The sequence below is a fragment of the Aegilops tauschii genome, chromosome 3, assembly GCF_002575655.3.
Source record: "Aegilops tauschii subsp. strangulata cultivar AL8/78 chromosome 3, Aet v6.0, whole genome shotgun sequence".
NCBI lineage: Eukaryota > Viridiplantae > Streptophyta > Magnoliopsida > Poales > Poaceae > Aegilops > Aegilops tauschii.
This window is the reverse complement of record NC_053037.3, coordinates 420,123,372-420,195,036: the sequence shown is the minus strand read 5'-3', so window position 1 is coordinate 420,195,036 and position 71,665 is coordinate 420,123,372. Positions and strand designations below refer to the sequence as shown.

General features: G+C 43.8%; 4 protein-coding genes across 16 annotated transcripts; 3 read left to right on the top strand and 1 right to left on the bottom strand.

Moving 5' to 3' along the window:
• The first annotated feature begins 16,015 nt into the window (after positions 1 to 16,015).
• LOC109753613 (probable protein ABIL5) lies at positions 16,016 to 20,058 on the top strand. 3 transcript variants are annotated; one of them, XM_020312533.4, is made up of 8 exons: positions 16,016 to 17,906; positions 18,011 to 18,093; positions 18,219 to 18,366; positions 18,773 to 18,872; positions 18,968 to 19,007; positions 19,118 to 19,209; positions 19,479 to 19,555; positions 19,738 to 20,058. In XM_020312533.4, exons 1-8 carry the CDS (start codon positions 17,763 to 17,765, stop codon positions 19,837 to 19,839), a joined length of 786 nt encoding a protein of 261 aa, XP_020168122.1. In that variant the 5' UTR covers positions 16,016 to 17,762; the 3' UTR covers positions 19,840 to 20,058. The 3 variants fall into 3 exon arrangements, with proteins under 3 accessions (XP_020168122.1, XP_020168129.1, XP_040260185.1); XM_020312540.4 differs by having other exon boundaries at positions 16,169 to 17,906; positions 19,121 to 19,209; XM_040404251.3 differs by having other exon boundaries at positions 17,558 to 17,906; positions 19,103 to 19,209.
• Positions 20,059 to 37,646: 17,588 nt separating this feature from the next.
• Positions 37,647 to 41,880, top strand: LOC109753629 (heat shock 70 kDa protein, mitochondrial). The gene is made up of 6 exons (XM_020312547.4): positions 37,647 to 37,867; positions 38,971 to 39,044; positions 39,127 to 39,205; positions 39,292 to 39,861; positions 40,076 to 40,696; positions 41,023 to 41,880. Exons 1-6 carry the CDS (start codon positions 37,805 to 37,807, stop codon positions 41,665 to 41,667), a joined length of 2,052 nt encoding a protein of 683 aa, XP_020168136.1. The 5' UTR covers positions 37,647 to 37,804; the 3' UTR covers positions 41,668 to 41,880.
• Positions 41,881 to 43,020: 1,140 nt separating this feature from the next.
• LOC141042441 (uncharacterized) lies at positions 43,021 to 43,579 on the top strand. Its single transcript, XM_073510730.1, has 2 exons — positions 43,021 to 43,211; positions 43,243 to 43,579. The coding sequence occupies exons 1-2, from the start codon at positions 43,121 to 43,123 to the stop codon at positions 43,401 to 43,403; spliced, it is 252 nt and encodes an 83-aa protein (XP_073366831.1). The 5' UTR covers positions 43,021 to 43,120; the 3' UTR covers positions 43,404 to 43,579.
• Positions 43,580 to 45,237: 1,658 nt separating this feature from the next.
• LOC109753636 (65-kDa microtubule-associated protein 7) lies at positions 45,238 to 50,372 on the bottom strand. 11 transcript variants are annotated; one of them, XR_012205227.1, is made up of 10 exons: positions 49,861 to 50,370; positions 49,696 to 49,754; positions 49,553 to 49,610; positions 48,360 to 48,598; positions 47,793 to 48,271; positions 47,585 to 47,684; positions 46,405 to 46,487; positions 46,147 to 46,220; positions 45,623 to 46,069; positions 45,238 to 45,529 (listed from the first exon to the last, which is right to left on the bottom strand). XR_012205227.1 is itself a non-coding variant. In XM_045234917.2 (10 exons), the coding sequence occupies exons 6-9, from the start codon at positions 47,608 to 47,610 to the stop codon at positions 45,989 to 45,991; spliced, it is 264 nt and encodes an 87-aa protein (XP_045090852.2). In that variant the 5' UTR covers positions 47,611 to 47,684; positions 47,793 to 48,271; positions 48,360 to 48,598; positions 49,553 to 49,610; positions 49,692 to 49,754; positions 49,861 to 50,372; the 3' UTR covers positions 45,238 to 45,529; positions 45,623 to 45,988. The 11 variants fall into 11 exon arrangements, 10 of the variants coding, with proteins under 10 accessions (XP_045090852.2, XP_073366826.1, XP_073366828.1 ...); XM_045234917.2 differs by having other exon boundaries at positions 49,692 to 49,754; positions 49,861 to 50,372; XM_073510725.1 differs by having other exon boundaries at positions 49,553 to 49,607; positions 49,692 to 49,754.
• Between the last annotated feature and the right edge of the window lie 21,293 nt (positions 50,373 to 71,665).

The window sequence follows — 71,665 nt, the reverse complement described above, 5'->3', positions numbered from 1 at the left end:
GGAGACCACCACCCCGCCTACGCAATTACCAGCTCCTGTAGTGCCGGGTGAGAGCGGCGGACGACATGATGAAGGGGGTGCAATAGTACTGGCTGATGTAATTTGTCCTGTAGAACAGAGAATGGATGATGAGACGGAGGTTGACCCTATGGGTTTCCTCAATACAAACGCGTATGACTGTGACATAGATATGATGAGTCAACCATATGACAAATCGGGCTATCAGCATGCTAATGAGGATATGGATGATATGCTCGGGCAGGAAGGTCGTAGCAGGGATTGCAAAAGTCTCTCTTCATGAAATCCTCACAGGACACGCCTGAAGATGCCGCCTCAACACAGGCTCAACTAGCCGGGCGCGAGGGTCGTACAGTACTTAGCCCGGGAACACTGGGGCAGGGGTTAAGGAAGGGTTTGGAAGGTGTGCCCAAGAAAAAGGAGAGGAAGAGATCGGGGAAGATAGCTGCCTCCAAACAAGCCAGAGCACATAGCAGCCAGACGATGGATTCTGAAGAGCGTGTACCCGTGAAAGGTGCGGCCATGTTCCATCTCACGGGCGAGCCGATGCTACCGCCGAAACCGCTGGAGGCACTATCAGGGGATCTCAGGAGACTGCACGACCATGTGATGTCGACTGAGAAAAGCCTACTAGCCTCAAAGGATCCAGGATATCCGACATACGCGGCTCGTGTGCCTGAGGGGAAGTGCTACGCCGATACACGGCCCGCGGAGGTGTTCTTCCTGCGGTTTGACCATATCTTAGATGTTTCTGACAAGGCGGCTCGATTTTACAATCGTCCGCCTTTTTGCGCTACATATGAGCTCCGTCATGAAGAGAGAAGAAGTCTCGCAAATCTCTGTGGTGGATCCGTACTACATGCACGAGTCTTTCTTGAGTCTCGGCGACCTTGAGCATGAAACTGCTAGGGACTACCTCCAAAACTTCATGGTACAAAATAAGGACCAGGAAATTGTCCTCCTGCCTTATCATCCAAAGTAAGTCAGTTCCGGACAATCCTTTCGTACATTTCAATCATTCCTTCTCGCTCATATGGAGAATAATTTGAGGTGTCTTTTCCCCGCAGCAACGGGCGCGCCGTCCTTATCGTTCTTTACCCGCGAGTCTCCCACGCCGTGTATTTCGACCCTTCCAGAGACTACGAGAAAAAGGACTACACCCACATAATGAATATTCTAGATGATGCTCTCCAAGGCTTCGGCATTAGAGGTGGCCACGTGCAGATCAGGAAACAAAGGAACAAGAAGATGGGTTTCGCGCATAAAACTAACTTCTCCTGCATCCATGTCCCAAAACCAAGCAAGAAGGATGGATTCTACATCGTCCATCTCATGATTGAGTTCAGCACGGATCACCAAAAGCTTCACATGGCAAGCAGAAATGATGATCATATCCACAAGTGGCTAGAATCTCATGGAGAAGCGGATTATAAACTTAGAGATGACTTCTTTCGCATCCAAAGGGACATTGCGACGATCATCATGAAAGAAGTCGTCGATGAGAAGGGGATCTTCCACCACGGCCCAATATCGCGAGTTGACGTCCGAACTCGCATAGGCATGCAACGTCTAGACCTCACGCCGTTTAAGAAGCTAGGGTCCATCTTTGACGATACGGAAGGATGGAACTTCTAGTGATTTATGATGCCGATGATGATGATATGTGTCGGTTGAACTTGTATAGTTTCTGTAGCGATGAAACTTTGTGATGTCCACGGTCCCTGCCGAACTTGCATAACGCTACTTTGTTAGTTTGCGTACGATGACCTACGTACCTCTACTTAATTAGTTTGCGTACTGTATGTTGCATCTAGTTGCTAACCCTTTCTTTTTCGTGTTGCTCTAGTATATTTTGTTGCATATGATTGTTCATCCTCTTGATGAAGATGCATCTCTAACAGGTACCTAGTTTCTTGATGGCGAAGTGCTATGTCGTTGATGTCTACTACGCAACCTTCTTCTTGTAGACGTTGTTGGGCCTCCAAGTGCAGAGGTTTGTAGGACAGTAGCAAATTTCCCTCAAGTGGATGACCTAAGGTTTATCAATCCGTGGGAGGCGTAGGATGAAGATGGTCTCTCTCAAGCAACCCTGCAACCAAATAACAAAGAGTCTCTTGTGTCCCCAACACACCTAATACAATGGTAAATTGTATAGGTGCACTAGTTCGGCGAAGAGATGGTGATACAAGTGCAATATGGATGGTAGATATAGGTTTTTGTAATCTGAAAATATAAAAACAGCAAGGTAACTAATGATAAAAGTGAGCACAAACGGTATTGCAATGGTATGAAACAAGGCCTAGGGTTCATACTTTCACTAGTGCAAGTTCTCTCAACAATAATAACATAATTGGATCATATAACTATCCCTCAACATGCAACAAAGAGCCACTCCGAGGTCACTAATAGCGGACAACAAACGAAGAGATTATGGTAGGGTACGAAACAACCTCAAAGTTATTCTTTCCAATCAATCCGTTGGGCTATTCCTATAAATGTCACAAACAGCCCTAGAGTTCGTACTAGAATAACACCTTAAGACACAAATCAACCAAAACCCTAATGTCACCTAGATACTCCAATGTCACCTCAAGTATCCGTGGGTATGATTATACGATATGCATCACACAATCTCAGATTCATCTATTCAACCAACACATAGAACCTCAAAGAATGCCCCAAAGTTTCTACCGGAGAATCAAGACGAAAACGTGTGCCAACCCCTATGCATAGGTTCATGGGCGGAACCCGCAAGTTGATCACCAAAACATACATCAAGTGAATCACGTGATATCCCATTGTCACCACAGATACGCACGGCAAGACATACATCAAGTGTTCTCAAATCTTTAAAGACTCAATCCGATAAGATTACTTCAAAGGGAAAACTCAATCCATTACAAGAGAGTAGAGGGGGAAAAGCAACATAAGATCCAATTATAATAGCAAAGCTCGCGATACATCAAGATCGAATCACCTCAAGAACACGAGAGAGAGAGAGATCAAACACATAGCTACTGGTACATACCCTCAGCCCCGAGGGTGAACTACTCCATCCTCGTCATGGAGAGCGCCCGGATGATGAAGATGGCCACCGGTGAGGGTTTTTGGTGGCTACAGAGGCTTGCGGCGGCGGAACTCCCGATCTATTCTGTTCCCCGGTCGTATTAGGGTATATGGATATATATAGGCGGAAGAAATACGTCAGGGGAGCCACGAGGGGCCCACGAGGGTGGAGGGCGCGCCCAGGGGGGTGGGAGCGCCCCCCTGCCTCGTGCCTTCCTCGTTGCTTTCTTGACGTGGACTCCAAGTCTCCCGGGATGCTTTCTTTCCAAAAATAACTTCTCCAGAAGGTTTCATTCCGTTTTGACTCCGTTTGATATTCCTTTTCTTCGAAACACTAAAACAAGGGAAAAAACAGGAACTGGCACTGGGCTCTGGGTCAATACGTTAGTCCCAAAATTAATATAGAAGTGCATAGTAAAGCCCATAAAACATCCAAGATGGATAATATAATAGCATGAATACTTCATAAATTATAGATACATTGGAGACGTATCAGCATCCCCAAGCTTAATTCCTGCTCATCCTCGAGTAGGTAAATGATAAAAGAAATAATTTATGAAGTGTGAATGCTAGCAGGTGCATAAGTTTGATCAATGATAATTTCAATCACCTTTTCTAGCATTATTATATGTCATAACGGTAGCTCAACTCATAGAACTTTGCATGATCAAGTAACAAACTATTCACATGTTAAAGTATAGATCATAAACTTTCTTGAAAACTAACAAACCGTGTTATTAGTCATCAAACAATTACAATTCATCTTATTTTCAAGAAGAGTCTATGTCAGAGCTTTGATTTAGCAAATCCCACATACTCAACTATCATATAGTCTTCCATGATTGCTACCACTCAAAGCATATTTTTAGAACAAATAGTATTCATTGAACATAGAGAAAGATAGGGGCTTAATGTTTCGCCTCCCAACCTTTTACCTCAAGGGCAATGTCAACAATAATAATTCATGCTCAAATATATTTGAATGGTCATATATGCCTAGATCTTTCCATCACATGATGCTTGCCAACTAAAGAGTAGGTTGAAATGAGAAGGAATACTACTGACTCTTGCATAAAAGTAAAAGATAGGCCCTTCGTAGAGGGAAGCAGGGATTTGCAGAGGCGCCAGAGCTCGAAGCGAAAACAGAGATGAAAATAATTTGGAGAGGTATGCTTTCATTGTCAACATAACGACCAAGAGTTACCAATATCTTCCATACTACATACATTATAGGCGGTTCCCAAACAGAAAGGTAAAGATTTTTACTCCCCCTCCACCAACAATCATCAATCCATGGCTTGCCCGAAACGACGGGTGCCTCCAACTAACATCAAACCTGGGGGAGTTTTGTTTGCAATTATTTTTGATTTGATTTTGATCTTTTGATCATGGGACTGGGCATCCCAGTTACCAGACATTTTCTCGTGAATGATGAGCGGAGTCCACTCATCGTGAGAATAACCCACCTAGCATAGAAGATATTGCTAACCCGTAGTCGCTACATGAGCGATTCGGGCATACAAAACAGATTATTATTTGAAGGTTTAGAGTTTGGCACATGCAAATTTACTTGGAACGGCAGGTAAATACCGCATATAGGTAGATATGGTGGACACTCATGGAAGAAACTTGGTTGAAGGAATTTGGATGCACAAGCAGTATTCCCGCTTAGTACAGATATTTTGGCTAGCAAAGGATTCTAAATAGCAAGCACCACATGTTAGAGGATCCATAACAATATAACTTATACAAATATACCCAAGCATAACTCATTAAGTTGTCTTCCTTGTCCAACTTCAACTAATTTGCTCAGGTTTGAAAATATTTAATGTGGCTCACAATCATAGAAGATGTCCAAGATAGTATTATATGTGAAATCTCTCTTCCTTCAATATTCTTTCATGAATTGTTCAAGTGACTAATACAATGTTTGCTAACCTTCAATAAATTTACCACCTCTACTTCTTATATGTAAAGTTATTACTCCCCATGGGATAAGCATATGAAACATATATAATTTCAGATTTATGAGATTCAAATCATTCAACCATTTACTCATAGGATATAAGTGAAGCACACGAGTAAATGACAAACTACTCCAAAAAGATATAAGTGAAGATCAATTAGTAGTTAAATAATTATGTAGCTATGTGCAGACTCTCTCTCATTTAAGAATTTCAGATCTTGATATTTTATTCAAACAGCAAGCAAAACAAAATAAAATGACATGACGCTCCAAGCAAAACACATATCATGTGGTGAATAAAAATATAGTTCCAAGTAAAGTTACCGATGAACGAAGACGAAAGAGGGGATGCCTTCCGGGGCATCCCCAAGCTTAGGCTCTTGGTTGTCCTTGAATATTACCTTGGGGTGCCTTGGGCATCCTCAAGCTTAGCCTCTTGCCACTCCTTATTCCATAGTCCATCGAATCTTTACCCAAAACTTGAAAACTTCACAACACAAAACTTAACAGAAAATCTCGTGAGCTCCGTTAGCGAAAGAAAACAAAACACCACTTCAAGGTACTGTAATGAACTCATTCTTTATTTGTATTGATGTTAAATCTACTGTATTCCAACTTCTCTATGGTTTATAAACTATTTTACTAGCCATAGAGTCATCAAAATAAGCAAACAACACACGAAGAACAGAATCTGTCAAAAACAGAACAGTCTGTAGTAATCTGTAACTAACGCAAACTTATAGAACTCCAAAAATTCTAAAATAAATTGGTGGAACTGAGGAATTTGTCTAGTAATCATCTGCAAAAAGAATCAACTAAATATAACTCTCCAGTAAAAAGTTTTAGCTAATCTCGTGAGCGCTAAAGTTTCTGTTTTTTACAGCATGATCATAAAGACTTCACCTAAGTCTTCCCAAAGGTTCTACTTGGCACAAACACTAATTAAAACATAAAACCACATCTAAACAGAATCTAGATGGATTATTTATTACTAAACAGAGGCAAAAAGCAAAAAACTAAAATAAAATTGGGTTGCCTCCCAACAAGCGCTAACGTTTAACGCCCCTAGCTAGGCATGATGATTTCAATGATGCTCGCATAAAACATAAGAATTGAAACATAAAGAGAGCATCATGGAGAATATGACTAACACATTTAAGTCTAACCCAATTCCTATTCATAGGGATTTTTTGAGCAAACAACTTATGGGAACAAGAATCAACTTGCATAGAAGGTAAAACAAGCATAACTTCAAAACTTTAAGCACATAGAGAGGAAACTTGGTATTATTGCAACTCCTACAAGCATATGTTCCTCCCTCATAATAACCTTCAGAAGCATCATGAATGAATTCAACAATATAACCAGCACCTAAATCATTCTTTTCATGATCTACTTGCATAGAAAATTTACTACTCTCCACATAAGCAAAATTCTTCTCATTCGGAATAGTGGGAGTATCATAAGAGACTTGAATACTATAAATTGTTTCCACATTAAAAGAGTAATGTTCAGAAAAAGGGTAATCATAATCATGACAAGTTTTATAAATATAATCATCACTACTTTTTATAGTATAAGTTTCATCACAATAATCATCATAGGTAGAAGGCATGCTATCATCATAACAACTTTGCATATCAAAACTTGGGAGGCTAAAAATATCATCTTCATTAAACGTAGCATCCCCAAGCTTGGGACAAACATTAATTGCAGCAAATATATTCTCAAAAACATCATCTTCATCAAACATAGCATCCCCAAGCTTGGGCCTTTTCATATCATAAGCATAATCACTCTCATCATTAATAGTATGGATAGCACCAATAGTATAGCAATTATCATATTCTTCCAAGCAAGTGCCAAAAAGATTTTCAAGATCATAAGAAGTATCATTATCTTCCCAATCATAATCATCACAACAAGCAATAGGCATAACGAGATCATCATTGAGTGCATCATCTTCCACAATTATTTTTGATTCATTTTCATGGGGCACAACAATAATAGGAGCAACATTATTTGGGAGAGATATCTTTTTACCTCTCTTCCTTTTCCTTTTCTTCTTCTTCACCACATCATGTGTGGGTTCAATCCTCTTTTTGAAGCTCCTTATTAATGAAATTGGTTGAATAGAAGGCTCCTCCTTGTTACCTGATTCATCATAAGAAATAATAGGAGGATATTGGGAAGTCTCTTCCATTTCATTAGTATTCTATTCATCTTCTATTTGTTTTATTTTCTTTATGTAATTGGCAATATAATTATTTTCAATGCAATTCACCGCACAATACATATAAATTTCCTCTAGATCAAAACCAAGAAGTTTGTCACGGGCAAATACTAGAAGATAGTTAGTTATATGTTTCATTTCTTCATAGCCCATAAGCAAACTAAGTTCATTATAATGTGCAAGGGAAATCAAGTCATCACAATTTTTGGACACGATTAGATCATGAAACAATTTGCATCGGATAGTTAAATGACCCCGTTCATTGCAAAGTTCACAAGTATGGCCAAGAAAATTTAAATTATCAGCACAAACATCTAGCCTTTCTTGCAACAATTTAGTTTCCAAATGCTTATGCCTCTTGCAATATCTATCTTCCCTATTTGGTGTGTACTTGCAAACCCAATGCACTCCACAAAAAATGACATGTTTATAGGAGACATTTTCATCATAAATAGTGCAATCATCATTAGTACCATAGATATTCAAGGAGTTCATACTAACAACATTGCAATCATGCTCATCATTCAAAGATTTAGTGCCAAACATTTTAATGCATTCTTCTTCTAACACTTTGGCACAATTTTCCTTTCCATCATACTCACGAAAGATATTAAAAAGATGAAGCGTATGAGACAAACTGAATTCCATTTTTTTGTAGTTTTCTTTTATAGACTAAACTAGTGATAAAGCAAGAAACAAAAAGATCCGATTGCAAGATCTAAAGATATACCTTCAAGCACTCACCTCCCCGGCAACGACGCCAGAAAAGAGCTTGATGTCTACTACGCAACCTTCTTCTTGTAGACGTTGTTGGGCCTCCAAGTGCAGAGGTTTGTAGGACAGTAGCAAATTTCCCTCAAGTGGATGACCTAAGGTTTATCAATCCGTGGGAGGCGTAGGATGAAGATGGTCTCTCTCAAGCAACCCTGCAACCAAATAACAAAGAGTCTCTTGTGTCCCCAACACACCTAATACAATGGTAAATTGTATAGGTGCACTAGTTCGGCGAAGAGATGGTGATACAAGTGCAATATGGATGGTAGATATAGGTTTTTGTAATCTGAAAATATAAAAACAACAAGGTAACTAATGATAAAAGTGAGCACAAACGGTATTGCAATGGTATGAAACAAGGCCTAGGGTTCATACTTTCACTAGTGCAAGTTCTCTCAACAATAATAACATAATTGGATCATATAACTATCCCTCAACATGCAACAAAGAGCCACTCCGAAGTCACTAATAGCGGACAACAAACGAAGAGATTATGGTAGGGTACGAAACAACCTCAAAGTTATTCTTTCCAATCAATCCGTTGGGCTATTCCTATAAATGTCACAAACAGCCCTAGAGTTCATACTAGAATAACACCTTAAGACACAAATCAACCAAAACCCTAATGTCACCTAGATACTCCAATGTCACCTCAAGTATCCGTGGGTATGATTATACGATATGCATCACACAATCTCAGATTCATCTATTCAACCAACACATAGAACCTCAAAGAATGCCCCAAAGTTTCTACCGGAGAATCAAGACGAAAACGTGTGCCAACCCCTATGCATAGGTTCATGGGCGGAACCCGCAAGTTGATCACCAAAACATACATCAAGTGAATCACGTGATATCCCATTGTCACCACAGATACGCACGGCAAGACATACATCAAGTGTTCTCAAATCTTTAAAGACTCAATCCGATAAGATTACTTCAAAGGGAAAACTCAATCCATTACAAGAGAGTAGATGGGGAAAAGCAACATAAGATCCAATTATAATAGCAAAGCTCGCGATACATTAAGATCGAATCACCTCAAGAACACGAGAGAGAGAGAGATCAAACACATAGCTACTGGTACATACCCTCAGCCCCGAGGGTGAACTACTCCCTCCTCGTCATGGAGAGCGCCGGGATGATGAAGATGGCCACCGGTGAGGGTTCCCCCCTCTGGCAGGGTGCCGGAACAGGCTCCCGAGAGGTTTTTGGTGGCTACAGAGGCTTGCGGCGGCGGAACTCCCGATCTATTCTGTTCCCCGATCGTTTTAGGGTATATGTATATATATATATATATATATATATATATATATATATATATATATATATATATATATATAGGCGGAAGAAATATGTCAGGGGAGCCACGAGGGGCCCATGAGGGTGGAGGGTGCGCCCCCTGCCTCGTGCCTTCCTCGTTGCTTTCTTGACGTGGACTCCAAGTCTCCCGGGTTGCTTTCTTTCCAAAAATAACTTCTCCAGAAGGTTTCATTCCGTTTCAACTCCGTTTGATATTCCTTTTCTTCGAAACACTGAAACAAGGGAAAAAACAGGAACTGGCTCTGGGCTCTGGGTCAATAGGTTAGTCCCAAAAGTAATATAAAAGTGCAAAGTAAAGCCCATAAAACATCCAAGATGGATAATATAATAGCATGAATACTTCATAAATTATAGATACGTTGGAGACGTATCAGCCGTGTACGAAGGGAAGGTTCCGGGAGTGTATGACGAGTGGCATAAGTGTTAGGCGCAAGTGCAGGGGGTCTCGGGTGCCAGCCATAAAGGCTTCAAAAGCAGACAAGAAGCACAAGCTAGTTACTTGAGGTTCAGGCGAGCGCGAGAGAGGACTCATGACCACCGCCTCATGTACTACATAGTTCCACTATCACTCATAGTGATAGCACTTCTCGCGTATACCATTGTTTAGATGGATGACGTTGTAGTTGCAAGTATTCGAGACTTGCATGTATCGCTATTTTTGAGATGATGACGAGATACCACTTTGTGTTGGATGATAATTATGATGAGACTATTTGTATGTATATTCTATGATTACATTTGTGGTCTCGCAGCGATTTGTATGTGTATGATGATGACATTTGTATGTGCTAAAGATTCATGTATAAAGCCTATTCAAATACAAAACAAATATGCAGAAAAAAACAAAAGCTACTAAAATTAGCAGTAGCGAGTGGAGGAAAGTTAGCAGCAGTGTGACAATAGCAGCAGCGCGTTCGGACAAAGAGCGCTAGAGCTATTAGCAGTAGCGAGCTTCCGCGCAGCACGCTACAGCTACACTTGTATAGCAGTAGCGCGGGCCCGCACGCGCTGCTGCTACGGGTTAGATGTAGCGCCCTATTAGTAGCGCCGGTGCCAGCGCTACTGGTAGGCCAAAAACCCGCGCTGCTGCTAGGCTTTTCCCTAGTAGTGGAGGGAAATACCTACCATAGTTGTGCTGCATCATCCCTTCCTCTTTGGGAAAATACCGATGCAGTTTCAAGCCGCATCAGTACTGACTGGAGAACTCTGTCAATCACTTTCTTATCTGGAAGATTAACTCCCACTTGATTCAAGCGACTGTAGCACCCACACATTCTGATCACATGCTCACTGGCTGAGCTATTCTCCTCCATCTTGTAGGCAAAGAACTTGTCAGAGGTCTCATACCTCTCAACACGGGCATGAGCCTAAAATATCAATTTCAGCTCTTGGAACATCTCATATGTTCCATGGTTTTCAAAACGTCTTTGGAGCCCCGATGCTAAGCCGTAAAGCACAGCGCACTAAACTATCAAGTAGTCATCAAAACGTGTCTGCCAGATGTTCACAACACCCATAGACTACTCTTGAGGGGGTGGCGCACTGAGCGGTGCATCAAGGACATACGCCTTCTGTGCAACAATGAGGACAATCCTCAAATCACGGACCCAGTCCGCATAATTTCTACCATTATCTTTCAACTTAGTTTTCTCTAGGAACCTATCAAAAACAGGGGAGCTACACGAGCTATACACCATAATTTGCAAAGACATTTTAACTATGTTCATGATAATTAGTTTAGTTAATCAAATTACTAATGAACTCCCATTCAAATCAAACATCCCTCTGGTTGTCTAAGTGTGACATGATCCAAATCCACCACTCCAAGTCCGATCATCACGTGAGATGAGGTGGTTTGAATGGTGAACATCTCCATGTTCATCATATCTACTGTATGACTCATGTTCAACCTTTCGGTCTCTTGTGTTCCGAGGCCATGTCTGTACATGCTAGGCTCGTCAAGTTTAACCCAAGTGTTTCGCATGTGCAAAATTAGCTTGCACCCGTTGTATGCGAACGTAGAGTCTATCACACCCGATCATCACGTGGTGCTTCGGAACGACGAACTTTCACAACGGTGCACACTTGGGGAGAACACAATTTTATCTTGAAATTTAAGTGAGGGATCACCTTATAATGCTACCGTTGTCCTAAGCAGAATAAAATGCATAAAAGGATTAACATCACATGCAAATCATAAGTGACATGATATGGCCATCATCTTGTGCTTTTGATCTCCATCTCCAAAGCACCGGCATGATCTCCATCGTCACCGGCATGATACCATGATCTCCATCATCGTGTCGCCATCGGGGTTGTCACGCCCACCATGATTCTACAACTATTGCTACCTTTTAGCGATAAAGTAAAGTATTACATAGCGCTTAATGATTGGCACGCAAGTCATACAATAATTAAAGAAAACCCTATGGCTCCTGCCGGTTGCCGTATTCATCGACATGCAAGTCGTGATAATCTATACAAAGCATGATCATCTCATACATCAAATATATCTCATCATGTATTTGTCCATATCATATCACAACATACCCTGCAAAAACAAGTTAGACGTCCTCTACTTTGTTGTTGTATGTTTTACGTGGCTGCTATGGGTAACTAGTAAGAACCGTTCTTACCTAGGCAAAGTCATAACGGTGATATTCAAGTTTATGTTTAACCTTCTACAAGGACCGCCTTTGTCGAATCCGATTCAACTAAGGTGGGAGAGACAGACACCCGCCAGCCATCTTTATGCAACAAGTTGCATGTCAGTCGATGGAACCAGTCTCATGTACGTGGACATGTAAAGTTGGTTCGGGCCACTTCATCCCACAATACCGCTGAATCAAGATAATACTAAGGAAGGAAGCAATCTGAATATCAACACCCACAAACTCCTTTGTGTTCTACTCGTGATGTCATCTACGCATAGACCAAGCTAATGATGCCACTGTTGGGGAACGTTGCATGGGAAACAAAAAATTTCCTACGCTCACCAAGATCAATCTAGGAGATGGCCATCTACGAGAGGAGAGATTGGATCTACATACCCTTATAGATCACTAAGCGGAAGCGTTATGAAACGTAGTTGATGTAGTCATACTCTTCACGATCCAATCCGATCTAGCGTCGAACGGACGGCACCTACGCGTTCAGCACACGTGCGGCTCGATGACGGCTCCTCCTTCTTGATCCCAGCAAGAGAGGGAGGAGAAGTAGATGGGATCTCAACCAACACGACAACATGGTGGAGATGGGGGTGGAGCAATGCCAGCAGGGCTTCGCCAAGCGCCTCCAGAACTACGAACAAGGAAGAACAGGAGAGAGGGGAGGTCGCGGGGCGTGGGAATTGTTGTCTCCAGCCCTAGATTCGATCGTCGGTATCTCCATACCTGATTCAATCTTGTTACCGGCAAGTCTCTTTACTCGTTCCGTAATACAAGATCCCGTGACTAAATCCTTAGTCACATTGCTTGCAAGCTTCTTGCGATGTTGTATTACCGAGAGGGCCTAGAGATACCTCTTCGTCATACGGAGTGACAAAACCCAGTCTCGATCCATGCCAACCCAACAGACACCATCGAAGATACCTGTAGAGTATATTTATGATTATCCAGTTATGAAGTGATGTTTGATACACACAAGGCATTCCTTCGGTGTCAGGGAGTTGCATGATCTCATGGTGTTAGGAACAGATACTTGACATGAAGAAAGCAGTAGCAATAAACTAATATGATCAAATGCCATGCTTATGGTTGGGTCTTGTCCATCACATCATTCTCCTAATGATATAATCCAGTTACCAAATGACAACTCATGTCTATGGTTAGGAAACCTTAACCATCTTTGATCAACGAGCTAGTCTAGTAGAGACTCACTAGGGACACGTTGTTGTCTATGTATCCACACATGTATCTGAGTTTTCGATCAATACAATTCTAGCTAGCATGGATAATAAACGATTATCATGAATAGGGAAATATGATAATAACCAATTTATTATTGCCGCTAGGGCATATTTTCAGCAATACTGACTTGGGAAAATCCATCATGTACCCTTTGACCTCATCTTAATTATGCCGGATCCCTAGAACTGGGATATAAACGGAAAAGCTTCGCTTCTTCTCATTACTGCACCGTTGTTGAGTCCTATCCATTTGGGGGGGGGGGGGGGGGTCTATGATCCACACGCAATTTCCATGGGGACTAAAGCACGTGTATTCACTTAGAAAACGTAATTTGTCCCCTATATGCAGTTGCGAATCTAACATGAAAATGGAGGGTGGGCTCGAAGTTAACGACGAGAAAATTAAAGGTCATTTTAAAAGGAAAAAACCATTATCTCATAATATTTTTCCAGAAAAACCTTAAATAATCCTAAATTACTGTGGAAACCATGTACTTTTTGCATGATTTTTTTTCTGTTTTTTGCAAAATATTATGTTTGGAACGAAAATCTGGACGTGTATAGCTAAATAGTCACCTCCTAGTCCATTTGTTCGAGTAAGCTCAAAAATTCCCAAATTACTATTGAAAACATTTTATTATTTGATGGATATTTTTTGGATTTTAAAAAAATATCAAATTTTGAATCTGTTTAGCAAAATAGCCACCATCTCCTATTTTGTCCAAATAAGCTCAAACTATGCTTCTCTTCACATTTGTAAATCTGTAAATAAGTTGTGTTGGATATCAATCAACAATTCATGAGAGTATTTATGCTACCGGCTTAGCATGATATTTCAGCCGATGCCATCTGCCTGCCGTTGGCTCACAGCTCCTGGCGCGGGGCGACGACTGCAGCCTGTCGTGCGTCCGCTCGCGAGGGTTGAAGGCATGGAGCTTCGTCGATCCTCGCATGGCCGTGTCCACTCCTGTTGGCGGCTGTTCCCGTGCGTGTGTGAGAGCCATGGAGTACATGGGTTGAGACTTGAGACATGAGAGCTGGCTAAGTAAGGAAGGTAGTAGTAGAAAAAAAGATTTATTGAAGGGGAGGCTTGAGCCTGTTTAAGCCTACTTAGTAGACTCGCTTCTGTCTATTATATCGCCATCAACATCAAAATATGTTGAAGGGCATGATTGGACTTTCACTCGTGTCTCTCCTTTTAGGAAAGAGGTTCTTTGGGTAGTGAGTTGTGACTAATAGAAGGTAGGCATGGCAAATTTGCCTGAGTTCATTTTTTTTTCTAGGATTTGTTGTACTTGTTAAAAGAAATTGTCCTCCTCACAATAACATATATTACCATAAAAAAGTTTGATTTGTCATCCTATCCCAGTGAATGTCAGCGCAATAACATTCTCGATAGAAAAACCAAAATGATAAACTGAGCGTAATTTAGATGGTTAGATTCTTTGTGGTGGAATCAGCTCAACAGGGTAACTGATCCTAGACTTGACACCGGTGCTCGCATTTTCTTATGTTTTTTTCAGACTTTCATGTGATGCTTGTTCGGGACGAGGCGGACATTCTCATTGGTTTTGAAGGCGCCTATATCTGTACCATGTTAAAAAATACATGGCAATGACTCTTGTACGTATACGACTAGCCACAATGAAGAGTAACATATAGTAGTAACATACACATATCCTTAGGCCATATTACTACTCACTCCTTTCCGGTTTATAAGGCTTATCTCAATTTTTTCATTTTGCCGATTTATAGGGCTCATCTCCATCTTCTTTTAAAATTTCAAGGAGCATTAAATCTTTGCATGCAAGAATTAAAAAGGAACTCACCAATGCATATAATGCTACTACTCGTCTAGTGGTCAAGCATGCATGCACTGCAATTAATCCCAATTAATGCATCAATTTAGTTTGGGTAGTTTTGTAAAGTACGAGATACATTCCTTCACTCATTATATGCCTTTTTTTTCGAGAGTACGCATAGGCGTACCATAGCTTTATAGAAGGCAGAATTTGAATTACAAAAGCACTACCACTCGCTGCGAACAACGAGCGTAGCAAGAACACCACACCACACCCGGGCAAGTCTACAGACAGCCAACAACGACCATACAAAACTACAAGCAAAAAGCCTGTCCTAACTGAGAATAACACCGCGTCACGACCAACGTCGGGCACCTCCGAAGACCACCACCAACCCCTGAACTTCGCTCGTCGACGCACCAAACACCCTTGTATGCCTAAAGGAGGTGGCAAGTGGATGGCAGGACTTGCTCAGAATCGAGGAAGACACCGTCTTGGAAACACCGTCGATGGCCGTACATAGCGTCGCCGAAGATCAATATAGGACCACGGCGAACATCGGAGGAGAGCCAAAAGGGGCCAAGTCGTGTCTCCAACCATAATGCTGCCAACAGAGGAACGACTTCAAGAAAGCCGCCATCGTGTCGATCCAACACTGAATCAAGGCTTTCACCCGGAGACAACACCAACTCCAAACGAGCGAGGGAAAATGCAAGCGCATCTCGGCGACGCCTCCAAGGAGGGAAACGACACCACGGGCGCCATCGTCGCCGGCCCGGCAAAAGCCGTGCAGATTTTCATCCGATCGTCACACCTCACCACACCTCGAGGGATTTGGTCAGCACCGCCCAAGTAGACTCGCACCGCCGCCACCGCAACACCTTGCCGCCGTAGCCGCAAAGCCGAAGACCGCCCAAAGATCACACGGCCGAGAGAAACGCAGCCCACCCAAGACCACTGACCTGGCCGAAGAACAGCAGCCACTCCACACCTCCGGCAAGGGCCAGGATCGTCCGGGACGGCCGTCACCCACTCCAAGGGACGGCCTTGCAACCACCCCAGCACCTAGGGCCCAGATCGGACCCGAAACACCCAGATCTGACCAGCCCCACTGCGGACAGCATCACGCCGGCACCACTACGAGAGCTCCACCGCTCACCACACGGCCCACAGGTGGCCGGCCGCTCGCTGCTCGCCAGGAGCACCCGCCTAGCCGAGCCATCGAAGCGCCGCCACCAGCCTGGCCTGTAGCTCGCGGCGCCGCCTCTAGCACGCCGCCGAGCCCGTCCGCCACCAGCACACCGCTGCCCTTCTCCGCCAGGTCCGCCGCTCCTCCGCGCCTCCCGCCGTGTGCCGGCGACGCCGCGCCGCTGCCCACACCGCCACCCGCGCCGCCCATGGGACAACCCGCCTCCACGCGAAGGGGAACCGTCGAGGCGCGCCGTCCTCGCCCGCCACCTTTGGTAGCCGGGCGTGGCCGCCACCGCCGGCGCCGGCGGCGGCAGCGGCCGGGGGAGGGAGGGGAGAAAACGGTTGCTCGCTCGATCTAGGGTTGGGGCCTCCGGAGTCGCTCGCGCGAGCGACCCGGGAGGCAGAGGGGAAATTTTACTAAATGTGGCCCTTCGTCCCTCACCATATGCCTTGGTTGATGAGATTTCAGATTTGAGCCCTATAAACCAGAAAGGAGGGAGTACATTCATAGTGGGTAGTAACATAAGCGTGGTGTCATGCAAAGATTTATTTATTAGGTTATAGACTCATATTGCATTGGGACATGTGATGTTACAGTAACTAGTTAAGTTACCCAAACTACCTCTCTCCGCATTAACGCATTGTCACATAAGCAAATTTGCTGAATTGGACTCGATGTTACTGCTGAACTTAGACTAGCCACAATGGTTAGTAACATAGACTAGTAACATGCTATAGTGGAGAGTAACATTTGTGTGGTAACATGCAACAATTCATTTATTAGCCTATAGACTCATCCTGCCTTGATATGTGTGATGTTACTCATATTACTAGTACCTACTCTCTTGTAGACTAGTCAAAGTGGGAGTAAGACTCCATCTTCTCGGAGTAGCTATATTACCACTTTCCTCTCTTTCTTCATTTATTGTTTGTCACATCATCTATTTTATCTAGATATGAATGATGTTACTACCTATGTTACTTCCACTATGGAGTCTTAGTCCCACTGTGGCTAGTCTACAAGAAGGCGACGACTTTCTTGGGTTGGAGGACGATTCACTTCACCCCGTATCCACGGGATGTTCACCGATTTGCGTTACAGTCGGCAGTATAAACGACCAAAGAAACACCGGACCCTCGTTAAAACCGACGACGACGCAGCCGTAGGCTCGACGCCAAACTTTCTCCGAAACACTGCACCTTGAGAATCTCCTCGAAAGGGACGCCACAAGAACCCGGGCGTACGCTTCGCCCGTGACGAGCGCAGCGCACGCTAGCGCGCCGTCCAAGCGCTCGGCGCCTCTGACCCGGAGAGCCACCCCATCACGAGACCGCCTGCCGCGCCTTGTCCCGTTGCTCTTGCCCCCTGCGTTCTCCTGCGCTCCGAACGCCACTTTCGCGCGCCTGTACACGCCATTTCCCATCACTCGTCGTCGTCATCCTCAGCGCTCTCCTGTCGCTCCAGTGTTCTTGACCTGAGAGATGGACGCGGGGAGCGCCGTCGAGGCGGGGCGGCAGGAGGGGACTCCCACGGGGCCCGCGGCGCCGTTCGGCAGGTCGTCGTCGTCGTCGGGTCTCGGCGCGAAGGGCGGCGCGACACCCCAGAGCTTCGACGGCGCGCTCAGAGTTGAGCGCTTCTCTTGGCCCTTTTTTCCCAATCATTTTCGCGTCGCGTGCGCCGCTCTGATTAAAGCTTGCGTGTCGTCCGACGCGTTCGCTCGGGTTTGCAGGAGCTCAAGGATCTGCAGTCGCAGCTGCACCAGGCGGCGGACTGCTGCGAGAAGGCGTTCCTCAACACCGAGAAGAAGCAGCTGTAAGCGCAGACACTCCCATCGTTTATCTCACTCCAGCACATTTTCTTTCTTTCTTTCCCTGTCTGGTCGTGGAACTGATGGCCGCGTGTAAGTTTCGTTTCATTTCCTGCGCATGGTGGTGAAGAATCCTGGACAGTACAAAGAGCTACATCTGCGACGCGGTAGTAGCGGTGATCGATCATCTGGGGACCGTCTCATCCAAGCTTGAGCACCAGCTGGAGGACAAGGCTGAGATCACGCAAACAGAGCAAAAGATCAGCTTCCTCAAGCAGGTTGTGCATTCTCTCCACTTGTAGCTGTGAATAAATTATGTATGGATATCTGGTGCAATTACCAGAAACAGTTTGGATTAAACAATGAGCCATATCTATGACACCGTGATGGAGATTAGGCAGGATTGTAACTTGCGAGAGTACATATACAGTGCTTTTTAAAGGGTGATATACAGTGCTTTTTGAAGGGTGATGTACAGTGCTTTTTGCTCCTAGATAACTTGGGTGCTCTTTGGGAATTCTTCTCTGTTCCAGTTTTAGCAAGTCAATATCAATATGCACCACATGTTTTCTCATGGCGATTGACTTACAAAGCTTCAGCGTCACTGCTGAGTGGTGATGAACATCGACCAAGCCAAACCCTGCTATGCTCACTGAACTTTGTATGATCTCTTGATGTTACCAGAGGCTCTTGACATGCGAACAGTATGCAATTTCCCTCCAACTATTGGCCGTTCGTGCGGACACTGGCGCCGTTCAATATCATCGCCGTTACCTCTCGCAATGTATAGTTTTCAAACTTTGTTCGACTTATATGATGAACATGCAAAATGCTTCAGCTCTGCTATGATTTACTGACTAGTTCCAATTTCCACTACAGCTACTGAAAGAAACAACCAGGAAAATGTTGCCAAGTCAAGGTTTACTGGCTACTTGTTACTTTCGATTCTTTCGCTCTGTCTTTCTTTGTACCTGTGGTCTGCAATTTGTATCCCTGTATATATAACATTAGCAGCATTTTTTCACACAGCAGAGGTGACCCAGAACCCTTCAAGCTCAATAGCACAGTGGCGCCAGGAGCTACTCGCACTCTGAAGCCATATGATGTTGAATCAACCATGGGTAATTTTTTTGCCAGATGAAATATATTATGAACAATTGTGTATTTGGCACCGTAAAGCTGTTCTGCTTCCATCTACTGTGAAGAAGGATCCCAGCCATTCTACTGATCAAAATTTCCCTTTCTATGCAACATTTTTTAGCATGCCTTCAGTTTGTTTTCCTGGATCCACTCGTAACAACAGCAAGTTGTTCCCACTTGTTTTAACCCTTTTTTTTCATATAGCCGTGATTGATTTACCGTATGGCTAATGACATGGTGATCTTATTAGGGAGGGAGCATGCCGTGGCGGGTGCAGACGTTGGAAACCCAGCATCCATAACGAGGTCATTTTCCTTCAGAGCAGAGGTATTCCTAAGTTATACGTGTCATATATTGTCTCAGAAATATGTGCTCTAGACACTATTTATACCAAGAAATCAACACGACATTGCCAAGTGTGTAAACTATTCAGTGATGCACGAAGCAACGCAAGCACAGACATGTGTTTATTTTTTACCTTGATGCATTTTCCTCTGAATTTTATGCAGGATGTTCAAATTGCTGCAGGGGGTCATCACAAGAAGAAGAAGAAAAGTAGCCATGGCAGCAACATCATGTCATTTCTCAAAAGAAGCAAGCGACATGCGTAACGGTGAAAAGAGCCACCGGGGTGCAGTTAGAATGTGGCTATCGCCAGAGTTTTTGCTAGCCATCAGAATGTCCATTGTTCTGTAAAAGGAATGTGCGTACAGTACATATGTTTGAGTTCTGCTCCGGTGCACGCATGTGCTGACGTGCAGTAAATTGAAATTCAGGGTCGAGCTGAAACATTCATGCCACATCGAGGAGAAACAAGCATGTTCATTTCATTTTCGGTCCCAAGATTTTATACTATACTACTCCCTCCAGAATTACTTGTCGCAGAAATTGATAAAAAATGATTGTATCAAGAGCTAAAACATGTCTAGATACATCCAAATAATTCCAGACGGAGCTAAAGAGAAGTAACATATGACTGATATTTTAGCAAATACACATAGAATAATTATTGAGGTGGAAGAGGAAGACGAGAAAAGAGATTTCTATTTCTTTAGCTAGGAAGATGACTTCTTAATAAGAAGCTAAAATACCTTTTTTTAAATAGTTTTCCCCATTGTATGGGACATATTCTCCTAATCACAAATATTTTAAATTAGTTTTAATCATCTCATACTTGTAGGAGCATGCTGCATGCAAACATTTTATTGCTCTAAATATCGGTGTCCTCAGCTTGCTAAATTCCCTCAAGTCCTATTAGACTTGGCACACGTGGTTGCAATTTCTTGGAATTATATTTCAGGCTTTCTATTCTTTTGGCGGTATTGCATATTGTTCATAGGCGCGTGTGTATGTGAACATCCATGTGTCCCAGGGTGTCGAGGCCAGAGTACATAGAAGGACGAAGCGTTTTTCTCTCGGGAGGGGCGACTCCCAGGGCGACTTAGGTCTCCGCTGGTCCGCTGCCGGCCGCCTCCCCGGCGGCGGCGCGGGGGCCAGTGTTCTTTGTCCCAGGATGGTGCCAGAAGGTGTAGTTGCTGGTTTTATTGTCTCAGGACGCTGCCATGAGGTGTCGTCACTGGTTTTATTGTCCCGGGACGCTGACGTGAGGTGCCGCCGCTGGTTTCTCTCTATACTATGAGTTCTGTTGTCTTACTGCTGGATTCCGTGGAGTATCTCAAGCAAGAAATTTTGAGGTCTCGTGAAGGAAGGTGTGCTCCAATCCTCCTCAGATTGGATGCGTTTTTGAAGTAGTGGTGGTGTTGTGGGTACGTGATTGTTGGACGTGATTGTTTCACCTACCTGGGATGGTGCTGGGGACGCTTTTTCTGTTTTCAAGCACGTACTGAAGAAAAGACCTGAAGCTGAAGCGTTCGGGTCCATGGATTCGGCGACCCCCGTGACGAGTCGCCCGGAGCAATGAAGCTAATCAGCTGGAACTGTCGGGGCCTAATTGGGGCCCAGACAGTTCGTTCGCTTCTGGACATCCAGAGGAGACATGAACCGGATGTGTGTTTTTTTGTCCGAGACACATTTGGATGAGGAAAGGGCAGAAGTTCTGATGAAAAAACTTCGCATGGATCACCTATTGATTGCGCCATGCACTGATGGAAGAAAGGGTGAGTTGCTAATGGTCTGGAAGAAGGAGGTTAGGATCTACTCCCGGACTACCACCCTCGATTTCATTGACGTTTCAGTAGAAGAGGCAAATGGGGATCTCTGGAGATTGACAGGGATATATGGTGAACCCAACTGGGAGCACAAAGACCGTACGTATGGCATTTTAAGGGATCTGCATGCCCAATCAAGTCTGCCCTGGTTGGTGATTGGAGGCTTTAACGAGATTCTATTTTCTCATGAGAAAGATGGGGGTGCCCCACGTCAGCAAACACGCATGCAAGCATTCGAGGATGCTCTCTCAGATTGTTCTTTGGAGGATATTGGCTATACAGGGGATAGCTTCACCTGGTTTCGCGGAGGGCTGCGAGAGAGCCTGGACCGTGCGGTTTCAAATTCAGATTGGATGCTTTTACATCCTTTTGCTGGACTGAATAATCTCGAGATGGGTAAATCAGATCATCGGCCAATATGTTTAGATACAAAATATCTAGCGGGTGTAACTGACAACGGCAATGCTCGTACAAAGAAATTTGAGGCAAGATGGTTAGCAGAAGAGACGGTAGAGGAGATCGTCAAAACAGCATGGCAGAAAGCTTTGCACCAAGGCTTATGTCCGACCGTGAGTTCAAAGTTAGATTCAGTTCACAATGACTTGCATCGCTGGGATCAACAAGCACTTAAAGAGCCTCGCCGACGGCTTCGAGAGGCACAGAAAGAACTAGATGTTCTCATGAGACAAACTCCTACAGAAGAGGTGAGAATGAAACAGAAGGAATTATCAGTTTATGTGGAAAACCTGCTCGAACAAGACGAGGTGTATTGGGCACAGAGGGGAAGAGTCAGTTAGCTTCGCAAGGGTGATTGCAATACTGCCTTCTTCCATCACTTTGCGGCAGCTAGGAGACGGAGGAACCTGGTAAAAAAGCTGAAGAACGATTCAGGTGCCTGGGTCGAAGGGAATGAGGACCTTCGGCCTCTCATCAGAGACTACTTTGGCGGCCTGTTTACGTCGAATGTAGAGGAGATCGTGAAGGAAATATGCCCTAGAGGCAATAATAAAGTTATTATTTATTTCCTTATATCATGATAAATGTTTATTATTCATGCTAGAATTGTATTAACCAGAAACATGATACATGTGTGAATACATAGACAAACAGAGTGTCACTAGTATGCCTCTACTTGACTAGCTCGTTGATCAAAGATGGTTATGTTTCCTAGCCATTGACATGAGTTGTCATTTGATTAACGGGATCACATCATTAGGAGAATGATGTGATTGACTTGACCCATTCCGTTAGCTTAGCACACGATCGTTTAGTATGTTGCTAATGCTTTCTTCATGACTTATACATGTTCCTATGACTATGAGATTATGCAACTCCCGTTTATCGAAGGAACACTTTGTGTGCTACCAAACATCACAATGTAACTGGGTGATTATAAAGGTGCTCTACAGGTGTCTCCGAAGGTACTTGTTGGGTTGGCGTATTTCGAGATTAGGATTTGTCACTCCGATTGTCGGAGAGGTATCTCTGGGCCCACTTGGTAATGCACATCACTTAAAGCCTTGCAAGCATAGCAACTAATGAGTTAGTTGCGGGATGATGTATTACGGAACGAGTAAAGAGACTTGCCGGTAACGAGATTGAACTAGGTATTGAGATACCGACGATCGAATCTCGGGCAAGTAACATACCGATGACAAAGGGAACAACGTATGTTGTTATGCGGTTTGACCGATAAAGATCTTCGTAGAATATGTGGGAGCCAATATGATCATCCAGGTTCCGCTATTGGTTATTGACCGGAGACGTGTCTCGGTCATGTCTACATAGTTCTCGAACCCGTAGGGTCCGCACGCTTAAAGTTAGATGACGGTTATATTATGAGTTTATGTGTTTTGATGTACCGAAGGAGTTCGGAGTCCCAGATGAGATCAGGGACATGACGAGGAGTCTCGAAATGGTCGATACGTAAAGATCGATATATCGGACGACTATATTCGGACATCGGAAAGGTTTCGAGTGATTCGGGTATTTTTCGGAGTACCGGAGAGTTACGGGAATTCGTATTGGGCCTTAATGGGCCATACGGGAAAGGAGAGAAAGGCCCCAAAGGGTGGCCGCACCCCTCCCCATGGACTAGTCCGAATTGGACTAGGGAGGGGGGCGCCCCCTTCCTTCATTCTCCTTCTCCCTTCCCTTCTCCTACTCCAACAAGGAAAGGAGGAGTCCTACTCCCGGTGGGAGTAGGACTCCCCCCTTGGCGCGCCCTCCTCCTAGGTCGGCCGCCTCCCCCTTGCTCCTTTATATACGGGGGCAGGGGGGCACCTCAAAGACACAACAATTGATCTCTTGATCTCTTAGCCGTGTGCGGTGCCCCCCTCCACCATAGTCCATCTCGATAATATCGTAGCGGTGCTTAGGCGAAACCCTGCGTCGCTAGAACATCATCACCGTCACCACGCCGTCGTGCTGACGGAACTCTCCCTCAAAGCTCGGCTGGATCAGAGTTCAAGGACGTCATCGAGCTGAACGTGTGCTGAACTCAGAGGTGCCGTACGTTCGGTACTTGGATCGGTCGAATCGTGAAGACGTACAACTACATCAACCGCGTTATGCTAACGCTTCCGCTTTCGGTCTACGAGGGTACGTGGACAACACTCTCCCCCCTCGTTGCTATGCATCACCATGATCTTGCTTGTGTGTAGAATTTTTTTGAAATTACTACGTTCCCCAACAGTGGCATCCGAGCCAGGTTTTATGCATAGATGTCATATGCACGAGTAGAACACAAGTGAGTTGTGGGCGATATAAGTCATATTGCTTACCAGCATGTCATACTTTGGTTCGGCAGTATTGTTGGATGAAGCGGCCCGGACCGACATTACGCGTACGCTTACGCGAGACTGGTTCTACCGACGTGCTTTGCACATAGGTGGCTGGCGGGTGTCAGTTTCTCCAACTTTAGTTGAACCGAGTGTGGCTACGCCCGGTCCTTGCGAAGGTTAAAATAGCACCAACTTGACAAACTATCGTTGTGGTTTTGATGCGTAGGTAAGAACGATTCTTGCTAAGCCCGTAGTAGCCACGTAAAACTTGCAACATCAAAGTAAAGGACGTCTAACTTGTTTTTGCAGGGCATGTTGTGATGTGATATGGTCAAAGCATGATGCTAAATTTATTGTATGAGATGATCATGTTTTGTAACCGAGTTATCGGCAACTGGCAGGAGCCATATGGTTGTCGCTTTATTGTATGCAATGCAATCGCCATGTAATTGTCTTACTTTATCACTAAGCGGTAGCGATAGTCGTAGAAGCATAAGATTGGCGAGACGACAACGATGCTACGATGGAGATCAAGGTGTCGCGCCGGTGACGATGGTGATCATGACGGTGCTTCGGAGATGGAGATCACAAGCACAAGATGATGATGGCCATATCATATCACTTATATTGATTGCATGTGATGTTTATCTTTTATGCATCTTATCTTGCTTTGATTGACGGTAGCATTATAAGATGATCCCTCACTAAATTATCAAAGTATAAGTGTTCTCCCTGAGTATGCACCGTTGCAAAGTTCTTCGTGCTGAGACACCACGTGATGATCGGGTGTGATAGGCTCTACGTTCAAATACAAAGGGTGCAAAACAGTTGCACACGCGGAATACTCAGGTTAAGCTTGACGAGCCTAGCATATAACAGATATGGCCTCGGAACACGGAGACCGAAAGGTCGAGCGTGAATCATATCGTAGATATGATCAACATAGTGATGTTCACCGTTGAAACTACTCCATCTCACGTGATGATCGGACATGGTTTAGTTGATATGGATCACGTGATCACTTAGAGGATTAGAGGGATGTCTATCTAAGTGGGAGTTCATAAGTAATATGATTAATTGAACTTGAATTTCTCATGAACTTAGTACCTGATAGTATCTTGCTTGTCTATGTTGATTGTAGATAGATGGCCCGTGCTATTGTTCCGTTGAATTTTAATGCGTTCCTTGAGAAAGCAAAGTTGAAAGATGATGGTAGCAATTACACGGACTGGGTCCGTAACTTGAGGATTATCCTCATTGCTGCACAGAAGAATTACGTCCTGGAAGCACCGCTAGGTGTACCACCTGCGCCAGCAACTGCAGACATTGTGAATGCCTGGTAGTCACGTGTTGATGACTACTCGATAGTTCAATGTGCCATGCTTTACGGCTTAGAACCGGGACTTCAACGACGTTTTGAACGTCATGGAGCATATGAGATGTTTCAGGAGTTGAAGTTAATATTTCAAAAGAATGCCCGGATTGAGAGATATGAAGTCTCCAATAAGTTCTACAGCTGCAAGATGGAGGAGAATAGTTCTGTCAGTGAGCATATACTCAAAATGTCTGGGTATAATAATCACATGATTCAACTGGGAGTTAATCTTCCGGATGATAGCGTCATTGACAGAATTCTCCAATCACTGCCACCAAGCTACAAGAGCTTCGTGATGAACTATAACATGCAAGGGATGGATAAGACAATTCCCGAGCTCTTCGCAATGCTAAAGGCTGCGGAGGTAGAAATCAAAAAGGAGCATCAAGTGTTGATGGTCAATAAGACCACCAGTTTCAAGAAAAAGGGCAAAGGGAAGAAGAAGGGGAACTTCAAGAAGAACAGCAAGCAAGTTGTTGCTCAGGAGAAGAAACCCAAGTCTGGACCTAAGCCTGAGACTGAGTGCTTCTACTGCAAGCAGACTGGTAACTGGAAGCGGAACTGCCCCAAGTATTTGACGGATAAGAAGGATGGCAAGGTGAACAAAGGTATATGTGATATACATGTTATTATGTGTACCTTACTAATGCTCGCAGTAGCACCTGGGTATTTGATACTGGTTCTGTTGCTAATATTTGCAACTTGAAACAGGGGCTACGGATTAAGCGAAGATTGGCTAAGGACGAGGTGACGATGCGCGTGGGAAATGGTTCCAAAGTCGATGTGATCGCGATCGGCACGCTACCTCTACATCTACCTTCGGGATTAGTTTTAGACCTAAATAATTGTTATTTGGTGCCAGCGTTAAGCATGAACATTATATCTGGATCTTGTTTGATGCGAGACGGTTATTCATTTAAATCAGAGAATAATGGTTGTTCTATTTATATGAGTAATATATTTTATGGTCATGCACCCTTGAAGAGTGGTCTATTTTTGTTGAATCTCGATAGTAGTGATACACATATTCATAATATTGAAGCCAAAAGATGCAGAGTTGATAATGATAGTGCAACTTATTTGTGGCACTGCCGTTTAGGTCATATCGGTGTAAAGCGCATGAAGAAACTCCATACTGATGGACTTTTGGAACCACTTGATTATGAATCACTTGGTACTTGCGAACCGTGCCTCATGGGCAAGATGACTAAAACGCCGTTCTCTGGAACTATGGAGAGAGCAACAGATTTGTTGGAAATCATACATACAGATGTATGTGGTCCGATGAATATTGAGGCTCGTGGCGGATATCGTTATTTTCTCACCTTCATAAATGATTTGAGCAGATATGGGTATATCTACTTAATGAAATATAAGTCTGAAACATTTGAAAAGTTCAAAGAATTTCAGAGTGAAGTTGAAAATTATCGTAACAAGAAAATAAAATTTCTACGATCTGATCATGGAGGAGAATATCTGAGTTATGAGTTTGGTCTTCATTTAAACAATGCGGAATAGTTTCGCAACTCACGCCACCCGGAACACCACAGCGTAATGGTGTGTCCGAACGTCATAATCGTACTCTACTAGATATGGTGCGATCTATGATGTCTTTTACTGATTTACCGCTATCGTTTTGGGGTTATGCTTTAGAGACGGCCGCATTCACGTTAAATAGGGCACCATCAAAATCCGTTGAGACGACGCCTTATGAACTGTGGTTTGGCAAGAAACCAAAGTTGTCGTTTCTTAAAGTTTGGGGCTGCGATGCTTATGTGAAAAAGCTTCAACCTGATAAGCTCGAACCCAAATCGGAGAAATGTGTCTTCATAGGATACCCAAAGGAGACCGTTGGGTACACCTTCTATCACAGATCCGAAGGCAAAACTTTTGTTGCTAAATTCGGAATTTTTCTGGAGAAGGAGTTTCTCTTGAAAGAAGTGAGTGGGAGGAAAGTAGAACTTGATGAGGTAACTGTACCTGCTCCCTTATTGGAAAGTAGTTCATCGCAGAAATCGGTTTCTGCGACACCTACACCAATTAGTGAGGAAGTTAATGGTGATCATCATGAAACTTCAGATCAAGTTATTACTGAACCTCGTAGATCAACCAGAGTAAGATCCGCACCAGAGTGGTATGGTGATCCTGTTCTGGAAGTTATGTTACTCGACCATGACGAACCTACGAACTATGAAGAAGCGATGGTGAGCCCAGATTCCGCGAAATGGCTTGAAGCCATGAAATCTGAGATGGGATCCATGTATGAGAACAAAGTGTGGACTTTGGTTGACTTGCCCGATGATCGGCAAGCAATTGAGAATAAATGGATCTTCAAGAAGAAAACTGACGCTGACGGTAATGTTACTGTCTATAAAGCTCGACTTGTTGCAAAAGGTTTTCGACAAGTTCAAGGGATTGACTACGATGAGACCTTCTCACCCGTAGCGATGCTTAAGTCTGTCCGAATCATGTTAGCAATTGCCGCATTTTATGATTATGAAATTTGGCAAATGGATGTCAAAACTGCATTCCTGAATGGATTTCTGGAAGAAGAGTTGTATATGATGCAACCGGAAGGTTTTGTTGATCCAAAGGGAGCTAACAAAGTGTGCAAGCTCCAGTGATCCATTTATGGACTGGTGCAAGCCTCTCGGAGTTGGAATAAACGCTTTGATAGTGTGATCAAAGCATTTGGTTTTGTACAGACTTTTGGAGAAGCCTGTATTTACAAGAAAGTGAGTGGGAGCTCTGTAGCATTTCTGATATTATACGTGGATGACATATTGCTGATTGGAAATGATATAGAATTTCTGGATATCATAAAGGGATACTTGAATAAGAGTTTTTTAATGAAAGACCTCGGTGAAGCTGCGTATATATTGGGCATCAAGATCTATAGATATAGATCAAGACGCTTAATTGGACTTTCACAAAGCACATACCTTGACAAAGTTTTGAAGAAGTTCAAAATGGATCAAGCAAAGAAAGGGTTCTTGCCTATGTTACAAGGTGTGAAGTTGAGTAAGACTCAATGCCCGACCACTGCAGAAGATAGAGAGAAGATGAAAGATGTTCCCTATGCTTCAGCCATAGGCTCTATCATGTATGCAATGTTGTGTACCAGACCTGATGTGTGCCTTGCTATAAGTCTAGCAGGGAGGTACCAAAGTAATCCAGGAGTGGATCACTGGACAGCGGTCAAGAACATCCTGAAATACCTGAAAAGGACTAAGGATATGTTTCTTGTTTATGGAGGTGACAAAGAGCTCATCGTAAATGGTTACGTTGATGCAAGCTTTGACACTGATCCGGACGATTCTAAATCGCAAACCGGATACGTGTTTACATTGAACGGTGGAGCTGTCAGTTGGTGCAGTTCTAAACAAAGCATCGTGGCGGGATCTACGTGTGAGGCGGAATACATAGCTACTTCGGAAGCAGCAAATGAAGGAGTCTGGATGAAGGAGTTCATATCCGATCTAGGTGTCATACCTAGTGTATCGGGTCTAATGAAAATCTTTTGTGACAATACTGGTGCAATTGCCTTGGCGAAGGAATCCAGATTTCACAAGAGAAACAAGCACATCAAGAGACGCTTCAATTCCATCCGGGATTTAGTCCAGGTGGGAGACGCAGAAATTTGCAAGATACATACGGATCTGAATGTTGCAGACCCGTTGACTAACCCTCTTCCACGAGCAAAACATGATCAGCACCAAGGCTCCATGGGTGTTAGAATCATTACTGTGTAATCTAGATTATTGACTCTAGTGCAAGTGGGAGACTGAAGAAAATATGCCCTAGAGGCAATAATAAAGTTATTATTTATTTCCTTATATCATGATAAATGTTTATTATTCATGCTAGAATTGTATTAACCGGAAACATGATACATGTGTGAATACATAGACAAACAGAGTGTCACTAGTATGCCTCTACTTGACTAGCTCGTTGATCAAAGATGGTTATGTTTCCTAGCCATTGACATGAGTTGTCATTTGATTAACGGGATCACATCATTAGGAGAATGATGTGATTGACTTGACCCATTCCGTTAGCTTAGCACACGATCGTTTAGTATGTTGCTAATGCTTTCTTCATGACTTATACATGTTCCTATGACTATGAGATTATGCAACTCCCGTTTACCGGAGAAACACTTTGTGTGCTACCAAACGTCACAACGTAACTGGGTGATTATAAAGATGCTCTACATGTGTCTCCGAAGGTACTTGTTGGGTTGGCGTATTTCGAGATTAGGATTTGTCAGTCCGATTGTCGGAGAGGTGTCTCTGGGCCCACTTGGTAATGCACATCACTTAAAGCCTTGCAAGCATAGCAACTAATGAGTTAGTTGCGGGATGATGTATTACGGAACGAGTAAAGAAACTTGCCGGTAACGAGATTGAACTAGGTATTGAGATACCGACGATCGAATCTCGGGCAAGTAACATACCGATGACAAAGGGAACAACGTATGTTGTTATGCGGTTTGACCGATAAAGATCTTCGTAGAATATGTGGGAGCCAATATGAGCATCCAGGTTCCGCTATTGGTTATTGACCGGAGACGTGTCTCGGTCATGTCTACATAGTTCTCGAACCCGTAGGGTCCGCACGCTTAAAGTTAGATGACGGTTATATTATGAGTTTATGTGTTTTGATGTACCGAAGGAGTTCGGAGTCCCGGATGAGATCAGGGACATGACGAGGAGTCTCGAAATGGTCGAGACGTAAAGATCGATATATTGGACGACTATATTCGGACATCGGAAAGGTTCCGAGTGATTCTGGTATTTTTGGAGTACCGGAGAGTTACGGGAATTCGTATTGGGCCTTAATGGACCATACGGGAAAGGAGAGAAAGGCCCCAAAGGGTGGCCGCACCCCTCCCCATGGACTAGTCTGAATTGGACTAGGGAGGGGGGCGCCCCCTTCCTTCCTTCTCCTTCTCCCTTCCCTTCTCCTACTCCAACAAGGAAAGGAGGAGTCCTACTCCCGGTGGGAGTAGGACTCCCCCCTTGGCGCGCCTTCCTCCTAGGCCGGCCGCCTCCCCCCTTGCTCCTTTATATACGGGGGCAGGGGGGCACCTCAAAGACACAACAATTGATCTCTTGATCTCTTAGCCGTGTGCGGTGCCCCCCTCCACCATAGTCCACCTCGATAATATCGTAGCGGTGCTTAGGCGAAGCCCTGCACCGGTAGAACATCATCATCGTCACCACGCCGTCGTGCTGACGGAACTCTCCCTCAAAGCTCGGCTGGATCAGAGTTCGAGGGACGTCATCGAGCTGAACGTGTGCTGAACTCGGAGGTGCCGTACGTTCGGTACTTGGATCGGTCGGATCGTGAAGACGTACGACTACATCAACCGCGTTGTGCTAACGCTTCCGCTTTCGGTCTACGAGGGTACGTGGAAAACACTCTCCCCTCTCGTTGCTATGCATCACCATGATCTTGCATGTGCGTAGAATTTTTTTGAAATTACTACGTTCCCCAACAGATCGACCCAGCTTTACTTAACTGTATAAAGCCTATAGTAACCAGTGACATGAATGATCTACTAATCTCTTTATTTTTCTAGAGAGGTCAAGAAAGCTCATTTCAGATTGGAGATATGAAGGCCCCCGGGCCTGATGGACTTCATGCAATCTTCTTTAAAAGGTTTTGGCATATTGTAGGAGAAGAGCTCACAGATGAGGTACTGGACAGGCCCGTATCTTGGCATGTGCAACCGGAGCGGTTGCACAGGGCCTCCAAATTCTAGGGGCCCCAAAATCAAAGATTACGTATTACTACTGATCAAGAGATTAGGTACTAATGGGCTTTTAAGAGCTAAATGAATGAAAAGGACTCACCCTAAAATTTAGGCCAACCTCACTGTGTGTGTGTATTTGTCTCTCATTCACTGCATGGTTCTTAGTAGAGCATTCGATCCCATGTGCTGCCATTCATGGTCTCCAACCTTTCACCCCTCTAATTAGTTCTACTCTGATCATTTTTTTTCCTTCTGATACTTCATTAATATTTTCTTTTTGGATAGATTTACATTTTAAGATATAATGTGAATTCGCTGAAAAAATCTGTAGCATCGCAATAATTTATACAAAATATTTTAATTTATATTTTTAAAATATAGGGCCTAATTTGATTTTGCACTAGGCCCCGAATTTTAAAGGTACGGCCTTGCTGGATGCTATTAACAAGAAGAGTCCGGATGGATGGAACTGAACTAATGTTGTTCTTATACCCAAAGTGGAAAACCCCGAGGTAATAATGCAATATCGGCCTATTTCCCTTTGCAACGTGGTCTACAAGATAATATCTAAGATGCTTGCAAATAGGCTTAAGATAATATTGCCAGAGACGATTTCACCAACTCAGAGTGCCTTTGTGCCGGGTAGGCTTATTACTGATAATGTACTGGTTGCTTATGAATGCTTTCATGCGATAAAGAAGAGGACCCAAGGGTCTAATGGGTTTTGTGCTGTGAAATTAGATATGAATAAAGCATACGATCGTGTTGAGTGGGGCTTCTTAGAGAAAGTGATGCAGAAGATGGGGTTTCATGATCTCTGGATAAAGTTGATAATGGAGTGTGTTTCTTTAGTTACATATAGAGTAAGGTTCAACAATACGGAGACGGAGGAGTTTATTCCTACCCGAGGACTGAGACAAGGGGACCCCTTGTCCCCTTATCTATTTTTGCTCTGTTCGAAAGGATTATCTAGCCTCTTAATGCATGAGGGGGAAATTGGGGGCCTCGAGGGGGTCCGAGTCTGTCGGAATGCTCCTTCCATATCACATCTCTTATTCGCTGATGACTCACTGATTTTGATGAAAGCGGATGAACATAATGCAAACACCCTGAAAAGGGTGTTGGACACGTATTGCCGCAGCTCTGGACAGGTTGTAAGTAATGCAAAGTCTAATGTATTTTTCAGCCCTAACACGAGTGTCCTGGTTAGAGAAAGTTGCTGCAGAATTCTGAATATTGATACAGAGGCCCTCTCAGATACTTATCTGGGTTTACCGACCATGGTGGGAGTGGATAGATCGGATTGCTTCCAACATCTTATAGACAGAGTATGTCAGAGGCTAGAGGGTTGGAAGGAGAAGACCCTCTCAATGCAAGGCAAAGAGATCCTGGTAAAATCAGTTGCCCAAGCTATTCTTTCTTATGCTATGTCTGTTTTTAAGCCGCCAACGGGAATTTGTAAAGCAATTACATATGAGATTTTTTGTTTCTGGTGGGGAGATAGTGATGAACAGAAGAAGATGCATTGGTTCACGTGGTGGAAATTCTGTATACCGAAGAAGAAAGGGGGATTGGGGTTTAGGGACCTTCACAGTTTTAATCTTGCTATGTTAGCAAAACAATGTTGGCGACTTCTCCAAACCCAGACTAGCTCTTTGTGTGCACAGGTCCTCAAAACAAAATATTATCCAGATGTAAATTAGTTAAAAGCTGGCCCAAAGAAAGGATCTTCATATACTTGGCAAAGCATAGTGGCAGGGATCCAGACTTTCAATAGAGGGTGTATATGGAGAATTGGGACGGGATCTCAGATTGACATATGGAATGACCCCTGGATTCCAGCTAGTACAACACGAAAGGTAATCACACCAAGGGGGTGCTAATGCTCTCAAAAGTTGTTGAGCTTATTAATCCGCATACTAGCATGTGGGATGAAGAGCTCTTGAGAGACTGCTTCTCACCAGTTGATGTAAATTGGATTCTACAAATACCCCTAAACAGTAATATTGTGGATGATTTCGTAGCTTGGAATTATACTAGGTCAGGCACATTCTCAATGCGCTCAGCATACTACAGAGAAACTTGATCATCAGTTCGGGGCTAGGCTCTCAAGGTCGGATGGACAAGGAAGTATCCAGGTAAATGGTATATGGAAAGATGCATGGAAGCTGAAAGTTCCTAGGAAAGTAAAACACTTCACTTGGAAGGTTCTACATGGGGTACTGCCATGCTTAGGGGTATTAGCTGCTCGCCACATTCCGTTAATGCCACAGTCCCCGCGGTGTAGGATTGGAATGTAGGATATCCAAAACACCTTGTTTACTTGCTGTGAGGTCTAGGATGTGTGGGCTCGGCTGGGGCTGCTTGATACACTTCGGAGGGCGATCGCTGAAGATAGATCAGGGTCAGTAACGATGGAAATTTTAATCAAGCTGAATTCAACAACAGATGGCATGTCGGCTGCGGAACTAGTTTCTATAGCAGCATGGTTTTTATGGTAGCAGCGAAGGCAGCTAGCTAAAGGAGTGCAGGTGTAATCACCTGAGAGGACGGCCATATCTATCAGAGCTTTAGCAACAAGCTACACAAAGATCGCTCACTCCAAAATTGCCAATGAGGCCGAGGGATCATATGTGGAAGAAACCTTCCTATGGCATGGTGAAAGTTAACGTCGATGCGGCTTTTCATGCAGACACACTTTCGGGAGCAAGTGGGGCTGTTGTTCGAGATGACAAGGGAGATTTCATTGTTGCGGCTTCCTGGTTTATACTGCATGTTCGGGATGTTGATTCGGCTGAGCTCATGGCAATAAGGAATGGTATTTATCTTCTGTCAAGTATTGGATGCACTAAAGCAGAGGTAGAATCAGACTACTTGTTTGCGGTGGAGACACTTCAGAGCATGGATGATTTTATGGGGCCTGACACTGTTGTCGTAGCGGAGTGCAAGCAATTGTCCATCGACTTTAACAAACTTTCCTTCAAACATTGCTTCAGAGAAGCGAACGGGGTAGCAGATGAGTTAGCAAAACATTGCTTTAGTATAAGAGTTCCTGGTTCTTGGGATGATGTAATCACTGACTTTATTTCTCATCTCCTTGTACACGATATAAGCATTATTTGAGGAATAAAGTCTAATATAGATAAAAAACATCCATGTGTCTCAGAAAATTACTGCAGGCATGTAACATATTTTTTTGTCTTTTATAGTTCAGAAAAATATTCGGTTGTCTTTTTTAAGGACTTTTATAACTACCAAATGTTCGGATTTTAGCAATAGGCAAGAACGATCCTTACTTCACTCTAATTATATACATGCATGCATTAGAATGACTAATTTTGCTTTCACGTGCACTCCTACCTCTAATTACATGCACATATGCACTAAAAGACGAAATGGTGATGTCATCCTAGATTCTCCCTATTTCAAACTTTAAAATGTTTTGTAGGCTCAAATCGTCGCTCCGATTGAAAAACCATTTTCACATAAAAGATTTGTCGCGACGAGACCTTCGAAACTAGATCCCATATTGATATGTTCCGATGACTTTTTTTTCAGGTCAAAAGTTATCACGCCCATGCTAAGTAAGTTACCACGTTTGTGATATACAAGTTACCATCTTGTTTATATAGAAATTAGCAGGCCATAAAAAAGGCCAACCAACCTTCTCGCCACATGTAAATGAACTAGAGGACAAAATAGATGATGTCATCCTAAATTCCCCCCTAATTCAAAACTTTAAAATGTTTTGTAGCTCCAACCGTCGCTCCGATTAAAAAATCGTTTTCACATAAAAAAATTGCCGCAATGAGACCTTCGAAACTAGATCCGATGTTGCTACATTCTGACGACTTTTTTTAGATCAAAACTTATCACGTCCAGGCTAAGTAAGTTGCCACGTCTATGATACATAAGTTACCATCCTGTTTATACAGAAATTACCGGGGCATAAAATGGTCAACCAACCTTCCCCCACGTGCAAATGAACTAGAGGACAGAATAGTTGATGCCATCCTAGATTTTCCCCTATTTCAAAACTTCAGTTTTGTAGCTCAAATCGTCGGTTTGATCAAAAACCGTTTTCACAAAGAAAATCCGTCACGACAAGAGCTTCAAAACTAAATCAGATGTTGATATGTTCCGGCGACTTTTTTTCTGATCAAAAGTTACCACTTTTCGGCTATGTAAGTTATCACACATGTGGTACATATGTTATCATTTTCTTTACACATATATTACCGGGGCATAAACCTGGTTTCTCTAACCTTCTTATCAGCTTGGGTAAAAGTTACCGCGGTGTTTGTATGTGAGTTATCACGTATACGATGCATATAGTACCAAACTATTTACATGAAAATTATTGAGGGTATGTTTTTAAACAACCTCCTTGCCAAAGTTATCAAGACCGAGACACATAAGTTATCAGGTCTTCGATGTTGAGTTACTAAGTGATTCACACAAAAAAGTTATCGGTGGATATTTCATCAACCCCTTCCCCCCATGCCAAAATTATCAGGACCGAGGAACATAAGATATCAGGTGTGCGATGTGTGAGTTACCATGCTATTCATATAAAAGTTACCAGGACAATATTTCCCCACTGGAGAAAAAGTTACCAGGACTGGGGTACATTAATTATCAGGTGTGCGATGAGTGAGTTACCGTGCTATTAACATTAAAGTTACCATGGGTACATTTTTTCACCCGCTCGCCAAAGTTATCAATACCGAGGCACATAGGTTATCAGGTCTACGATGTTTGAGTTACCATGCTATTCACGCAAAAGTTACCTAGGGGTATTTCATCAACCCCTCCCCCCATGCGAAAGTTATCAAGACCGAGGTACATAAGTTATCAGGTCTCAAATGTGTGAGTTACCATGCTATTCACATAAAAGTTGCCAGGGGATATTTCATCAACCACCCCCCGGGCCAAAGTAATCAGGACCGGTGTACAAAAGTTATCAGGTTTGTGATGTGTAAGTTACCATGCTATTCACAAGAAAGTTACCAGGAGCATATTTCATCAACCACCCCCCGCCTCCTCCGAGGTAGTGGAGGGAGCGGCCTCGCACCTTCTTGATCGCGAGCGACAACTCCTCCTTGACGGTGAAACGGTGGCGGTGCGACAATGACTGCGATGCGTGCATGCGGCCGTATCGGCTGCGTGGCGGGGACACCAACTGCTCCTTGACCCGACATCCAATCTAGATGTCGCGATGGTGCCGGAGTGAGGCCGGCTCCACCTTCATGTGCCGTCTGATCTGGACGCCGGGGTTGTGACACGGCGAGGCCGGCTCCTCCTTCACATGCCGGAGCGGGGACACGGGCTCGTGCTTCACGCGGTGGCCTGCGCAGGGACAGCGGCTCCTCCTTCACGCGCGCCGGCGATGGCGGCGACGGGCCCATGTAACGGAGTGACAGCTCCGTCATTATCTCAACCGAGAGAGCAGCCAATGGAATTAAATAGCAACTCAAAGCAAGATGTTCAACAGAGCTCCTAAAAATCAACATATTTGCCAAATAACTTCTAAAATTCAAAGGGGTGAATGGACGAGCGTTGTTGGTTCACCGATTCACTAGGTTCGGGTAAAAACCGTACGTAAGTGCGAAAAAATGGGAAACAGAATTAAGTCCTAAGAGGTACAGGATTCGTTTCCTGCTCGTCACAATAGTTTTTGCACTTTAATTAAAGTACACGAGGAAAACGGAGAGAAGAATGTCAAATCAGATCGAACGTAATCACATAACAGAGTTAGCTGGGGTGGTTAGGGCATCTCCAATGGAGAGGCGCTTATTTGGCCGCTTAGAAAATAAAAATAAAAAACCAAGGAAGTGGCGCCCATGCAGGAGTCCGCTCCTCCAACGCAGAAGAGATTGTTTGAGCGCTAAGAGAATTAATTTTCCACGTAAAGAATATCTGTAGGGCCTGTTGCATGAGAAGAAAACGGACGAGGCGTCCGGTGCCTAGCTGGGCATCGATGCCAACCAAAATTCCGGGATCAGACGGGATTTGACCAAATCGACAAGGAATTAATCCCTGGCGCTGGGCTAAGCGCCCCCATTGTAGATGCCCTTAGCTTGAGGATAGCGCACTCAATAGTTGCAAGGTTCGAATCCAACAGCAACATACTTTTTTAGAAAAAAATAAAAGCGAGCGACGAGGAGGTGAAGCCCGAACGTTTGGAAGTTACAATTTCCCTTTAAAAAATATATCTTTTGTCTTCTCTAATAGTATATGGAAAAACTGTTTTTGAGGGAAGTAAAAAAAAAGTGTCTACTCATTCTTGGGCCAGGTTAACTGAAGTGACCGGAATAATTGGGAAGTTTGCTAGTCCAACTTTCCAAAGATCCGGCAATGAAGGCCCATGTCGCCCATTTGCTCCTCTTCAATAATTAGACTCCCGTGCTCTCAGAACCCCAGAATACACGCGGCCGCTTCCCATCCCCAACCCTAGCCGCCAGGAGCTGAGGAACAAGGAGGCAGTCCGGGATGCGGCGATCGGCGATGGCGCTCCGCTCCACGGCGGACCGGTGCTTCGGCCACCACTCACCGGTTAGTTTGCCACCTCCTCCATGAGTCTCGTCCTACCTTCTGTGCTCCGGCCATGTCGCGCAGCTCCCTCTCCGGCCATGTCGCCCACGGCTCCCTCCGACCCCAGTACCCTAGGCCTCTACGAGTCGGGCCTCCGTCCATGGCGCCTCTCCGCGCCGCTTCAGATTTACCTCCGTCTGACCGGAAAACCCAACCTAATATTCCGGTTCCCAGATGCTGGCAGGTTAATTCGAGAAAAAGGAAACAATTAAATATCTTCAAACCGAGCCGAGATAGTCGGAATTCCCACCGCTGCTGCTTGACCATGTTCGAATTTCCCACTTCGATTGGAATAATATTGGTCCTACGGTATAGTGATATTCGGGAACTTTGTCTTTATGGATTTATATATGTATTGGGCTGGCTGGCGATTTGGCTTAGCATTGGCCGTGTTATTGTGTTGCTTTGTTTTTGCACAGGGCTTTGTAACAAGGAAAACGTGCTGTAGGCAGATCGGTTACGTTGTTTTTGTCGATATAAGTGGATCTGTGCTACATATGCTGTTTAGCTAGCACTACAGCATGTGCAGATCAAGGTTGCAGCAGTTCATCGTAGAAATTGACATGGTTGTGATAGCATTAAATCAGGAAATAAGTTTGAACTCCATCCTTCTGCGAATGTTCTGCATGTTTCCTTCACAATAGCTTATTCCACATTGTCCAACACAGTGGGTGTGACATCCTATCTCTGCAAGGCATCAGCCAATGCATCTCTTGATGATCACATGAAAATCTCCCTAAATCATCATCTGAGCTTGAAATAACACAATTATACGAGTTATATAATGATATACTGCCCTAGTTACCCAATTCTGAAACCTGCCTTGTTCTGTTACATTCTCAATTCTCATGCAAGTCAGGAGCTCTCATTCTCTGTGTCTTTGGTCCCTTTTCTAGATTTTCTTTTATAATCTGTGTTAATCTTATGCAGGTTTGGATTTCTGCATAGATCTGCCAACATAAATCTTAACATTCTTAATAGTTCAGCTTTATATATTAAGTTGTAAAGCAACATATTTCTTGTTCCATTTTACTGTCTGACTGACCATTAAACTTGTGTTTCAGTTGACGAACGTTATCCAATCAACATTCAGTGCAAACATTGGTTCAAGATGGGGAAGTCTTGCAAGAACTTTCAGGTAATAACCTCGTCCTTGTTTACACAATCTGATGGAGATGTTTGCAGCATGCATCTAACTTCTCCATGTTCTCTCTTTACAGTGCAAAACCACTTGGAAATGAGGTTATTGGGATTGATTTGGGAACAACAAATTCATGTGTTTCTGTTATGGAGGGAAAGGTGACTGACCTTCTATATTCTTTCTGCAATGCTATCTTTTCAGCTCATTACTTAAATGTATTTAATAAACGAGTAATATACTGCAGAATGCAAAAGTGATAGAGAATTCAGAAGGCACTAGGACGACACCATCAGTTGTTGCCTTTAGTCAGAAGGGCGAGCGGCTTGTTGGAACTCCAGCCAAACGTCAAGCAATTACCAATCCACAGAACACCTTCTTTGGTACAAAGCGTATGATAGGGCGTCGCTTTGATGACCCACAGACGCAGAAAGAGATGAAAATGGTACCATATAAAATTGTGAAGGCTCCAAATGGTGATGCTTGGGTTGAAACAACAGATGGCAAGCAGTACTCACCGAGCCAGATTGGTGCATTTGTATTGACCAAGATGAAGGAGACCGCTGAATCTTACCTTGGCAAGTCTATTTCGAAGGCTGTGATCACAGTTCCAGCTTACTTCAATGATGCCCAGCGGCAGGCAACCAAGGATGCTGGTCGAATTGCTGGACTTGATGTCCAAAGGATCATCAACGAACCAACTGCTGCTGCTCTGTCTTATGGAACAAACAACAAGGAGGGTTTGATAGCTGTATTTGACCTTGGAGGTGGTACCTTTGATGTCTCCATCCTTGAGATCTCCAATGGAGTTTTTGAGGTTGGTATCCATAACTCTGTACTACCTTTTATTACCCCCTCCGATCCATATTAATTGTCGCTCAGGCAGATGTATCTAGCAGTGAAATACGTCTAGATACATCCATTTCAGCGACAAGTAATATGGATCGTAGGAGTAGCAAGTTTCAATAGCTAGAAATGTCAGATAATATATTTCATGCTTTTCCCTGATGTGTTGCTTATGTTGCTGTCAGGTGAAAGCAACAAACGGTGATACTTTTCTGGGTGGAGAAGACTTTGATAATACTCTCTTGGAGTACCTAGTCAGTGAATACAAAAGATCTGATAATATTGATCTGTCAAAAGACAGACTAGCTCTGCAAAGGTTGCGTGAAGCAGCTGAGAAGGCAAAAATTGAACTCTCATCAACTGCACAGACTGAGATCAACCTTCCTTTTATCACGGCTGATGCTGCTGGAGCAAAACATTTGAATATAACATTGACAAGATCAAAGTTCGAAAGTTTGGTGAATGGTCTCATTGCAAGGACTAGAGACCCATGCAAGAATTGTTTGAAGGATGCTGGTATAACCACAAAGGAAGTTGATGAGGTTCTTCTTGTTGGTGGTATGACAAGGGTTCCCAAAGTGCAGGAAGTGGTTTCAGAAATCTTCGGCAAGGCCCCAAGCAAAGGAGTCAACCCAGATGAAGCTGTTGCCATGGGTGCGGCTCTTCAGGGTGGCATTCTCCGTGGAGATGTCAAAGAGCTTCTTCTCCTTGACGTAACCCCCCTTTCACTTGGTATTGAGACTCTTGGTGGTATCTTCACCAGACTGATAACCAGGAACACTACAATCCCCACAAAGAAAAGCCAGGTCAGTGAATATGGCTTTATTGTGGAACACTTTCGTGCCTTTAATGTTTTTTCCAGTGCATCCAACAATTTTATCATTGGGATTGCGTAGCTCTGTTTGGGCACTTTATCTTCTTTGGAAGTCTTTATGGTGGCTTCCTGTGAAGAGTCTGGTATTGCGCATTGCATGGTTTCGTGGTACCTACGTGTTCATTATAGTGTTAATTTCCATCTACACTAGATCCTTGAAATGTCTTCTTTTAGTGAAGTTTTCTTTGGAATTTGATTTACCTGTTCATGTCTGATTCTTCTCTGGGGCTCCTCCTATTCTGGCTGTGTTCTCTGCAGGTGTTCTCAACTGCTGCTGACAACCAGACTCAAGTGGGTATCCGTGTCCTGCAAGGTGAGCGTGAGATGGCAACAGACAACAAACTTCTTGGCGAGTTTGATCTTGTGGGCATCCCACCAGCGCCAAGAGGACTGCCACAGATTGAGGTCACGTTTGATATTGATGCCAATGGAATCGTGACGGTCTCTGCAAAGGACAAGGCCACCGCAAAGGAGCAGCAGATCACCATCCGATCGTCCGGTGGGCTTTCTGAGTCGGAGATCGAGAAGATGGTGCGGGAGGCTGAGTTGCACTCACAGAAGGACCAGGAGCGCAAGGCCCTCATTGACATCAGAAACACCGCAGACACCACCATTTACAGCATCGAGAAGAGCCTGGGAGAGTACAGGGACAAGATCCCCGCGGAGGTCGCCACCGAGATCGAGACGGCGGTTGCTGATCTCCGCACGGAGATGGCCTCTGACGACATTGAGAAGATAAAGAGCAAGATGGAAGCGGCCAACAAGGCGGTCTCAAAGATCGGGGAGCACATGTCCGGTGGTGGAGCGGCTGGAGGCGGCGCGGCTGGCGGTTCCCAGGAAGGAGGGTCGCAGGGCGGAGGTGACCAGGCCCCAGAGGCCGAGTACGAGGAGGTGAAGAAGTGAAGCTGCCCCGGCATCCCAAGCTTCTTCTAATACAGTTATTAGCTAGTCTTGAGGAACACTAGGGATCTTGTTGGCTGTAATAAAATTTTGCTCCACTGAGGCATGTGAAACATGCTAAATGCTCTTAGCGCGCACGGTACTGCCGTATTGTATGACTTGGTTGAACTAGCGTGTTCTTCGCTTTGAGTTACGTTGATGTTGTGGTTCTCTGCTTGGAGTGATGCGTTGGTATTATGTGATTATGCTCATCGGTATTATTTGTTCACACCTGACATGTGGAAGCACCGGAAGCTGAGTAAGATGGCTATGCACCTGACATCGGTTTGTTGACCTGGCTAGGAGGATTAACCGAACAAGACCGGAAGGTTCTCACGACTAGTTAATTGCTGAGATGCATGGATTGGTGCAGTCAAAACTCTAGAAAGAAAACAATACTACCACTTGCAGAATCATGTTGCCGCGGAGGGTTTCAAAGCGCGTACAGATTAACTGCTAGCCATTCTTTGCACCCAAACTAACGAACATGTTCAATCACGTTCATTTATTGAAGGTCATTGCTTCAAGGATAGCGATATTGGTTGCACATGTGTAGCTGCTGGGCAATTATAATTCCTGCTCACCGGACCCTTCACTATATTGAAATGGGAACTTGACCAACAGACCGAGCCGTCCAAGTAGGTGATTTACCTACTGAAAATCATACTACCCTCTCCCTCCCAAAATGTAAGACGTTTTTTGACACTACGTCTTACATTTTGGGACGGAGGGAGTACTAAATAACTAAAATATGCACTGGTAGTTACCAGAAGAGTTACCTAAGTTAGACTAGCATACTTATTACATAAACCCAAGGCTAACGTAGCTAGCTCTGTTTTTTTTCTTTCGAATAGCTAGCTCTATTAGCTCTATATATGCAGTAACAATGCCATTTCGTCCTTGAAAATCTTTCTGGGCCTGAAGAGGCTAGGGAGTTCTATCCTTAAAGATGAAGTCATTTCTGCAGATCCAAATGCTCCAGGAGACAGGCATGAGCAAGAGCAACTCCATGGTCAACCCTCGTACACGATACATGCAAGTCAAACCGATCCAACGATGGCACACAACGTCACCACAATGAGGTCCAAATAACTAGCACAAGTGGAAAACGTGAAGACCAACGACTTCTTCCACAGCCGCAGCTCCTTCCCGGCAAAGCAGCACAGCCAATCAGAGACGAAGATGCCCACCAAACCCACACCACTTCACCACTTGCGTACACGACCAGGTAAAAATAATCACAGCTCCCAACCGCACGAGCCAAACCCACAGGCCACAGCTCTATATAAACCCAGACTGGAAGAGTAAGGCAGACACTACCGCCGATAGCACAAACGAGCTGATACCTCACGAGTCACACACACACACACACACACCCTGACACCCCTCGTTTGTTGACATATCGCCGCCGGTGGCCATGGAGGGGACCTTCATCACGACGGAGCTCCGCGGCGCGCTGGCCAAGGTGGCCGTGTTCCTGCTCGTCCAGGGTCTGGTGTACCTGATCCTCACCAACTCGTCTGACGTCTTCTCCAAAGATAAGAAGCTCGTCTGACGTCTTCTCCAAAGATAAGAAGCTCAGGTCCCTGAGCTTCCGGTCCATGCGGTCCATGAGCGTGAGGCGCGTGCTGGCGCCGTTCTCCGACGTGCCCGTCGGCACCGACGAACCCTCCTCGCCTTCGCTGCTGTCGTCGTGGTAGTCGCGCCGCTCTGCTAACCGCGAGGATTGAATTGCTTGGAGAGCGGTTGCTTAGTTCTGAACGTATGGACAGTTCCTCTGTTCTGAGTTGTCATGGATTCTTATTGCGGTTGAGATTTGAGAATCATATTTGAACTCCCATAAAGTGAGATTAGCTAGGTGGGATCTGTATCTGTAGATATGTACATTGAATTGAATTTGGTGGATGGATTATTTGATTCTAAAAAAAGTGTCTGCTCTCAGTTTTTTTTGAAACGGAGTCTGCTCTCAGTTGTGATTATGGTACTTGAGTTTTTGTTTCATTTGTAATAAACTTTAATTCCTGGTTAACACACCATATGCCAATACAACACTGAGAGCATCTCCAGCCGTTCGGCCCCTCAGGGGCTAGAAATAGCGCCGCCTGGGGGCGTGCCGGTGAAAAATTCGGCGTGAGGGGGCTCGGGTTCCCAGCCGCCCCCCACGCACCGATTTCGGCCCACTTTCGCCGCAAATTGGCCCACTTTCAGCCTGCTCGGCGCAAATTGGCCCATATTCGACGTACTTGGCACAAATTCAACATAAGCTATTTTTAATCACATAGTTCATCACAGAAAATCAATATAAATTAAATAGTTCAACAAATAATAAAAACTCATATTTCATCACACGTCGAGCTAGGCGTTGCCCTTGAGCTTCCATAGGTGCTCCACCACATCTTGCTGCAGTTGTTGATACACCTGTGGGTCTTGGATCTTCTGACACATATTGAGGAAGACAGTCCAGGTTGCCGGTAGCTGGTGATCAACTTGGGCAAGAGGACCCTGCCTGTAATATGGCTCAGTGTCAAACACTGACTCTTTCTGCTCGCTCTCAATGATCATGTTGTGCAAGATAACACAGCAAGTCATGACCTCTCACATTTGATCTTTCGACCAGGTCTGAGCGGGGTACCGGACAACAACAAATCGAGATTGAAGCACACCAAATGCCTGCTCGATATCCTTCCTGCAAGCCTCCTGACACTTGGCAAAGTAGGAGTTCTTGCCTCCTGGCACAGTGTTTGAGATTGTCTTCACCGTGGACCATCTCGGATAGATGCCATCTGCCAGGTAGTATCCCTTGTTGTAGTGGCGCCCATTGACCTCGAAGTTCACAGGAGGAGCATGACCTTCAACAAGCTTGGCAAAGACAGGGAAGCACTGCAGTACGTTGATATCATTGTGAGTTCCTGGCATACCAAAGAAGGAGTGCCAAATCCAGAGGTTGTGTGTGGCCACTGCCTCAAGTACGACACTACAACCGCCTTTGGCGCCTTTGTACATCCCCTGCCAAGCAAATTGACAGTTTTTACATTTCCAATGCATGCAGTCGATGCTTCCAAGCATACCAGGAAATCCTCTTGCTGCATTCTGTGCTAGGATCCGAGCAGTGTCTTCAGCATTGGGTGATCGCAAGTATTGAGGTCCAAACATTGCCACCACTGCCCTGCAGAACTTGTACATACACTCAATGGTGGTGGACTCGGCCATGCGTCCATAGTCATCCATTGAATCACCGGCATTGGGTGATCGCAAGTATTGAGGTCCAAACATTGCCACCACTGCCCTGCAGAACTTGTACATACACTCAATGGTGGTGGACTCGGCCATGCGTCCATAGTCATCCATTGAATCACCGGGAGCTCCACCACCATTGAGGTGCACCCTTGGTGCGCCGCCCGAGAGGAAGTTGGGGCGGTACCAGGTGGGATGCGCCCCTTCCACTGTCTTTTTTATTCTTTGGGTTAGTCTTCTGGATACAAGCTTTGTTAGTGTTGCATATCGTATTTGCATGAGAGCAACAAGATAGTAATATGAAAATAGTCACAGGTGCAAGTTGCTGACTGGAGCAGTATAAACAGGAGCAGTATAATGAGTGACAACATAGATACTAACAGTGACAGTATGGACACTAAGATCAGTGATAACAAAAGACAATAGTAAATCAAAAGGAACTGATGGCAGGTTTCAAAAGTAGAGCATCATACGGGCACGCCGTGGTCAACACGTAGTTCCCGCACGGCAACCCTAGTCGGCGACGACCAAGTGGATTGTCAGTGACAACATGGGCACAGGTGCGGCCCGCCACCCCATCGCTGTCTTATGCCTGAATAACATAAAAATATTTTTTTTGCAGAAAATCAGAAAAATACATTGACAAAAGAACCAGAGGATGACAAAATGTTGGGCAATATCATACTCAGTGCAAAACCAATGGAGAATCAGGCTCCGAGCCGCTCATGGAGGCAAAGGATAACATGTCATCCTTGGAAGCCACCGAGAAGTTGAGTGGTGCCACCGTCATCCGCCGGTTCTCCTTGAAGTAATTGTTGTACCGTCCAGAGTACGAGCGTGGAGTCAAAAGCTCGGGTGTGGGCATCGGAGTCATGAAACCAGCCTCGTTCTCCTGTTAAAACTGCTTATCTTCCTCGGAACAGACTTGGACCCAAATATCATCTCATTCTCTTTACGCAATAGATTGTACAGGTTCTTCTGGTCCTCTGTTAAGAGTCAGTGAACAAGACTGATGACTTCTGTTGTGAGTGTAGTGCAGAGGATGTGGAATTTATATCCGGTATTGTCGCTTATCTTCCTCTTTCTGTACTCTCCTGAGTTTTTGCTCTTCCAAAATGGCAACCATGTGAACCTTCGCATGAAAATTCAATGCATCAGATCTAGTGTGCTTGATTCTGATAATCATGGTGAGCTAGCTCAGTGACTTACCACGTCATAAAGAAATGGTGTATTGCTTTCATCCTCCCAGGCAAATGTCTTGTCTATCAAGTTGTCAATCATAGCTGCACAAATGTAGCTTCTGATCATATTACATACCAAATGAGCGACTGAGTGACCAACCGAAGAAACGAAGATCACAGTGGATCTTTTTGACAAAATAGGAAGTAGATTGCGCTTATGAATGATGGAGCACAGTTATACGGAAATCACTACAGTGTCCAAATGAAGAAACGAAGACTCACTCACTTGGAATCTTTTGAACAAGTACCCCTGCTTTCTCTGCATGCTTGAGATTCAAATGGGCACCCCTGCCTGTACCTCTTATCATCCTGCAGTAGGGCATATGCAAACATTAAAGAGGACATTACCTAAATCATAGCTTGGCAGCCAAATTGAATATCAGTACAAGCATGCCAACATAGAGAAGAAAAAAGGGGGAAATCATATTAAACTGATGGACCATGTGCTAGCATATTTTCATTGAAAAAAACAGGATTGATTATATTCCTCAAGCCAAGTCTCTTCATCACAGGCCGATAGCCATTTGTCTACTCTCTTCATGATATCTTTCTTTGTTATGGATTCATCGTTTGCTTTTGCAATTTGTGCTTCAATGTTGGAAAGAAGTTCGCAAGGATCACTAGACCTGTAAGTGAGAAGGTTCTAGGACCGTTCAAGATATTCAGCAGGGGCATTTTTACAATTGTAGGTGCGAGAGAAAGAGATCAGCGCGATAAATACCAGTCAATTAGAGCAACAATCTTCTCTATGGCTCACTATATTATTTTCAGGCTAACGGCTACTGTACTCAAATTTCCTATTCCACGACAAACATTTAAATTTCAACAACCAGAAGGAAGTCTAATAAACAACTAATATACTATTATTTTGGAAGAACACAAGTAAATGGGAATAAACTCTAAAAAGCAGACCGTATTTTAGGATACCATGACACACAAAATGTTCAAAGTAATACCAGATCATAATCATGGATAATTCACCTTTTATTTCTTGGGTTTAACACAAAGTATATCCACGTAAGAGACAATTATTTGATAAGAAAATCCATTTGAAAAAATATAAAGTGCAGCTTGCATTTGACAAAAACCCTGGCATATTCCTACAAAATGACCAGCTTTAAGCATCGAAATGATAACTATATCATACATGACTCCTGACCACCAGACCATTTTTTAAAACTGTATACCACATACTTTTGGACCAGATTTTCTTTTTACTATTGTCTAACAGAAATGAAAAACAATACCACATACTGCATTGCTTAAAAATATATGTGGGCTTCAATAATCATATATTATACATATTTATCAGACTCATAAGAAAATTAGCGCATCATGCTATTACAGTAAAAGAGGAGATGCACTTGTATAGTGCCAAGAATAAAACATGGATTGTTCTAATATACCTAGCCGAGCCTTCTTCATCAGACATGTCTCATCCTTCATAATTTCATATCTGGCATCTCATCCTCACCTACATCTGAGGTCTCCAAGATCCCATAGTATCTTTAATCAAGTTATTTTGTGGTGGACAACAGAAATCTGAAGATTAGATTCACAGCGAGAGACGCAAGCGATCTGTAGATGCATGGAGTGTTTGTAGTCATTACTTACTGCTACTTAAATATTGATTCAATGGGATCTAGACTCCCACACAGTCTCCCAGGTTTGCTTCCAGTTTGTGGGAAAACGGACGAAATATGGTCCGCATTGGATGGCAAAGTGCGTCCGAACAAGTCGGCCTGGACGTTTTACGGCAAGGCGTTGGAGATGCACTAATAAGTCGGAGGGATGCTTCTGTCCGTACTCATACTTCAAACGCAAAAGTAGCTAGTGTGTTGCATGCTTCTACTCTACCGGCTCCTTTGATTCGTAGAAATTTTATTTTAAAAAATTGTAGGATTTAGAACCTTAATTTGTTTTTCCTACGGTGGACATTTGATTTGCAGCATTGTAATCCTTAGAAAAAAAATCATAGAATTAACTGAGAAGTAAAAAGAGAAAGGTCTGGAACATTTGTTATTAGCTCATGACTTCGGCAATGACTCCGGAGCCGACGGTCCTCCCTCCTTCCCTCAGCACAAATCTTAGCCCTGCAGAGCACATGACAGTCACATGAAGTTCTTCTCTGCTACTATAAAGCGATTCAGATGACAAACGTTTGAAGCAATGTAGGCGTACCTGGTTCTAGTGGAACATGCAACATCAACTCAAAGATTGAAGTTACGTTGTCACCAGGCATAACAATCTTCACGTCCGGAGGAAACTCAATTTTCCCACATATGTCAGCTGTCCTGAAGTAGAACTATGGGTTGTAATTTGAGAAGAAGGCAGTGTGGCGACCACCTTCATCCTTGGCAAGGACGTAAATTTCCACCTCAAACTTTTTGTAGGTCTTTACCACCAGGTTTGAACACCGCCTGAAATAGTAGGAAATGTCAGCAAGTGAAAACCAATATAAAAAATGCAGTACTATTGGAAAAGGCGCCAGATAGAGATAGTGTCACAAATATGCAAGACCAAAATGAATCAAAAGTATGCAGCAGCAGATAAAAAATGAGAAGGGCAGTGTAAAACCACTGAAATAGAATGCACGAACTGAGATTTTGAACATGTTAAGGTAAGCTGCTGTTAATCAACCATGTAATTTTTTTAGCGAACCGAAGCTTTAGCCACTGAGATTCTGGTTTTTTGGTCTGTAATAAGGCGTGCAGCGAACTGTTTTACCCCCAGTTTAGGTTCAGAGTCTGTTTTAGCTTTCGTTGTTGTGGTACTCATATGGCTTCTCTTTCTTCATTAAAAAATGGAGCCAGGGGGAGGCCCCTGATTTTCGAAAAAGCTTTAGCTACTTTATTTTTGGATGCAACTCTCTATTAGTGAATACCTGCAATAACAATAGAAATGCATTATAACCATTGGTTGATTGCTTCGTTGGGAATTTCCAACGAAAGATATGCTAATAGTGCAGAAGTTGAAACAGGCCAGATAAAAAATAGTGTGCATTATGCCATATTCCTGTAGGCGCCTGAAGACCTAAAACCTATTAACATCTTGATATAAATTCATCACCCTAAAAGAGAGACAAAACATCAGATCATTTAAGGCATGTTTTAGGATCCACGCAAAAAACAGGCATGTTTTAGGAATGTAAGTACTTTCTGTCATATAAAAAAAAGAGAAATACCATGACTTATTGACATTCATATTTGCAAATTCTTTTACTCCCAATGACAAACAAGATGTTAATAGGGAGCAAACACCTAAACCTCAACTTCTCTGAATTGTTTTTGTTCTTGAACAGAAAAAGGAATCCACTCTTTCAATTGTAGCGCAAGAATCAGTGATAAGAGAAAAATGGGTAAATCAAGTCAAACCTTGACAATCCCAGAAAGGCCGCATTTATTCACGGATCTCTTGATGGAAAGATGCCTGCTGCAAACAAATCATTCAAATGAACTATTTTATTGCTATTACCTATCAGTATAAACAACTTCGGTGGCACAACAGACATACTAACTCAACAGTCATAACTCTTGAGTCCATTCAGGAAACTTTGCAAAGATGTGGAGACAGGAACTGTTAATCAAGGAGAGGAGGAAAAGAAACACAGGATCAACAACCCATTAGCTCATGGACATTTTATCAAACACAACATGCACAAGGTAGGGATGACTCAAATCACCTGAATAGCCAAGGGATCCGAGTAGTATCAGCAGGTGGGAACAACCAAGAAGCGGCGACGCAGGCCATGGGACGGCAGGAGTGGGGAGCAGCAGATGGAGATGGAAGACGGCCATGTACCGGGGTGACCGCGCTTCTCCATGGGCTTGCCGTCCCGGCGGCACGGAGAGACACCGCTCAACGCGTAGTCCGAAAGCCGCCGCCGCCATGGCCCTTCCTCTCCCGGCACTGCCGCTGCTGATCTGCTGAACTAACTCCTCCTCCTCCTCCCACTCCCCGACCTTCTCGGCTTCTCCTCCCACGAACTCCTCACCCAAGGCGACGATGTTTGTGTGGGTGCGTAGGAGAGCGGAGCCGGCTCCTCTCCTGCTGGCGACGCCTGGGAGGTGGTTTTCCATGGTGAAGAGGAAGGGAGAACGGAGTCGCGGCTGTGTTGACGAGGGAGAGATGAGGGGAGGTGTGAAAGGGGAAAGGAGGAGGCGTGGAGATGGATGTGCGAGCCACTGCCTTCGAGGGAAGGAAGGAGGGCGCGACGACCGACATCACAGTAAATCGACACAGTACATCGCGTGTCGTTTCCTATCACGTCTACGTGGACATGCCGAGAGAGCGCTCCTTGCGCGACCGTTGATGGGTTGTATTCTTACACTGCCATTCCGCATGAATGATGAGCTATCTCAATCTAAAAAAAGAGTAATTCTTACACTAGACCAGCAATATTAGTCTGTTCTGCTGTATTACGTTTTTTTCACTCGCGCACTTACCAGTGGGACCCACCGGCCAGGAATCTTGTTAACAGAGCAAAACAATGGTTTAGTGCTACACGCAAAACCCGTAAAGTATGTGTTCTGCGCAAAATTGACCTCAATAATTGATCATTTTGTTATATCCTCATTTTAATGACACGACAAAGTAAAACCCTATCCTAGAAAATGAGACAAAAAACTATGTTTGACTCAAATGAGGAAATAGGTCATCACATTCCATAACATGGACCAGTGGCATAATATATTGGATCTCAAATTTCAATGTTAATACCAGGTATCATGAAATCGTGTATATTCATTTAAAAAAGCGTAAACAAGCACGCACCTCTTGAGCCGCTCGCTAGCTACTCGTGGGGTGACTAAGAAATTTGTTGTAAATCTTCATATGATACTTCTAAGGGCGGGATGGCTGTTTTGGTTCTGGGACCATGTGCTCCCTGATGAACAGTAAATTCAAAATAAACAGAAAATAAAACTTTAGATTCTAATTTTTTTTCGTAGATGTTCATATTAGTGTACCAAGCATGCTTGATAATTTTCATGCGAAACGGGATAGCAATGCTTCGTCAGTGAAAAAAATTTAAGTGCAACATTTGGAGGTAACATTTGGCGTTCGACTTGTCTTTTTATACATGCCAAAATGCTTAAGCTTTTCGCCTAAAAATTTACATGTAGCATTTTGGTGTGACAATGAACACATATATTTATTTCGACTTTTTTTTGACATTTGTAAAATACATTTTTGGCATGCAGTTGCATATTCTCCCTAGAGCCAAATAGGATTTACGATTTCTAAGCTATTTCATACAAACTAAACAAATATCTAACTCTAGTGTTGTCAACAGCCGAAGCAAAGCAACCGGTGTGTTTTGGTTGTACCATATGCATAATATACTTTCAAGCACAAATGCTGCAAATGAGAAGGTAACTATGAATATTGCAACTTATCATTTAATTAACTAAATCTATCTTAGTTAGAATTTAACCTTATCAGCTTTATTTTATACCGAAAAAGGTTTTCGCCTCGCTTTATAATAAAGCAACCACCAGAGCCAAGTGAAGGAAATATGCCCTAGAGTCAATAATAATGTTGTTATTTATATTTCCTTATGTCAGGATAAGTATCTATTATTCATGCTCGAATTGTATTAACCAGAAACTTGATACATGTGTGAATACATACACAAAACAAAGTGTCTCTAGTATGCCTCTACTAAACTAGCTCGATAATCAAAGATGGTTAAGTTTCCTGACCATAGACATGTGTTGTCATTTGATTAACGGGATCACATCATTAGGAGAATGATGTGATGGACAAGACCCATCCGTTAGCTTAGCATTATGATCGTTTAGTTTTATTGGTATTGCTTTCTTCATGACTTATACATGTTCGCTGACTATGAGATTATGCAACTCCCGAATACCGGAGGAACACCTCGTGTCCTATCAAACGTCACAACGTAACTGGGTGATTATAAAGATGCTCTACAGGTGTCTCCGAAGGTGTTTGTTGGGTTGGCATAGATCAAGATTAGGATTTGTCACTCCGTGTATCGAAGAGGTATCTTTGGGCCCTCTCGGTAATGCACATCACTATTAGCCTTGCAAGCAATGTGACTAATGAGTTAGTTGCGGGATGATGCATTACAGAACGAGTAAAGATACTTGCCGGTAACGAGATTGAACTACGTATGATGATACCGACGATCGAATCTCGGGCAAGTAACATACCGATGACAAAGGGAACATCGTATGTTGTTATGCGGTTTGACCGATAAAGATCTTTGTAGAATATGTAGGAGCCAATATGAGCATCCAGGTTCCACTATTGGTTATTGACTGGAGATGTGTCTCGGTCATGTCTACATAGTTCTCCAACCCGTAGGGTCCGCACGCTTAACGTTCGATGACGGTTTGTATTATATAAGTTATGTGTTTTGGTGACCGAAGGTTGTTCGGAGTCCGGGATGAGATCCAGACATGACGAGGAGTATCGAAATGGTCGAGAGGTAAAGATTGATATATTGAAAGGTAGTATTCGGACACCGGAAGGGTTCCGGAGTGTATCGGGTACATACCGAAGTACCGGAGGGGTTACCGGAACCCCTCGGGGAAAGATATGGGCCATAGGAGGGAGGCTAACCAGCCCACAAGGGGCTGGCACGCCCCCACAAGGGAGGAGGCCTAATTGGATTAGGGAAGGGGGCGGCGCCCCCTTTCCTTCTCCTACTCCCTCTCCTTTCCCCCTTTCCCCTTCCGGAAGAAGGAAAAAGGGGGGGGGGGGCGAATCCTACTAGGACTGGAGTCCTGGTAGGACCCCCCCCCTTGGCGCGCCCCCTTGGTGGTCGGCCTCCTCCTCTCCCTCCATTATATACGTGCGCAGGGCAGCCCTTGGAGACACACCAATTGTTCCAAGCCGTGTGCGACGTCTCCCTCCATGGTTTACTCCTCCGGTCATATTCACTAACTGCTTAGGCGAAGCCCTGCGCGGATCACATCACCATCACCGTCACCATGCCGTCGTGCTGACGAAATTCTCCCTCGACCCTCTGCTAGATCAAGAGTTCGAGGGACGTCATCGAGCTGAACGTGTGCTGAACTCGGAGGTGCCGTACGTTCGGTACTAGATCGGTTGGATCGTGAAGACGTTCGACTACATCAACCGCGTTAATCTAACGCTTCTGCTTTCGGTCTACGAGGGTACGTGGACACACTCTCCCCCTCTCGTTGCTATGCATCTCCTAGATAGATCTTGCGAGATCGTAGGTTTTTTTTTGAAATTGCATGCTACGTTCCCCAATAGTGGTATCAGAGCCAGGTCTATGCGTAGATGATATGCACGAGTAGAACACAAAGAGTTGTGGGCGATAATAGTCATACTTCTTACCACCAACGTCTTACTTTGATTCGGCCGTATTGTTGGATGAAGCGGCAAGGACCGACATTACATGACCGCGTTCATGAGACTGGCTCTGCCGACGTGCTTTGCACATAGGTGGCTGGCGGGTGTCTGTTTCTCCAACTTTAATTGAATCAAGTTTGACTACGGCCGGTCCTTGTTGAAGGTTAAAACAACACACTTGACAAAAAATCCTTTTGGTTTTAATGCGTAGGTAAAAACGGTTCTTGCTAGAAGCCCGTAGCAGCCACGTAAAACTTGCAACAACAAAGTAGAGGACGTCTAACTTGTTTTTGCAGGGCTTGTTGTGATGTGATTTGGTCAAGACATGATGTGATATAAGTTTTTGTATGAGATGATCATGTTTCGTAAAAGTTATCGGCAACTGGCAGGAGCCTTATGGTTGTCGCTTTATTGTATGAAATGCAATCGCCATGTAATTGCTTTACATTATCACTAAGCGGTAGCGATAGTCGTAGAAGCAATAGTTGGCGAGACGACAACGATGCTACGATGGATACCAAGGTGTCAAGCCGGTGACGATGGAGATCATGACGGTGCTTTCGAGATGGAGATGAAAGGCACAAGATGATGATGGCCATATCATGTCACATATTTTGATTGCATGTGATGTTTATCTTTTATGCATCTTATTTTTCTTAGTATGGCGGTAGCATTATAAGATGATCCCTCACTAAATTTCAAGGTATAAGTGTTCTCCCTGAGTATGCACCGTTGTGAAAGTTCTTCGTGCTGAGACACCACGTGATGATTAGGTGTGGTAGGCTCTAAGTTCACATACAACGGGTGCAAGACAGTTTTGCACATGCGGAATACTCGAGTTAAACTTGACGAGCCTAGCATATGTAGATATGGCCTTGGAACACTGAGACCGAAAGGTCGAACGTGAATCATATGGAAGATATGATCAACATAGAGATGTTCACCATTGAAAACTACTCCATCTCATGTGATGATCGGACATGGTTAGTTGATATGGATCACGTGATCATTTAGATGACTAGAGGGATGTCTATCTAAGTGGGAGTTCTTAAGTAATATGATTAGTTGAACTTTAACTTATCATGAACTTAGTCCTGATAGTATTTGCATATCTATGTTGTAGAATAATAGCTTACGATGTAGCTCCCCGTTTATTTTTGATATGTTCCTAGAGAAAAATAAGTTGAAAGATGATAGTAGCAATGATGCGGACTTGGTCCGTGATATGAGCATTATCCTCATTGCTGCAGACATTATGAACGTTTGACAAGCTCGATATTACGGACCTATTGCAGGAGCAGATGCAGACATTATGAACGTTTGACAAGCTTGGTATGATGACTACTTGATAGTTTGGTGCGCCATGCTTTACGGCTTAGAACCGGGACTTCAAAAACGTTTTGAATGCCACGGAGCATATAAGATGTTCCAAGAGCTGAAATTGGTATTTCAGACTCATGCCCGAGTCGAGAGGTATGAGACCTCTGACAAGTACTTTTCCTATAAGATGGAAGAGTATAGCACAACTAGTGAGCATGTGCTCACAATGTCTGAGTACTACAATCGCTTGAATCAAGTGGGAGTTAATCTTCCAGATAAGATAGTGATTGAGTTCTCTAGTCACCATCACCAAGTTACTGGAACTTCGTGATGAACTATAATATGCAAGGGATGAAAAAAATGATTTCCGAGCTCTTCGCGATGCTAAAATCTGTGAAGGTAGAAATCAAGAAAGAGCGTCAAGTGTTGATGGTCAACAAGGCCACTAGTGTCAAGAAAAAGGGCAAAGGAAAAGAAAGGGAACTTCAAGAAGAATTACAATCAAGTTGCCACTTCCGTGAAGAAGCCCAAAGCTAGACCTAAGCCTGAAACTGAGTGCTTATACTGCAAAGGAAATGATCACTGGAAGCGGAACTACCCCAAATACTTGGTGGATAAGAAGGATGGCAAAGTGAACAAAAGTATATTTGATATACATATTATTGATGTGTACTTTACTAGTGTTCATAGTAACCCATCGGTATTTGATACCGGTTCAATTGCTAAGAGTAGTAACTCGAAACAAGAGTTGCAAAATGAACAGAGACTAGTTAAGGGTGAGGTGACGACGTGTGTTGGAAGTGATTCCAAGGTTGATAAGATCACCATCACACACTCCCTCTACCTTCGGGATTAGTATTGCACCTAAATAAATGTTATTTGGTGTTTGCGTTGAGAATGAATATGATTGGATCATGTTTATTGCGATACGGTTATTCATTTAAGTCAGAGAATAATTGGTGTTCTGTTTACATGAATAAAACCTTCTATGGTCATACACCCTTAAAGAGTGGTCTACTGAATCTCGATCGTAGTAATACACATATTCATAATATTGATGTCAAAAGATGCAAAGTTGATAATGATAGTGCAACATACTTGTGGCACTGCCGTTTAGGTCATATTGGTATAAAGCGCATGAAGAAACTCCATGCAGATGGACTTTTGGAGTCACTTGATTATGAATCATTTGATGCTTACGAACCATGCCTCATGGTCAAGATGACAAAAACTCAGTTCTCCAGAACAATGGAGCGAGCTAGTGACTTATTGGAAATAATACATACCGATGTATCCGGTCCGATGAGTGTTGAGGCTCGCGGCGGGTATCGTTATTTTCTGACCTTCACAGATGATTTGAGCAGATATGGGTATATCTACTTAATGAAATACAAGTCTGAAACATTTGAAAAGTTCAAAGAGTTTCAGAGTAAAGTGAGAATCATCGTAACAAGAAAAATAAAGTTTCTACGATCTGATCGCGGAGGCGAATATTTGATTTACGAGTTTGGCCTTCATTTAAAACAATGTGGAATAGTTTCACAACTCACGCCACCTGGAACACCACCGCGTAATGGTGTGTCCGAACATCGTAATCGTACTTTATTAGATATGGTCCGATCTATGATGTCTCTTACCGATTTACCACTATCGTTTTGGGGTTATGCATTAGAGACAGCTGCATTCACTTTAAACAGGGCACCGTCTAAATCCGTTGAGATGACACCGTATGAACTGTGGTTTGGCAAGAAACCTAAGCTGTCGTTTCTTAAAGTTTGGGGTTGAGATGCTTATGTGAAAAAAGCTTCAGCCTGATAAGCTCGAACCCAAATCGAAGAAGCGCGTCTTCATAGGATACCCAAAAGAGACTGTTGGGTACACCTTCTATCACAGATCCGAAGGCAAGATCTTTGTTGCTAAAAATGGATCCTTTCTAGAGAAGGAGTTTCTCTCGAAAGAAGTGAATGGGAGGAAAGTAGAACTTGATGAGGTAATTATACCTTCTCTTGAATTGGAAAGTAGTTCATCACATAAATCAGTTCCAGTGATGCCTACACCAATTAGTGAGGAAGCTAATGATAATGATCATGAAACTTCAGATCAAGTTACTACCAAACCTCGTAGGTCAACCAGAGTACGTTCCGCACCAGAGTGGCACGAAAATCCTGTCCTGGAAGTCATGTTACTAGACCATGACGAACCTACAAATTATGAGGAAGCGATGATGAGCCCAGATTCCGACAGATGGCTTGAGGCCATGAAATCTGAGACAGGATCCATGTATGAGAACAAAGTGTGGACTTTGGTGGACTTGCCCGATGATCGGAAAGCCATTGAGAATAAATGGATCTTCAAGAGGAAGACGAACACTGATGGTAGTGTTACTATCTACAAAGCTCGACTTGTCGCGAAAGGTTTTCGACAAGTTCAAGGTGTTGACTACGATGAGATTTTCTCACTCGTAGCGATGCTTAAGTCTGTCCGAATGATGTTAGCGATTGCTGCATTTTATGAAATCTGGAAAATGGATAACAAAACTGCATTCCTTAATGGATTTATTAAAGAAGAGTTGTATATGATGCAACCAGAAGGTTTTGTCAATCCTAAAGGTGCTAACAAAATGTGGAAGCTCCAGCGATCCATCTGTGGACTGGTGCAAGCATCTTGGATTTGAAATATACGCTTCGATGAGTTGATCAAAGCATATAGTTTTATACAGACTTGCGGTGAAGCCTGTATTTACAAGAACATGAGTGGGAGTACTACAACCTTTCTGATAAGTATATGTGAATGACATATTGTTGATCGAAAATGATGTAGAATTTTCTGGAAAGCATAAAGGAGTGTTTGAAAGGAGTTTTTCAAAGAAAGACCTCAGTGAAGCTGTTTACATATTGGGCATCAAGATCTATAGATAGATCAAGACGCTTGATAAGATTTTTCAATGAGTACATACCTTGACAAGATTTTGAAGTAGTTCAAAATGGAACAGTCAGAGAAGGAGTTCTTGCCTGTATTGCAAGGTGTAAAGTTGAGTAAGACTCAAAACCCGACCACGGCAGAAGATAGAAAGAGAATGAAAGTCATTCCCTATGCCACAACCATATGTTCTATAAAGTATGCTATGATGTGTACCTTGCCGTGAGTTTGGCGAGGGGGTACGATTGTGATCCAGGAGTGGATCACTAGACAACGGTCAAAGTTATCCTTAGAGGACTAAGGAAATATTTCTCGGTTATGGAGGTGATGAAGAGTTCGTCGTAAAGAGTTATGTCGATGCAAGCTTTGACATCGATCCGGATGACTCTCAGTCTCGATCTGGATACATATTGAAAGTGGGAGCAATTAGCTAGAGTAGCTCCATGCAGAGCATGTAGACATAGAAATTTGCAAAAACATACGGCTCTGAATGTGGCAGATCCGTTTGACTAAACTTCTCTCACAAGCAAAACATGATCACACCTTAGTACTCTTTGGGTGTTAATCACATAGCGATGTGAACTAGATTATTGACTCTAGTAAACCCTTTTGGTGTTAGTCACATGGCGATGTGAACTAATCACATAAAGATGTGAACTATTGGTGTCAAATCACATGACAATGCGAACTAGATTATTGACTCTAGTGCAAGTGGGAGAATGAAGGAAATATGCCCTAGAGGCAATAATAAAGTTGTTATTTATATTTCCTTATGTCATGATAAATATCTATTATTCATGCTAGAATTGTATTAACCGGAAACTTGATACATGTGTGAATACATAGACAAAACAAAGTGTCCCTAGTATGCCTCTACTAGACTAGCTCGATAATCAAATATGGTTAAGTTTCCTGACCATAGACATGTGTTGTCATTTGATTAACGGGATCACATCATTAGGAGAATGATGTGATGGACAAGACCCATCCGTTAGCTTAGCATTATGATCGTTTAGTTTTATTGCTATTGCTTTCTTCATGACTTATACATGTTCCTCCGACTATGAGATTATGCAACTCCCGAATACCGGAGGAACACCTTGTGTGCTATCAAACGTCACAACGTAACTGGGTGATTATAAAGATGCTCTAAAGGTGTCTCCGAAGGTGTTTGTTGGGTTGGCATAGATCAAGATTAGGATTTGTCACTCCGTGTATCGGAGAGGTATCTCTGGGCCCTCTCGGTAATGCACAACACTATAGGCCTTGCAAGCAATGTGACTAATGAGTTAGTTGCGGGATGACGCATTACGGAACGAGTAAAGAGACTTGCTGGTAACGAGATTGAACTAGGTATGATGATACCGACGATCGAATCTGGGGCGAGTAACATACCGATGACAAAGGGAACATCGTATGTTGTTATGCGGTTTGACCGATAAAGATCTTCATAGAATATGTAGGAGCCAATATGAGCATCCAGGTTCCGCTATTGGTTATTGACCGGAGATGTGTCTCGGTCATGTCTACATAGTTATCGAACCCGTAGGGTCCGCACGCTTAACGTTCGATGACGATTTGTATTATATGAGTTATGTGTTTTGGTGCCGAAGGTTGTTCGGAGTCCCGGATGAGATCACGGACATGACGAGGAGTATCAAAATGGTTGAGAGGTAAAGATTGATATATTGGAAGGTAGTATTCGGACACCGGAAGGGTTCCGGAGTGTATCGGGTACATACCGAAGTACCGGAGGGGTTACCGGAACACCCTGGGGAAAGATATGGGCCATATGGGCCATAAGAGGGAGGCTAACCAGCCCACAAGGGGCTGGCACGCCCCCCACAAGGGAGGAGGCCAAATTGGGTTAGGGAAGGGGGAGGCGCCCCCCTTTCCTTCTCCTACTCCCTCTCCTTTCCCCCTTTCCCCTTCCGGAAGAAGGAAAAAAGGGAGGGGGGGGGGGGGGCGAATCCTACTAGGACTGGAGTCCTAGAAGGACTCCCCCCTTGGCGCGCCCCCTTGGTGGCCGGCCTCCTCCTCTCCCTCCTTTATATACATGGGCAGGGCACCCCTTCGAGACACACCAATTGTTCCAAGCCGTGTGCGGCGTCTCCCTCCATGGTTTACTCCTTCGGTCATATTCACATACTGCTTAGGCGAAGCCCTGCGCGGATCACATCACCATCACCGTCACCACGCCGTCGTGCTGACGAAACTCTCCCTCGAGCCTCTGTTGGATCAAGAGTTCGAGGGACGTCATCGAGCTGAACGTGTGCTGAACTCGGAGGTGCCGTACGTTTGGTACTAGATCGGTTGGATCGTGAAGATGTTCGACTACATCAACCGCTTTAATTTAACACTTCCGCTTTCGGTCTACGAGGGTACATGGACACACTCTCCCCCTCTCGTTGCTATGCATCTCCTAGATAGATCTTGCGTGATCGTAGGAATTTTTTTGAAATTGCATTCTACGTTCCCCAACAGTGGTATCAGAGCCAGGTCTATGCGTATATGATATGCACAAGTAGAACACAAAGAGTTGTGGGCGATAATAGTCATACTTCTTACCACCAACGTCTTACTTTGATTCGGCGGTATTGTTGGATGAAGCGGCCCGGACCAACATTACATGACCGCTTTCATGAGACTGGTTCTACCGACGTGCTTTGCACACAGGTGGCTGGCGGGTGTCTGTTTCTCCAACTTTAGTTGAATCAAGTTTGACTACGGCCGGTCCTTGTTGAAGGTTAAAACAACACACTTGATGAAAAATCGTTTTGGTTTTAATGCGTAGGTAAGAACGGTTCTTGCTAGAAGCCCGTAGCAGCCACGTAAAACTTGCAACAACAAAGTAGAGGACGTCTAACTTGTTTTTGCAGGGCTTGTTGTGATGTGATTTGGTCAAGACATGATGTGATATAAGTTTTTGTATGAGATGATCATGTTTCGTAAAAGTTATCGGCAACTGGCAGGAGCCTTATGGTTGTCGCTTTATTGTATGAAATGCAATCGCCATGTAATTGCTTTACATTATCACTAAGCGGTAGCGATAGTCGTAGAAGCAATAGTTGGCGAGACGACAACGCTGCTACGATGGAGATCAAGGTGTCAAGCCGGTGACGATGGAGATCATGATGGTGCTTTCGAGATGGAGATCAAAGGCACAAGATGATGATGGCCATATCATGTCACATATTTTGATTGCATGTGATGTTTATCTTTTATGCATCTTATTTTGCTTAGTACGGCGGTAGCATTATAAGATGATCACTCACTAAATTTCAAGGTATAAGTGTTCTCCCTGAGTATGCACCATTGCAAAAGTTCTTCGTGCTGAGACACCACGTCATGATCGGGTGTGATAGGCTCTACGTTCACATACAACGGGTGCAAGACAGTTTTGCACATGCCGAATACTCGGGTTAAACTTGACGAGCCTAGCATATGCAGATATGGCCTCGGAACGCTGAGACCGAAAGGTCGAACGTGAATCATATAGTAGATATGATCAACATAGAGATGTTCACCATTGAAAACCACTCCATCTCACGTGATGATCGGACATGGTTTATTTGATATGGATCACGTGATCATTTAGATGACTAGAGGGATGTCTATCTAAGTGGGTGTTCTTAAGTAATATGATTAATTGAACTTTAATTTATCATGAACTTAGTCCTGATAGTATTTGCATATCTATGTTGTAGAATAATAGCTTACGATGTAGCTCCCTGTTTATTTTTGATATGTTCCTAGAGAAAAATAAGTTGAAAGATGATAGTAGGAATGATGCAGACTAGGTCCGTGATATGAGCATTATCCTCATTGCTGCACAGAAGAATTATATCCTTGATGCACCGCTAGGTGACGGACCTATTGCAGGAGCAGATGCAGACATTATGAACGTTTGACAAGCTCGGTATGATGACTACTTGATAGTTTGGTGCGCCATGCTTTACGGCTTAGAACCGGGACTTCAAAAACGTTTTGAATGCCACGGAGCATATAAGATGTTCGAAGAGCTGAAATTGGTATCTCAGACTTGTGCCCGAGTCGAGAGGTATGAGACTTCTGACAAGTACTTTTCCTACAATATGGAGGAGAATAGCTCAACCAGTGAGCATGTGCTCAGAATGTCTGAGTACTATAATCGCTTGAATCAAGTGGGAGTTAATCTTCCAGATAAGATAGTGATTGACAGAGTTCTCTAGTCACCATCACCAAGTTACTGGAACTTCGTGATGAACTATAATATGCAAGGGATGACAAAAATGATTCCCGAGCAGTTCGCGATGCTAAAATCGGTGAAGGTAGAAATCAAGAAAGAGCATCAAGTGTTGATGGTTAACAAGACCACTAGTTTCAAGAAAAAGGGCAAAGGAAAAGAAAGGGAACTTCAAGAAGAATGACACACTAGTGCGCGTTGGTCCTAAACAAACGGTTTTTAACCCCTTCCCGCGATGGCATTTGGAACCGTCACCAAGTGAGTGTGGGCGATAGGGGGTTCCTTCCCACACGACCCAGAAATCGTCAGGGATAGGCCCTCCTGGGACCCAGGCTGGGGCCGTGTGCGATCGGGCGAGGCATCAAAACCCAATCATTTCCGTAGGTATGTACATCCCACACGGTAATCCGAGAAAATCATTTCCGTAGGTATGTAGATCCCACACGGTGAATCCCAGAAAAACATTTCCGTTCGTATGTATATCACACACAGTCAATCCAAGGAATACGTTTCCGTTCTTATGTACATCCCACATAGTCAATCCAGGGAAAACATTTCCATTCGTACGTACATCCCACACAATTTTATGTGTAGGCTCGTGTGTGAAAGGTGTAACTATCACACACGGTCTGCCTTGGTTAACTGTTTGCTTTTATCAACTATATCACACATGATTTGATGAAGGAAACTGTGTGGCATTGGGCTATCCATCGCAAGCGCTTTTACTGCTAGAACCGTTTGCAAAGGTCCATGACCGTCTGTTCTCTTTTTATTTTTTCCTGTAATTTATTATTCAAATTGGAAATTTTGAAATATGAAACGTACAATTCAAATTCTCAGCACAATGGTTCAACAACGAATCCATAAATAAAATTGCCAGTACAATATGTTCAGTAATTACAGGATTAGTCAGCAATTAACTATGATGAACCACAGTATTGAAAGGCGGTAAAGGTGAAGAGACAAGTGTAAATCATTTTGACTGCCGACGGTGTTGAAGAAGCGGAATGCCCATAATGTGCCTTCCTGCATACCATAGGCACGAACCACTTTTGTCCAACCCCTTATGACGATCGCCCGCCCATCCTTCACCGCCTCCAGGAAGACTTCTAGAGCATTATCATGGTAGCATGAATTATATACTTTAACCTTAGTTGCCTCCACTCCGGTCATGTAGTTTGCAAGGTAATCATCAGCAAATAGCTTCGGAAACCACTGAAAAGAGAAAAATATTAGATACTAAGGTCTAATAGAGTAACTTGTTGTGGGCAGGGGGAAAAGGCAACACATTACTTACCATCCTGAAGTTCACTATTGTCTTCGAAAAAGTGTAAATAAAGAGCTTAATTCCAATCACCCGTTTCTTTCGCCTAACAATCTTTCTTAGTTTCCTCACTTGACGCTTGTTCATGAATATCTCATTGCCCCATACGCAAAAGGGATCGAAGCGTGGATCAGTACCGCTCATATATGTACCTACAAGCAACCAGTAAATGTTAGAAGCTAAACTGAGATTGCACAAATGATGTAAAATACAACTACCTATGTTTCTAAGTACAAGTATTTTTTTTGAGATTTCAATATGAACTACATATGGACGTATATAGAATTATAGATATAGTTTAGATTAGAATCTAGATTCACTCATTTTGCTCCTTATGTAGTCTGTATTGGAATCTCTAAAAATACTTATATTTAGGAATAGATGGTGTATAAGACATGGGATGCAGCTAACCTCGATGGCAAACAACAGCATCGCCCATTGTAGCCCTGTGTAAGTACATGGAAAGCCAATGTTAACTACAACAGGGTTAACATCCACCAAAAAAAGCAAATGGTAATAAAACGGCAGTATCTGTAGTGATGTCTTCATTTCGAAAGAGTAGACGGTAGCAAAGGGACGGATTAAAAATGGATACAACTGTTAATTGCAACAGGCTTAACAACATCCTAATTCATGTTTTGTAAGTTTGTAGCCATTGAAATACAACTCTTTAAAAATGGATACAACTGTTAATTGCAACAGGCTTAATGGCCATTGAAACGGTACTGATAAAAATGCAATTGGTAGAGTTAAACATCACAGGGCAGGTGCTGCCAGAGCAGATAATGGCCCAGTCACTACAGGAAACAACTACTTTGCCGTCTGCCACGGCGGACGGCAAAGGCTCGAAAGGCGGACGGCAAAGACCTTTGACGTCAGCCGCGGACGGCAAAAGGCTCCGGCAAAGAAGGCTACGGTAAACAGCTGCTTTGCCGTCTGCTTCCTGGAGGCGGACGGCAAAGAGGGCGGACGGCAATAATTGCGCTGTCAGTCCGTTAAGTGGCTAACGGCAGACCTTTGCCGTCCGCCGCAGACGGCAAAATTTCTCTGGTCTTTGCCGTCCGCCTTATGATGTCATCTACACGTCACTAGATGGCAGGTTCTTTGCCGTCTGCCACTGATGGCAAAGTGCAGGTTCTTTGCCGTCTGCCACGGACGGCAAAGTCTTTGCCGTCTGCCACTGTAGGCAAACTGACCAAATGGGTCAGCTCCCAGGAAGCACAGTTGGCTGCCACGTGGCTTCTTTGCCGTCCGCGGCAGACGGCAAAGAGCTCTTTGCCGTCGGTGGCAGACGGCAAAGAGCCTGCATATTGGCTGTTTTTTCTGTTTTTTATTAAATCCCACAATTTGCACAGAAAATATATATGACATATATAGATATATTTCCATATCACATATCCAGCACATAAGTTTCATATCACATATCACAGAAAATATATATGACATATATAGATGGCAAAGAGCTTCTTTGCCGTCAGCCTTTTCTTTGCCATCTGCTTATGCATAGCTGATGGCAAAGAGCTGCTTTGCCGTCAGCTAGCAGACGGCAAAGAGCTGGCAGATGGCAAATTAGCTGATTCCAGTAGTGAGTTGTCTATAAAAAGGTAGGGAAAATAGCTAAAACGTGTTAGGCATGTTTACTACAACATGCTTAATACATCGACTGTACAAAACATAGCCATTAATTGCAACTAGTATTGGTATGATTGAACTAGTGGGTACATACTTGGTAAGTCCTGAGAGGTAGTTGCTGGGGCACTTCATCTTGGCCAGAGCCCGCCCAAAGTCAGCGGCGGCGGAGGTGAGCTGTTCCTCCGGGTCGAAGCGTGGATCAGTGCCACTGACATGTGTACCTACAGGCAACCAGTAAATGGTAGAAGTTAAACTGCAATTGCACAAATTATGTGAAATACTGTAAGACATGGGATGCAGCTAACCTCGACAGCAAACAACAACATCGGCTGTTATGACCCTGCGTAAGTACATGGACAAGCATGTTAAGTACAATAGGGTTAGCATCCACCAAAAATTGCAAATGGGCAGCATCTCTAGTATATCTTCATTGCGGAGAGTAACATGGTAGCAAATGGACAGATTAAAAAATGGATACAACTGCTAATTGCAACATGCTTAACAGCATCCTAAGTCATATTTTTTAAGTTTGTAGCCATTGAAATACAACTGTTTAAAAATGGATTCAACTGTTAATCGCAACAGGCTCAATATACATTGAAACCGGTACTGTTAAAAATGCAATTGACATAGTTAAACATCACAAGGCAGGTGCTGCCAGAGCAGAGAATGGCCCAGATGTCTATAAAAAGGTAGGGAAAGTAGCAAAAATGTGTTAGGCATGTTTACTAGAACATTCTTAATACATTGACCGTACAGAACATAGCCATTAATTGCAACTGGTATTGGTAAGATTGAACTGGTGAGTACATACTTGGTAAGTCCTGAGAGGTAGTTGCTGGGGCACTTCATCTTGGCCAGAGCTCGCCCAAAGTCAGCGATGGCGGAGGCGAGCTGTTCCTCCGGGTCGAAGTGTGGATCAGTGCCACTGACATGTGTACCTACAGGCAACCAGTAAATGGTAGAAGTTAAACTGCAATTGCACAAATTATGTGAAATACTGTAAGACATGGGATGCAGCTCACCTTGACGGCAAACAAAAGCATCGGCCGTTATGACCCTACATAAGTACATGGACAGGCATGTTAAGTACAATAGGGTTAGCATCCACTAAAAATAGCAAATGGGCAGCATCTCTAGTGATATCCTGAATCATGTATTGTAAGTTTGTTCCTGGTATTGGTGAAATTGAGCTGGACACGGTAATATTTGAACATCACACATTGCGCAGTACTGAAATAAACAAGGCACGAACATGCTTAATACATCAACCTTACAAATCATAGCCATTGCAAGCGGTATTGGTAGGATTTAGCTGGTCAGATCTTACCTGTTAAGTCCTGGGGGGTAGTCTCTAGGGGACTTCATCTGGGCCAGAGCCTTCACCACGTCGGTGATAACCCACAAGTATAGGGGATCAATTGTAACCTCTTTCGATAAGTAAGAGTGTCGAACCCAATGAGGAGCTAAAGGTAGAACAAATATTCCCTCAAGTTCTATCGACCACCGATACAACTCTACGCACAATTGACGTTCGCTTTACCGGAAACAAGTATGAAACTAGAAGTACTTTGTAGGTGTTTTTGGATAGGCAAGCAAGAAAATAAAGAGAGCGAGTAAATAAAAGCTAGGGGCTGATTAGGTAAAGACACAACTAAATTAGTTCTAGTAAAGAGCTTTTTGTTACGAGAAAGTTATTTGTCCCTAGGCAATCGATAACTAGACCGGTAATCATTATTACAATTTTATTTGAGGGAGAGGCATAAGCTAACATACTTTCTCTACTTGGATCATATGCACTTATGATTGGAACTCTAGCAAGCATCCGCAACTACTAAAGATCATTAAGGTAAAACCCAACCATAGCATTAAAGCATCAAGTCCCCTTTATCCCATACGCAAACAACCTACTTACTCGGGTCTGTGCTTTTGTTCACTCACGCCACCCACCATAAGCAAATCATGAACATATTGCAAACCCTACAGCGGGAATCCCTCACGCTTGCGCGACACAGAGAGCACCATAGGACAGCACCAATAATACAACATGCAAATCAAACCAATCTTGATCATCAAATAACCCATAGGACAAAACGGATCTACTCAAACATCATAGGATAGCCATACATCATTGGGAAATAATATATAGCGTTGAGCACCATGTTTAAGTAGAGATTACAGCGGGTAAGAGAGAGGTTACACCGCTGCATAGAGGGTGGAAGAGTTGGTGATGATGGCCGTGAAGTTGTTGGTGAAGATGGCGGTGATGATGATAGCCCCCGATGGCACTCCGGCGCCACCGGAAGCGAGGGGGAGAGAGCCCCCCTCCTTCTTCTTCTTCTTCCTTGACCTTCTCCCTAGATGGGAGAAGGGTTTCCCCTCTGGTCCATGGTCTCCATGGCGTGGGAGGGGCGAGAGCCCCTCCGAGATTGGATCTATCTCTCTCTATTTCTGCGTTCTGTTCTGCTGCCCTTTCACCGTTTCTTTTATATCCGGAGATCCGTAACTCCGATTGGATTGAAACCTTCGCCCAGATCTTTTTCCAAAAATTAGCTTTCTTGCGGCCAAAGTAGAGCATCAACCGCCTTACGGGTGGCCCACGAGGGTGGGGGGCGCGCCTGCCTGGAGTGGCCGTGGGCCCCACCCTCGTGGCCACCTCGGGCACCGTCTCGCGTTGATTTTCTTCCCAAAAAACACAAATATTCCAAAATAATTCTCCATCCGTCTTTATCCCATTTGGACTCCATTTGATATGGATATTCTGCGAAACCAAAAACATGCAACAGACAGGAACTGGCACTGGGCACTGGATCAATATGTTAGTCCCAAAAATAGTATAAAAAGTTGCCAAAAAGTATATGAAAGTTGAATAATATTGGCATGGAACAATCAAAAATTATAGATACGACGGAGCCGTATCAGTCGGCGGCGGCGGCGGCGGAGGCGAGGTGTTCCTCCGGGTCAACACGCACAGTGGCCATCGTGCCATGGAGCACCATAAGCTCCTGGCGGGGGGATTTGGAGGCATGAGGATATTTCGCAAGCGCCATTTCAGCAATCAGGCCGGGGACGTGATAGAGATCGGTGGGTTACCTGACTGGATCCGAGCAGAACGTTGACGTGGTTGAAGCTGTGGTTGCGGCGGCGGCGGTTTGCGATGCCGGTAGGGGGAGGCACGAGGGAGGGGGGATACTGAGGGGAAGGGGATGTGGTCGGAGGAATATATTTTGAAATCGCGCACCTAATGAAAATTTCGGTGTGAAACTTGAAACTTGGGCGGGGGAAACACACAACGCAGACGAAGCGCGTAAAATACTCGTGTGCGAGAAAAAAGAAAGTTGGTAGATCCCGTCTCCAAAAAAATGTACACGTGTACTTGATTTTTTTCGGTCAATGGTACGCCTGGTTTATTAGGAAACATCGCACAGGTAACTGACTTGTGGGTCATTAACGCAAAAGTCAACGCTCAAAGCCCTCAAAGGATGCTCTTACCAACATTGCACGTTAATGCTACAAACTAAAAGTACTACTGGTAATTTGCTCTAATACTACAAACTTAAACTACTTCTCACACTGCCATCGGGGCATGCTGGCCAGACACCGGCGTTCTCCTTCTCGGCCTTGTAGGTGGCAGCCCACCGTGCTTCGATCTCCGCCAAGCTCTCCTCACCACGGCGTGTGGCCTCTTTTTTCTGGCGGCGGCGGGACTCTCTTTTATTGACTGCTTTCTGCCTTTTCCGCTCCTTCTGTGCGGCTTTGGCCGCCTCTAGATCCACCACCCATTCGGCCATGGCAGCCTCAAAGTCCGCCCATGTAGCTGTCTGGCCGCCGGCGGCGATGAACTTGGCGCAGTGAGATCCCATCGCTTCCTTACCATGTGTGCGCTCGCGGGCGGCGAGGAACGCGGCGTGGCGGGATGCCATCGCTTCCTTACCAGTTACTGTGCGCCGCGGTGCCATGGACGACGCCTGGAGAGAGCTCTAGGACGGAGGGGCCGGGTAGCCGTACAGTGCGGTGGTATTCAAGAGCTCAACGACAAATGACAACAGAAATTTGGCTTCCCTTACAATTTTGCTCGTTCATTATCGCACATGGTTCTCTCCGTCGCTTCCGGAAATAGTGTGCGCTGAGCCTATTGTGTGTTGCATTATGATTGGACGGAACCCCAGCCACGCGGATCGCGCGTGTGCACCGTAGGATGGGCCGCGATCGAACGGCAATCCACGTCCCTCACATCACACCCGTGCACCTATAGCTGGATTGGATTTATATGCGCTAAATGCCTAGAAAATGCACATAATCCCCTAAATATGGTAAATAAGCCCGGAAAAATGCCAAATTCGAAGACGGTGATTTGCAGGGTGTATGTTCGTTGTAGAAAAAAAACTCCAGGGCAAAGAACGAAGAAAATTTTGATTCCCCTTCAATCTTGGGGATTTCCCTCCCGAAAGCATGGAACTTCCTCGGTGATGGTTCGATTTATGAAGGGCGTGCATGACGACATAAGCCAAACCTTCTCAAATTTTTACCAGGGCATGGTGAGGTCATACCATGGCACCATGCCAGGTGTCATGTTTTTAAGCATTTATTTCATTTTTTTCTATAGTTGAAAACCCAACAAACAAACATTTGTGGTTGACTATTGCCACACATTTCATCAAAATATCTGTCCATTATTCCTTGTAAAAGGCATGAGAATTTACTAAATGGCACGAGCATGGTTTTCTAGGCCGTTCTTGTGGACCCTTTCATGCACCGATTGTTTGAACTTGAATCATGCGCATTTGGCAAGCTTAATTGTAACATCAATTCCCTTTTCGCAATAGTAACAACATCCTTTCGCAATCTATATCCTAGCATTAACAGTATTCAAGAAGGGTCTACGAAATATAATGGGACAAAAGTCATCTTGTGGGGAACCAAGAACAAGAAAATCAGCAGGATATTTAACTTTCCCACACAAGACTTCAACATCTCTAACAATCCCAACTAGTGAAATAGTGTCTCTATTGGCAAGCTTAATTGTAACATCAATTTCTTCTATCTCAGCAGGTGCAATATCTTGCATAATTTCTTTTTATAAGGAATGAGGTATTGCACTTGCACTAGCACCCATATCACACAAGCCATATAGCAATGATCTCCTATTTTTAACAGAAATAACAGGCATGCCTACCACAGGTCTATTTTTATTTTTAGTGTCAGGTCTAGCAATTCTAGGAGCTTCATCACAGAAGTAAATAACATGCCCAACAATATTATCAGCCAAGAGATCCTTAACCATAGCAATACTAGGTTCAATTTTAATTTGCTCAGGGGGTTTGGGTGTCCTAATATTACTTTTGTTGACCACAGTTGAAGCTTTAGCATGATCCTTTATTCTAACAGGGAAAAGGTGGTTTCTCGATATAAGTAGTAGGAACAATAGGATCATTATAAGTGATAGTCTTTTCTTCAACTTTAATAGGTGCAACTACTTTTACTTCAATGGGAGGATTATATTTAAACCACTTCTCCTTAGGGAGATCAACATGAGTAGCAAAGGATTCACAGAAAGAAGCTACTATCTCAGAGTCAAGTCCATATTTAGTGCCAAATTCACGGAAAACATCGGTATCCATAAAAGATTTAACACAATCAAACTTAGGTGTTATACCTGACTCCTTACCTTCATAGAGATCCCAGTCTTCAGAGTTGCATTTAATTCTTTCCAATAATTCCCATCTGAATTCAATAGTCTTCATCATAAAAGAACCAGTACAAGAAGTATCGAGCATGGAGCGATTGTTGTCAGAAAGCCGAGCATAAATTTTTTGAATAATAATTTCTCTTGAGAGCTCATGATTGGGGCATGAATATAACATTGACTTAAGCCTCCCACAAGCTTGAGCGATGCTTTCTCCTCCGCGAGGCCAAAATATATATATATAGTTACGATCACGATGAACAAGATGCATAGGATTAAACTTCTGATGAAATTCCAATTTCAATCGTTTGTAGTTCCATGAACCCATATCATCACATAGCCTAAACCATGTCAATGCCTTTTCCTTCAAAGATAAAGGGAAGACCTTCTTCTTGATAACATCCTCGGGCATACCTGCAAGCTTAAATAATCCACAAACTTCATCCACATAGATTAAGTGCAAATCGGGATGCAATGTTCCATCACCTGTGAAAGGACTAGCTAGCAGTTTCTCTATCATACCCGAAGGAATTTCAAAGTAAACATTTTCAGTAGGTTCAGTAGGTTGAGGAGAAACTATTTGCTCTACTGGCCGGGGTGAAGATACCCCGAACAAGCCCCTCAAAGGATTACTTTCCATAGTAACAAGTGACAGTAAATTTCAGCACACTATATACATTTTTCCTTACCAAATTCCACCTACCAAAGGCGCTTCACTCCCCGGCAACGGCGCCAGAAAAGAGTCTTGATGACCCACAAGTGTAGGGGATCTATCGTAGTCCTTTTGATAAGTAAGAGTGTCGAACCCAACGAGGAGCAGAAGGAAATGACAAGCGGTTTTCAGTAAGGTATTCTCTGCAAGCACTGAAATTATCGGTAACAGATAGTTTTGTGATAAGGTAATTCGTAACGGGTAACAAGTAACAAGTGTAAATAAAGTGCAGCAAGGTGTCCCAATCCTTTTTGTAGCAAAGGACAAGCCTGGACAAACTCTTATATGAAGGAAAACGCTCCCGAGGGCACATGGGAAT

Coding starts and splice junctions, on each gene's coding strand:
- LOC109753613 (XM_040404251.3), top strand. CDS start 17,763: ATGGACGCGGGGAGCGCCGTCGAGGCGGGGCGGCAGGAGGGGACTCCC. Junction 17,907..18,010: donor GCTTCGACGGCGCGCTCAGA/GTTGAGCGCTTC, acceptor TCGGGTTTGCAG/GAGCTCAAGGATCTGCAGTC. Junction 18,367..18,772: donor AGATCAGCTTCCTCAAGCAG/GTTGTGCATTCT, acceptor TGATGTTACCAG/AGGCTCTTGACATGCGAACA.
- LOC109753629 (XM_020312547.4), top strand. CDS start 37,805: ATGCGGCGATCGGCGATGGCGCTCCGCTCCACGGCGGACCGGTGCTTC. Junction 37,868..38,970: donor GCTTCGGCCACCACTCACCG/GTTAGTTTGCCA, acceptor CTTGTGTTTCAG/TTGACGAACGTTATCCAATC. Junction 39,045..39,126: donor AGTCTTGCAAGAACTTTCAG/GTAATAACCTCG, acceptor CTCTCTTTACAG/TGCAAAACCACTTGGAAATG.
- LOC141042441 (XM_073510730.1), top strand. CDS start 43,121: ATGGAGGGGACCTTCATCACGACGGAGCTCCGCGGCGCGCTGGCCAAG. Junction 43,212..43,242: donor GGGTCTGGTGTACCTGATCC/TCACCAACTCGT, acceptor CTTCTCCAAAGA/TAAGAAGCTCGTCTGACGTC.
- LOC109753636 (XM_045234917.2), bottom strand. CDS start 47,610: ATGTCTGATGAAGAAGGCTCGGCTAG. Junction 46,221..46,404: donor ACTTGTTCAAAAGATTCCAA/GTGAGTGAGTCT, acceptor ACATTTGTGCAG/CTATGATTGACAACTTGATA. Junction 46,070..46,146: donor CACCATTTCTTTATGACGTG/GTAAGTCACTGA, acceptor TTTCATGCGAAG/GTTCACATGGTTGCCATTTT.